Source organism: Rhopalosiphum maidis, chromosome 4, assembly GCF_003676215.2.
Source record: "Rhopalosiphum maidis isolate BTI-1 chromosome 4, ASM367621v3, whole genome shotgun sequence".
In the NCBI taxonomy this organism is placed as follows: Eukaryota; Metazoa; Arthropoda; class Insecta; order Hemiptera; family Aphididae; genus Rhopalosiphum; species Rhopalosiphum maidis.
In genome coordinates, this window is record NC_040880.1 from 52,836,666 (window position 1) to 52,901,660 (window position 64,995).

Consider the following 64,995-nt stretch of genomic DNA (forward strand, 5'->3'; position numbering starts at 1 on the left):
TTAATCCATTTTGTTGTATATTCCTATACCAAGCTAGATAGGTTCATGCAGATGATCATCATTTTTCTCCGTAATATCATTATTTATTCCAAATGTTATAAAAAAGCTGTACATTTGCGGTTAATACATCACCATTTTATTTCACCCGAAGCTAACGTACGAGTTACCTTATAGAATATTTAAAATGTTCTAAAACTAAAAGTGGTTTTCCTCGTTGAGATTCAACTATGCATGCCATCGTCACTGTTGTAAGAACATTACTGAAACGTCGTTTCAAAAGTCCTATACGAAAATGAAATTATTTGTCTCAATATTTAAATATATTTTAACATAAGTTAACAAATTGTTCACAATAAGACATAGATACGATATTTATTATTTTCAGATTAAATTATGTCGTGCTTATTATATTTTATCGGTAAATATTATGGGGCCGAGATTACAATCGACCTTTTTTATTACCTGAAATTTCCGGGTCGAGTTTACAACAAAAAAGGTAATCGCGGGCCCAGTTTACATTTGCCCTTACAGGTATATCTGGTATCGTTTATTTATATTCTATACGCAAAATATGTAATGGATGGACCGAATGTAAAATATTTATGTTGACTGTGCGCATGAGCAGACCTCGTATGTCCTAATGCACTTCAACAATTCGTGTACGGAACGGATCTGTCAACGCCGATAAAGAAATCTACAAATATACAACTAAAATGTAGTCATAAAAATCAGTATGATAAACTAACGATTACTATAAAGTAGGACATGCGGTTAACAATCGTTATCTACATTTGGAATGTAACGACGCAAATGTTTTTTATGCAGTCGTAATAATCGTTATGATTATTATTATAATGGTCCACATGAGTACATTAATACAACGGTTGCGATCTACACTTGATTCCGTTTGGATTATCGCGTCGTTGTCACCGGGGCTATCGCTATCGCAGCGTGACGGGCCATACAGCGGCTATTGGTACGCACGTGGACCACGACTCGGACCCAATAGTGATGACTACGTTAGCGACGACGTATTGATGGTACGGGGTGAGTTTCTTGGAATTAAAATGTCAGCAGCGTCGACTCACTCGACTCGGCTGCTGTTTCCGGACACCTTGCAGCCGGTGCAGCGATCGGATACGAACAGCATTACGACGGTTACACCATATCAGGACCTGTGCGGTGGCTGTCCGCAGACTAATAAGTAATCACTGTACCTCTTTTAAGTCTTCGAATCCCGACGGCAGAGTCCTGCCCACAGTAATTTACACGTGCATTCGCCGTCGTCACAAAGTATATATACGTCCGTTCGCCGTACCCGTACGTTAAGGTGAAAATAACACACGTATAATTAAATGTGCTCGTGGCAATTTTCAGCCAAGAAGAAAAATATATGTAAATATTCGAACAAAATATCTTCGGTGTTCCACAATATACCAATGAGCGGTAATTTTTTATTTTGTAATATTATATTTTTATTACCTATTCATTATTATGTTGATTGTTTAAAAAAATAATAACATCCCCAGAGAGTAAACACAACAATAAAAAAAATTAATAGTAGTAGTATTGTTATGCTATTTTATAGACATTTTTCCTCTGCAGGGTTTGGTTAAAATATATTATGAGTAGTTTGCCAAAACAGTTTGCGCGCAAAAAAACACGAAATAATCGAGATTTTTATTTTATATTACGTTCGGCCGCGGCCTTGTCACTTTTTGCCGTTTTTCACCAAAAACACTAAATATACGTACTTTTAAGAGGTAGGATTGTTCGCGATGCCCCTAAAAGCGTTGTAGCGTGCAAAAGAGACCATCGGACCATCTTTTTATATCAATAAAATCACGAAAATCCAAATATTTGATATTATTACGGCCCCTGTAACTTTTTGCCGTTTTTCATATTTTATGTATGATTTGTGTGAATGAGTATTATTTGCACTTTACAACTTCATATCGACGATGAATTATGCTGCAAATTGCTGCTGAAACAATATACGCACTTAAAAACGTTAAATAAGTAAATTTTTTTTTTCTTTTAGAGCACATGGCCATCTGTTAAAAAAAATAGTAATCGTGTATATAGGTTGATTGTTAGAGTTTGACAAATATGCTAGCATTTCCCACTGATCATCGCTTAATCTTAAACCATAACACATTCATGAATCTAAAAATTTAATACAGTACTTACTTCAAAAATCCGTTTATTTTTATTTTTAAATATCACTTTATTCTATGTATTATCTGTGCGTGGAGACATCGTTCGCGAAGTCGTATTAAGACTGTGGTTTGTAGATATATATTAATGTTATAAAACTTGTGCCGGCATTGTTAACAAACTACATAATGTAGCATTATATGTGGTGATGTGAAATTTGTGGCGCTCAATGTGTAGTAACAAAATATTCAGTGTTTGAGATTGTCTGGCAAATACTGATAGAACGCCTGGAGCATGTAAGCTTATTCAAACTTTGCCCGAGCGCATGCTGATGTCGACGTAAATTAATGTGCCCCGCGCGTTTAGTTAGTGACACGATGACTGCAGTGATGTAATAACGTCGTTACAATATTTTGATATACTATAGATTATAATACATAAATATATATCGCCACCACAGCCTGCGCAATCTGGATATATATGTATATGAATTTCGTACATTACCTACCGTCGTACCACACCGCAACTATAGACGTCGTCAAAACTGCACCACTCAAAGGCATGCTGACCATCATTATTGTTTGTGCGATTTTCCGTAATTCCGTGTATCGGTGTATCACACGATATTTGATTTATTTTTATGTTTTTGCTTTTACAATATCTCGGTGAGACGTCTCCAACACCGGCATTGCATTTTCGTACGATCACAAAATACAATTTGCGATATTTGGATCGGCTTCATTCAGGGGCGTACGCAGGATTTTATTAAGGGGGGTGTCATATCTCCCTGACACCCCCACCAACCCTCTGCGTACGACACTGGCTTCTTTATCGGTCTCCGTATTATTTTTAATGCGTCCCCGATTGCGTTCGGCCGTTCGTTAGCCTACTCGGTGTAAAACGCTTTAGTACGCTTTTAATTATTTTATCATTGATGTCTGCGGCTTTTTTGCCGGATGTTCCATCACGCTAACTTCTCTACCGTTTGTCGTTACCTTTGTACGTGCAACACGGCAGTACATGCAGTCTCGCTCTATAATTATACCGTTATATTATATAATATGAGACGTATCGTGTCCATCGAGCAGTCAAGTCGCATTGTTCCGTAACGACTATATTGTCGACGTCTCGTTAATTAGTAACGAAATTGCCATAAGTGTGCTATTGGTGTCATTAAGACAGCACCGTTGTCCACTACGGTACCGCTATCCACCGTGTCGCCGTCGCCGCCGAGAGCTGTGCGATCGTAAAAGGTGGGTGAACTCGACGAGGTGCCGGAGAACGTGCGTTGGTGATTTATCGCCAAACTCCGTAGTGCCTCCTCTTTTTCGTACCCCCGATTCCCGCGTCCGCTGCAGTCGGCCTATGCGACGGTTTCACCCAACAACCACAATTTTACGAACGTCGTCGGTTCGTCAACTACTGTATGGTCGACAGCGAAATTATTGTATACCTTTGTATAATTCCACGCCGTTTCGTTGTCGCGAAATACCGTCATTTACACTTCGGGTGCCGCCGACCGGTGCTATTGAGAACTCAGTCACCATATATATGTTATATATATCACCGTTTATATGTTGATTTAACACATTACATAACATAGTATTGGCGTTCTATGGAAATCCTAGAAAATGAATAGATTGCCTAGTCATAATATAAAAAAAAAACGTACAAATTTAATACATTGCCAAATAGTTCGAGGAATTCTATATAGAATACCTATATACATATTCAACACTTTTCCGGTAACATATACACTGATACTAACTAATTACTGCATGCGTGTGCGTATACGTCTCCGATCGCCGGTGTAGCGAATTAACCTATATACTGTACAACAGCGGTTCTTAACTATAGGGTCGCGACCCAATTTTGGGACGCCAATAATTTTAAATGGGTAGGCTAAAATTTAAACCACCATTAAACATTATTTATAAAAAGGTCGCATGAAAAATTTGGTAAAAATCTTGGGTGGCCATTGCACAAGGGTTAAAGACCGCTGCACTACAATTCTGCATAGGTATACGCGACAAGTCCGTCGAAAATAACGTCGAGATACCTACTGTCAAACACTTCAAATCGTCTTTGTGCGTCTGTGCGTATAGGTATCCTTATAAATGTATGGGTGTACTCGTACGGCAATCAAATATCTGGCGGCGATGAATACCGCCACGAACGGCTAACACAGCAGAAAATTTGACAACTTTTCGACACCAGAACGAGGAAATAAAAGCGCGTTCGTGCAGCGTGCTACCTTCCTGTAGATACAACGGTGACGAGGCGGGTTCAGTTAGTTTAGTTTTCTAATCTTTAAATATGTATTATTATAACATATGGTAATTATTATGAATAAGATATCTACTGAACTTTTATATATTATGTAGGTACAATTTCGTATAGTGTTCGAACACACACATTATTCAATATTCAAATATTGTTTTATTCAAGTAGATTTTGACATATTTCGTAAAAATTTGAATTTATGTGCTTATAAAAAAATTTTGACCAACGATTGTTGTTTTTTAACTGCAAGAAGTAGAACTTATAAGTAACCTTGTATTACATTTTCACGATTTTTTTGGACTGCATAAACTTTTTTTTCACTAGGTATTTCAAAAAAAAAAAAAAAAATAATTAGAAAAATCAAAAATTTAAATTGTACCTATATGTACCTAAATAGTTTAAAAAAAGTCAAAATAGTTTCAAATCTTAACAGTGTATAGAATATAGATAATGCTAATGTAAACATTTGATGAAAAATTCAAGTATTTATATAGTATTAGTATACCACCATTTGTTTTTGAGTTACAGTATAATAAAAAAAATCGATTTTGTCAAAAACTGGTTTTGCGTAAAAATTCCCGTTTTTTGTTACTTTTTTGAGAGTTTTTCCTGACGCTTTTGAAAACCATTGGAAATCTTAACTCCCCAAAGTACCAACAAGATTCACCTTCTGTGCGTTTTTTTTGGAAATTGTAGTATGGGAATAACGCTAATTAAAATCAAAAGCAAATATAGGAGCTGAGTCTCATGTATTCCCGCCCATAGATTTATAATATAATGTCTATGTTCTCCCGCCCAAGTTCAACATTGATAATAATCGATAGATAGTGATAAGAAATAGTAGTAATTTCTTACTAATACTGTAAATCATTTACAGTATTTGCTTCTTATTAATTATTATATAGTATAGACTATAGACTATTATAGAGAGCCTAGACATAGAAGAGATATTATCTAGGCTCTTTAGTATAGACTATAGAACATTCACTATATGTAAGTATATTGAGTAATGAGTATTCTAAATTCTAATCAATAATATTTTAGGATATGTCCATTCTACTTTTTTAATGAAAACTATGATCTCCATAATATATCTTGAAAATTGATTGAATAATTTCATTACAATTGTTATTAATATTTATTTACCATTTTAGCTTATATTTTAAATTAATACATTGAATATTGAACAATGATCAATATTATTATCCCCTAAATATATTTTTAATGATCAAAGTACTTATATTATAAAAAAATTACTTTACCCACCACTTCTTTAAAAATTGTTTCACAGCCAATCGGCTAGTTGATAGTTAAGCTCATGATTGAATAAATCACTGAATAAGTAAAATTAAAATTAAATTAAGTTTATTCCTTATTTAAACTCTGTGCTATCATTTTTTTTTAATTTAGTTACAAGTATGGAGTTTCTTTAATGATGTTATAATGAACATACTAGAAAAAAATACAATGGTAACAATAAATGTAAAGGCACACAATTCGATTGATAAAATTGGGGGCCCAGGTAAAAATATAGAATGCCTCAAATAATCTGAAAACAGTTCTCATGGTGTACATGAATTTTTATTGCAGGAGGAGAAAATGACAACCGATACTTATACTTGAATTCTGTGGTTAAAATCGAGTGTGGTCAAAATGAGGGCACAGCAGTTTGTGTGCATACGTCTGATGCTAACGATAGACACCTGTTCCTCACATGTGCTCATGTCGTAGACCACGTTTGTAACAACAAATTAATAAAATTGTTGGTTGATTTTTTGATACATTTTTGAAATCCTATTTTTAACAGACAGTGCAATCAGTAATACTACGTTATGGTGGACGTGCAATTAAAGGTAGAGTTATCTATGCTAATCGTAAGGCTGTTCCGTATGATATTGCTGTAATTGTATCTGAACGAATTACAGACATTTTAGCTTGTCAGATATCAGACAAAACCCCGGTCATTGGTAAGACCAATGAATTTAATTTTTAATAATTAATTAATGGTTGTCTTTAATATGTGTCTTACAGGTCAAAAAATGTTTTCGGTTGGATTCCCTTGTCGAGAATATGTACCGTCTACAGTTTTTGGTCACATGTATAGAATGATACATAACATATTAACAACCACTTGTAATGTACGTGAAGGGTTCAGTGGTGGTCCAGTCTTTTCAATTGATAGAAAACTGTTGGGTCTCACTGTTGGAAAGTTGAACGTGGGCACTATTCATTTTGTATTGCCTTCAACAGAATTTGTGGAAACTATTAATAAATACATCATTACTAATAGTAAGTTATAGTTTGTTCAATATTCATGTATATTATTATACGTGTATAAACTAAATTACATTTAATATGGTTTTTATATTGTTTAATTTCTATAGATGTTGAAATACTTAATGATTTAGAATCCAAGTGCCCATTGAAAACAGCGTTATGGAACAATGGAATTCCCACCTTCAAAACATGTCATATTTAATTCAAACAGAAGAATATTCTCATGTACATTACTATAATGATTGAAATGATTAATAGGGTTAGGGTGTTTATGATTTTGCAAATTTTTTTTTTTTTGTTGTCCAATAGCTTTTCCATTCTTATATAAAAATGTGTTTCATGATATCTATATTCAAAATATCAAAATTTTATTTTGCATATAATTACATATTTTACCATTTTCTATTTATATGTGCATAATTTGTGATTTTTCTGTTTTTAAGCACATATTTAACGGTTTTCGATGTAAAATGTTGAAAAATACCGTAATTTTATATTTTATTAACTGAATCTGATAAAAAGTTGATTATCTGATTTTTACAAAATATTTTACAAATTATCACTTATTTATTGTTGAGAATTCAATATGGTTATACACACTAAAGGTACCTACTTAAATATAATTTTCTATAACCCTCATCAATTGTCACAATCAAAACTTTGACTTAGTCGAAGAACATATTTGTATTGAGTATTGACTAAAAAAGTGTTCCATACTAATACACTTAAGGAATGAAGAGTATTCTTCATAATTACTGGTGCTTATTGCATCGATAAAAATCAAAGCTCTAATAAATATTTTATCACAAGAAGTGATTTCACATACTAATTACCATCATAATCTTATTTTCTTGATTCAATTTTACGTCTTTTCAATCTTAAATTATTAGCTTTTATAATATAAAATGCACTTATGTATTGAAAGTATATAATTTTATTTTATAATACTTATGATAATTACAAAGAACTAAACAATTAAATACAGATATTGAACTTGGACATAAGAAGTAATCAATATATATTTCAAAATACACCGAGAAGTGGTATGTTACATGAATGAAAATTTTTGGTTAAAATTATTTTATTTTTTTTAAGCTTCAAAGTTGAATACTATTAATCCATAAGGGTTTGGAAATAAAAATATAAATTTTTATATGTAATTTAAAAATTAAATTCACCTTATTGTGCTTGTTTATTTATTTGTTTAAGTACCAGACAATAGTAAAAAATGAGAGTGAATGATTGTTTTTTGTAATATTTTCTACTGCAACCCTTTCAGTTTGCATTTTAAATATAAGCCCATTTAAGACTATGAAACATATGAGTATTTTAATCTTTCAATTACATACATAATTGTATAGGACAAAAATTAACTTCTGATATTTGATTTTCATTACAATTTTTAAATGATAATATCTAAATAATAATGCACTTATAATATGATAATTCCATTATAAATAGGTATTTATTTATTATGTATTTGATAAATATGTTGCTTATATTAAACAGTTTTTATGTTTGCATAATAATTTAATTTTGTAATAATTATTAGTTATTACTTATTTATTATTATAATTGATGAATTATAAATTATTAATTAACAATATTTGAAATATTTGTGGCAGTAAGAAATTGGACTAATAGAGGCTAAAATAATTTTTTTTGAAAAAATTTCATACAGTACATATAAAGTAGCTAAAATTAATTAAATAAAAAAATGTATGTAAATTATTATTTACATAAATATAGAACTAAATTTCTTTCAGCGACAATTATTAATTCAAATAAATTGTATACAAATACATAGTTTTTCAGTAAACAAAAAATATCTTAAAAAAACAACAACAAAATAAATAAAAATATGTATTATAAATATTTCAAGAGACATTAAAAAACTAGTAACCAAATTACTCCAAACACTCAAACATTTGGATTAAATATAAAACAAAAAAATTAATAACAATTCATTATAGTCAAAACAATTGCAGTATGTACAAATTGTATTTATATTATATTATCAGACCAACTTCAAAATATTACAGAAAAATATGTGAATAGATCAAATAAAGTTTTAGGATTACTAGGTAGAACTTTGCAATAATTATATTTTTTTTTCATACTGTCTAATATAAAAGAACAAAATAAGTTATATTGTTTAACCTTAGTTCATTTCAGAAATTTAGATGATAAGAAAAAAGTTAGGATTACAACTGTTGATCATTCAGTCAATTTAAATAAATAATTGTTGTAACCAATAGTTTTCAATGTGTGATTAATAATATTCATCCATATGACTACAACTCATATTTTATTTAAAACATAAAATTAATTTAATTTAATTAATTAAAAATAAAGGAATGAGTAGGAAATTTCACTCAATATTCATGTTATACAGAACATACCTAACTAAGTAAATGAATAGTGCAAAGCCGACCACCACAACACTGTTGTAAACGACAGAATGAAGAATATTGTTTTCAGGTTGGCTGCTATCCATGCTTGGTGACTGCTCTTCATTAGCTCTAGCCAAATTCCGTTTTTCAATTTCAGTTTGTATTGTCTATAAGCAATCAATAACAATTAGTAATAATAACATACTTAGGTCTGTTTTACAACTACGTGTGTTTCAGTTTACATTGTTTGAGTTCATAATTTCATATGAGACAAGAAATTGCATTTTTGTTGGTGAGGAGCGTATTAACTTAAACAATGTATACTTTAACACTCGAACCTGTAAAACAGACTAAATGGCATTTTGCATGTTACCATGGTAAGTTCAGGAAATAGTTCACAGAAATTTTCGTCACGTACATTTGATTCTAAGCTTTGAGCAGCTAATTGCCGCCTCTCATAATCAGTCATCTCTATACTACCCATTGTTGGGCTATTCTCCAGCTAAATTGAAATATACTAACATGTAATAAGAGTATGGTTTTTTTTTTTCGTAAATAATATAAGGTTTCACACATTCCATCAGGGGTAGTAAAATTTTAATTGTCTTTTGTCAAGGCATACACTATGTCTGGTTACATTTAACAATTTTACCTTCACTGCTGTAGTGTGTGAGGACCTTTATGTAATTACCATAAAGCTAAGCAATCCCGTAAGTATAGTAGATACACTCCATGCTGGATTCCATGTATCTGGGTGGTAATCGCTTATAGATAAACACAAGCGAGTATTAGTTTTGAACCTGCCGTTAGGAGTGATCATGTAAATGCTGGGTGGCTTAAATGGAAAATCTCTTGGGAAAACTAGCCTTCCCAAATAATAACCACCAGCGTATGGTGAATCGTCAGGTCCACTTACTACATAGTACCTGGATAACATACACGTTTCATTTAATAATTTTGTAGATAATTATTAACTCCAGCACACATACCATTCCAATATGTTAGTCGGATTTGGCTCGGCGATTACATATGGCACCGGATCATTTTTTAGTCGTAAGTAGTCTTGTTTCAGACGAAGTGTAGCTGACGATGTTTTGGGTGCCATAATTCTTTCGTTCACTAATATATACTATTATGTTTGTATTTTATACGAATCAACAATAAGTCAACATTAGTATGTGGCAACGAAATAATAATTGATAGAATACGTGGTATGTATAAACGTTGATCAATTAATTTGTATGCGATTCAAAAAAATATATTACGATCATAATTAATTTAAAACAAATATGCTACTCTACAGTACACACATACTTACATTATTGCAAAAAAACTTTCAACTTTCAGAATCTGAACTAATACTAAATTACTGAAGATTAGGAATAATTATGATAAAACTTAAAAACTACAACATACACATTTTGTGTAAGCACAGCAAGGTTTAAAGATAATATTGATAAGAAAAATCATCAATGGAATAGAAAAATACTTCACATTTCATAACATTCTATTATGTCTATTTGTCAATTAGACTTACCTCTATGTCTTACAATGACGGATCATCTTTATCATTTAATGAATAGAGCTACAAGTCTACAAAAACTGTCTAATGTCTAAACTCTAAAGGTTTGAACTATTTAAAGCCAATTTGAGTAAAAAAAAACAAATGTAATCTTACTTGACTTGGCATAATTGCGCATGTGCATAATTAATATCACAATATCACGTTGTTATTATAAACTAGAGCACTAAAATCTACATATAGTGCCTTATTTAAACCACAAATATCTATACTACACATACCCATATAGTATAGACACAGACAAAGCTGTGCCATAGGGGGGGGGGCAGGGGGCATGCGCCCAAGGCGCATGGATTAAAAGGGGCGCCAAAAAAACTGAAATGCATTAATGATAAATAAAATAGGGGGCGAATATTTTTAATTTTGCCCTGGGCGCCAAATCTTAACGGCACGGCTCTGGACACAGATCTTTTAATTGAATGAAAATTTACAATCCATATACAAGTGATCAGTGAGTACAATGAGTGGAATATATTATAATATGAGGTAATGAAAAAGAAAAATTTGAGTTTCACATTAGAAATTCCTGAGCTTCAGTGGACTTTTTAGAAATATAAATAAGTATTAAGTAGTTATAGGTACATACATATTAAATGTAATGTGCGATGAGCAGATTTCTGAGCCATTTTTGTTTCCAACGTTTGGCTGGGACTGACCACAAGTGCACTGGAGTGGAGAAGTGACGTGTTCAGAACTTTTTTTGTGGATAAGCCACAAAAGTTAAGTTCAGAATGGTTTCCCCCCCTTCTCTCCTTGTATTATAATTTGATCTATTTAAGTTTTAGTATTTTTATGAAAAATTATTAATTTTAATATTTTTATGAAAAATGATGGTAGCTTACCTTTTATTAAAACATAAACTTTAGATATAATTTACTTTTTGGTTCTTAGATATTTCATTCTTAGATTAACCATAAACTAAAAATAATTGTAATAGAAAAAGTTATTGAAAAAAAAAACAATATTTAGAAATTAGAATACAATATCCTATATAATATAAAAAAATCCACAATTTATCTTTAAATATTCAAATCTTACATTTTTATTGAAATACCTAATCTAATCAAAACAATTTTTTATCTAACTATAAATCATATTTTCAATTTTCATTGAGCATCGGACTCATACTAGTCTAGTAATTATATAAAAACGTGGGTGGGCACTTGCCTACCGGGCCCCACCTCCTAAACACGCCACTGGAGTGGAGTTGAGTGATGACTGATGAGAGTGTTGGAATGGTGTTCTATACTGGAGTGTATGCGTGTAGATCATAAGTTGTAGTTGTTTGTGTTACGGAAGGCATTTGAAAATTTTTATGCAGAGCAAAATTTGTGATGTAACATTTGGCTTTAGAAATCGTGCGGAGGCAGATGGTTTGGAATTTTTGTATGGTTTTTAAAAAACACAATTGTGTTTGACATATTGGTGGTACCCAAGAGGGCGATTCCGTATGACTAAATAGGTTGTAATAGGGATATGTCATGTGTAGAGTAGTAGGCGATTATATAGTAGGAGAGGCTTGAGGAAGTGTAAGCGGCTATTTAGGACTTAATATAATGAAGTATTTATACTTAAATGACGGATGCAACATTTTACAAGTAAACATGTATATTACATGTTTGAATAAATTATTTACGCTTTTTTTTTAAAGCACTATCAGTATAATATGTATACTAATTAATAACTTCATATTACAGTAAAATAATTTTTCTTTGATTTCTTAGTTTATGTTTAAGATTTTAAAACAAGCGCCTTAATATTTAATTGTACTTTCCATATCATAAAGTTAATTTTTATTCCATGAGATCTGGTTTGTTGTCCATCCCCTCCCAATCACTATCTTTCTTTTTCGTTACACGAGGCAGTGAGGCTCAAGTGTTCTATTGCGGTCTCATTTTCAGAATATAACGTGACATACGGAACGTTCTTCCGTATTCCATTTTATAATATACGCGTGTCGCTTTGGTAAGTATTAATTAGTTTTTGAATATTATTCCACGCTACTCTAAACTATTTTATTGATTTAATTCGATCAACAACCATCTTTGCTCACCAAGCCAACTGACGGCTGATCGTTTAAATGTTCACTTTTCAAGAATTTCTATTGACATTCATGCACATGGTTTATGTATAAACAATTCGTTTTTGTTTCAAATCTATTTCCGTTGAAATTGCTATTCAATTTCATCAATTCTTTAAGGTATCATGAGGTTACTGCTTGATTTTTATTCAATGTAGTTGAAAAAGAAAGTTGAAATTTCTTAAATCGTGTCTTAATCATAACATAACCTAAAATATTTAATGCTTGCATATTACTTTGGGTAATTACGAGTACTTCTGCCGGTTGTAATGTTAATTGAATATCAACTACATTTTATTGTTTTGGTTTTTAGTTCTTAAACGTATTAACATCTCTACACCACAAGATGGGTAGAGAGGACAAAGCAACCTGGAAAGCTAACTACTTTGTGAAGTTGGTGGTATGTAGAACATTGAACTAAATACTGACTTGTTTTCGTTTTAAAATAAAATATTTGTTCTTTTAGAGTTTACTTGATGAGTTCCCAAAATGTTTTATTGTGGGAGCCGACAATGTGGGCTCAAAACAGATGCAGCAAATCCGTATCAGTCTTCGTGGAAACGCTGTTGTACTGATGGGCAAGAACACGATGATGAGGAAGGCGATAAAAGGTCACATCGACAGAAATCAATCTCTTGAAAAGTAATATTTTCAAATTTATTAATATTATTAAATAAAAAATAACTAAATTATTATTGTTTATGATGATAATACTATAACTGAATAAGTAGAGTCTTAACGCATCAAAGCCAGAAATGGCTGAACCCATTGATGCGGACAAAGCTTATTGAAATCTAATGCTTAATGCAGTCTGAAACTAAAATAGTCTATGTTAATAATCTATTTATTTTTATTTTATTATTATATTAATTTGATAGATCGTTTTTGTTATAGTAATTGTGATGAAATCATTATGACTTAAAAAATCAATCGTTAACATGTCAAAGCCAGAAATGGCTGAACCCATTGATGTGGATTGATTTTTATTGATGTCACATGCCTTTAGGCAGTCTGATTTACTATAACATAATTTTGTAAATTATTATTGGTTTTTTTTATTAATTATTTACTTATATATTTATTTTAGGATCATGCCTCACATTAGAGGAAATGTTGGATTTGTTTTTACTCGTAGTGATTTGGTTGAGATCCGTGATAAGCTTTTGGAAAACAAAGTCCGTGCTCCAGCTCGTCCTGGTGCTATTGCGCCTTGCCCTGTTGTTATTCCTGCCCAAAACACTGGTCTTGGACCGGAAAAAACTTCTTTCTTCCAGGCGCTGTCTATTCCAACTAAAATCTCCAAGGGAACAATTGAAATCATTGTAAGTAGAATAATACTTACAATATTTTCAATTCATTATAATTACAGATTTTAATTGTTTAGAACGATGTGCACATTTTAAAAGAAGGTGACAAAGTAGGAGCTTCTGAGGCAACATTATTGAATATGTTGAATATTTCTCCATTTTCATATGGTTTAGCTGTACAGATGGTATATGATTCTGGAACTATCTTTGAACCTGAAATTTTAGATATCAAGCCAGAAGATTTATTGAAAACTTTCTTAATAGTAAGTTTATATTTTTATATTAAGTTCATTAATTTAATATTCCCCAACATTATTTACTAAATTTAATTCTATGATTTGTGGTTGATGTTTTAATATTAATAGTCTTCTAAAACATTTTAATGTATGTGAAATTAAAAGTTTTATAGTTTTGGTCTAATACTTGACCAAGTATAAAGTATAATAAAATACTTAACGGTTTACTAAGTTTCTTTATTAAATGTTTAACATAGAAAATCAATACTTTTAATCATATTAAATCTTAAATTTTTCATATCAAGGTTTACTATAAATGTATAGTTTCCGGTTTTTTTTTCATATATTATCAACAATATATGTATTAAAACAATATTATGTATAATAATTAAAATTTGTGTGTTATAAGCTTAAGCCTTTAATTTAGAGTGAATTAATTGCATGTTATCAGTATGCAAAATATAAAAATGTGAACAACTCTTATAGATTAATCTTTATAAAAAAAAAAAAAAAAAAACATTTCTTCTTTTTAAGTTTGATATAGTCAATTCTTTTGAATATTTTAATTGAGTTGTGGTGCAACTGCCTGATAGTTTAGATTGGAAATTTTATGATGATGATTCTTAATTTAACTATTTTTGTCTTCTTTTCCCGTCAGAAGATGTTATGTTGATAATTAAAATCTGAGTTAATTATTAAAAATGCAAAAATTTTTAATAACTATTAAATATTATTTATTATTTTTTAGTAATATAAGTTTCTTAAAAATGAATTATAGGTTTTGATTTAATGAACACTAGATACCTGTTCTTTTATATCTTTTTCTTTAAAAAAATTATTGGAATATAAATTAATGATGATGATTTACATTATTTTGTCTTCTTTTCCCGACTGAAGATTTGATGTTGATACTATAAATCTGAGTTAATTTGTATTAAATAATAAGTTATTGGTAAAAAAAACTTAAATTATATTATATTCAGAACAAAAATATGAGTGGATAAACTGGTGGATCAGCGATTTTCATTGAAAACAATCATTGTTGCATTCTGTATTTGGAATTTGAGAGAAAATATAGTTACATACAATCTCTTCTCTGTATGTGCTAAAATAGACAATAGACACTCTTTGTTCTGACTTAAATTGATTATATTTAAATGTGGATATATGATTAAGTTAGAAAAATTTTAATTTTATATTGTATTTTTTGTTTGATTTTGTATTGTATTTAGTATCAATCAATTATACATTATATAATTATATTATATTATTAATAGGGAGTTTCTCAAGTAACAGCGGCATGTCTTGCAATCAGCTATCCAACTATTGTGTCTGCTCCTCACATGTTGATCAATGGTTTCAAGAACTTGGTTGCAGTTGCTGCTGAAACTGAAATTGAATTCAAAGAAGCTACAACTTTCAAGGAATACCTTAAGGTAATAATTTGAAATGTATTATATGAAGGCATAAATAACACTTAAATTTTATTTTCAGGATCCATCCAAGTTTGCTGTTGCCGTTGCAGCTCCTGTAGAAAGTGCAGCTCCAGCTAAAGAAGCCAAGAAAGAAGAAAAAGTAGAAAGTGAAGAAGAAGAAGACGATGATATGGGTTTCGGTCTATTTGACTAACTTGTTCATTTTATAACTTTCAACTGAAATAAAAACTATTTTAAAACAATATTTTGTACTTCTTTTATTTTGTATATCTTGAAAACCATAATCATATCGACATATGATTATAAGTTACCTACCGTTTATTGTTGAATAAAAGTTAAATTTTATATTATTTACATAGCTACAGTTGTAAGTAAATTTGTATAATCTGTGTGTTGGCTATTGAATCTTGGATATATAGAATTATAACACTAATTACTGAGGAAATAAATGATAAAAAAAATGTTTTGACATGGAAAATTTAATAATAATACTGATAATAAACAGAACATTCAATTAACACACTTTCCTTTTAATATAATATTGTAAGGAAAACTTCACTATAAAATGTTATTGATTCTATTAAAAATATGTTCCATACTTAAAAAATGCGGATTTCAAAAGTCTTGAAAATGTGATACTAGATTGTCCAAAATTATGGTTGTAGCAGTTTTAAAACTATGTTAGTATTATTTTTTTTTTTTTATGACCTTGTCATAACGTGGAATTTATTTTAATGGTGCAATATATAATACATAGTTCTTTGTAAATTCTTTTTGCAGAAACATCAAAAACACATTGAAATATTATATATGTAATTAGTATGTTGTTCTTAGATTTTGTTCAAGGAATTCACCAAAACTAGTTAAAAAATGAACCCTCAGAGTTTTTAATACCTATAAACATAAATAAAGGAAAAAAATAATTTTGAAAATACACAAATTGCTCCAGTAATCAATTTGATTGAAAGATAAGTTGAGGACTACATTTAACAAAAAAATTAGGAAAGTTGATAAACCCGCTTAAGAGTCTGTGTAGACTGTAGAGTGTGCTTTGTTGTTGAGTAAGTAATATTTATTATGTTAATCCACAGAATAAACGATTCATTTATTCTGTGATTTAACTTTGCTTATGTAAACCGACAAGTGAAGATTGTCGGCCTATATTACTAAGTGTTTAAGTATATTTTTTATTTATTAGTAATACTGTATAAATAGGCTTGAAACTAATTTAAATATTTTTTAAATAACGTCATTGTTTTTAGTAAAATATAACATACATGTTACGTATATGTTTTAAATTCTCACAAATTATAATTTTAAATTGTAGCAAAATAATAGTTATTTTTCGTTTAAATATATATAGGAAAAAATATATTAATATATTTTTCAACATTTTATTTTTCAGTATCAACTATTTATGAGATACTTGGTATTAAAAATTGTCAAGCATTAATTTTAAAAATTAAACGTTTTATAAATTTTAAACCTTTATATCTTTCAATTATTCGTCATCCTTACGAATTATGTCAACATTTGGAGTTTAAAGCGTATAAAAAAAATCGTGTTTATGTACGTTAAATATCAAGCTATTATAATAACTTATACAATTATTGTATTAAACTTTCAAGTTTGTTTTAACCAAGAAAATTTCAAATGTAGACTATTTTACAGAGAATTTGTGAATTTGTGAATTTGAGAAACGTGTACTTATACGGCTATACACAGACAAAAAACACGAATAAATTTAACATCAATACATTGATGGATATATCAAGAATTTAAAATATATAAACTAATTAATTAAAATAAATCAAATCTGGATTACCAATAAAAAAAGTTTATTCAGGAACGTTTACAACTTTTCATGCCGTAAATATGAGAATATTTAAAGAATTAATTTGTTATTGTTTCCAGGCACGTACACAGAGAGGTGTTTTGGGTGTTCAAACACTCCCTGAAATACTTGGGTTTTTGCATAATTATTTACTAATTCAATTTTAATGTTAAGTTTGTTATATCAATGTTTGTATTTAAAAGTAATTTAAGTATACCTAATTTTCATAAATTTTTTTTGTATATTTATTAAAAAAAGTTCTACTTTTCAATAACTGATTTTCAAAAACACCCCCCAAAACTTTTTGCTGTGTACGTCCCTGATTGTTTCGTATTAAAATTCTCATGCATAGCTTACTCTAGTACTTTACTCTCTTCCATAATAGTTTGATGATAATAAATTTCAATTTAAATAATTAAAGTTTTTTTTTGTAACCAATAATCTCAATATAAAAATAAAGCACAGTAGAGTGTCGATTATCCACACTAATTGTGACTAAGGGGTGCGGATAATTGATTATTGCAGATAATTAAATAACCATTAAAAATAAAGTTAAAAACTAATTTACTAAGTGTATAACGTATTAACATAGAACACAATAATGCTCTATTATATTAACGTACCTATAAAATGGTATTATGGTAGTTATGGTACATTAGAGTAAGCCGTAGTAGATAATAAAATAATCTGACATTTCATATTATAAACCTACACGATAAAACGAACAAAACGAATGATAAAACTAAATTAAATTAAACTAAAAATAAATTTGTACAACAATTTTGTAATACGGGTTATCGACGTTCTAGTTTTACTTTACCTACAAAAAGGATTTTTAGGAAATAATAAATTGATCATTTGTGTTTAAATAAAAAGAAATAATAATAACGTACCTATTGATTAATATTTAAATATATAATATTATTTTAAAAAATAGACTTTTTTTGGACACACTTTTTGTAATCCCTCTTTTTTTTTACGAGACTACTCTTATTACCTGTGAAATTGCAATTTGTCGGGATATAACTGCTTATTAGTTCGCCTGTTCATATGCCTTTCCAATCTACTGTTTTTTATCCATATTATTAAGTTTAACTGCAGAACTTAATGCACTAAAATCTTTTAAATGCTAAGCCCGCGTTAGTCGTTATCCGTTTGCTATAGAACGTCAAGTTTTCCTAATATTATCAGCACACCTATTTATAAGATCATAGATAACGAAAAAGAAAATAATAATAATTACAAGTAACATTAATATAATATAATAAATATGCATTCATATAACATATGTATAATATATGTTTATTAGTATTATGCAGTTCGTCATATATTATATATATTTTAATAAATCTATTATAAAACACAAAAGTAATCATTAACAATGGTATAATAGAGTGAGAATAACACTTGGGTGCATTCCATTTGGATTTTTTATACAAACGATAAGTACTTATACTTATATAGGTATGTTCTATAATATTATAATATAAATAAATATTTAATATGAATATAAAAAAAAAAACGACGATTACGCCGTGTTTGTAATACAAATGCAATGTAATTAACTTAAAATAAAGTTTACATTATATAAAAACATAAGGATACCGTAATAGAAAAATACATAATATTATATTGTACAAGAGCTATAATGGACATAATTTAACATATATTATGCTATAGTACCTTCCAAATATTATCATCATCTACGTTGGCACTTGTCATGATTCGGACTAGATAGAGTACTATAGGTACTATATGTACCTATATATATTCATAATATAATATCTACCATACTCAAATGGTTTGTATTACGAAATTTACGTTGAACAATTTTTTATTCACACACGGTAGAGAGTACCAACCCTATAGCGGATTAATATGTAGGCATATATTAATACGTAGTTATATTAATACACTGCATTATAGGTATGAATAAATTAAGTAGGTAAAAATGTTATGCTTAGTATAATAGAATGATTCGAGCAAATTTAATATTTTCTTTGAAAATTAAAAAATCTAAACATAACTCTCTTGTTTTGATGAATACAAAAGGAATGAGTCCAAAAGTCTCGGTTCAATCAGTTCGGCGGCATCGTATTGGTTCATTATTTCTTTGCCACAATTTGCTGCAATTTTTCTCAGCGAGGCCTAAACAAAACAAATCGTAATTAGTATATTATTATAAAAAAGTATATTTTATTCATTCGCGAGTAGGTAGTTAAAATAATGCAATTCAACACAAATGTAAGCAATCGTCATCGAAAACAGATATCATTATTTTGTTTTCTTATGTTACATTGAAATATTATTCTCAGTGACTACCACCTAATAAATTGTATACTATATATAATATACACTATATACAGAGTGTTACTCGAGGATTTACCCATTGCGATATCTCCTGAAATAATGGAGATATCATAATCCTGTTGTTAATAAGACTCGCAGGGATAAGGACTACAAGTATTTCAAATTTTAATTTAATTTAATGTTTTGCTAAAAAAGTTAAGGAAATATTATTTTATTTAATTGTAAAAAAAAAAAAAAATCAAAGCTAGCGATTTTGTAGAGTTTATTTTTCTGAAAATTTTGACGTTTAAACATTTTATTCTTATTAGTATTATGATTTTTGATATTTTTTTAGTTTTGAGAATATTTTTTTTAGTATTTTATACAGACACGAGCCTGTGGGATTTATAACACTAGTTAGTATTCTATATGGTATTCAATAATTATTCATAATTTTTCTCGAAACTAGAAAAAATATTAAAAATCGTGATGCTAATTAAAATAAAATGTTAAAACGTCAAATCGATTTTTTTTAAATAATTAAATAAAAGAATATTTCTTTAACTTTTTTAGCAAAACAATAATTTAAATTAAAATATGAAATACTTTTAATCCTTGTCTCTGTGAGTCTTTAAAAAAAAATAAAATTATGATAATTCTATAATAACTCCATTTTTTAGGAGATAACCTAATGGGTAAAAAATCCTCACAAGACACGTTGTATAATATATATTAGTCATTTCGGAATAAATGCAGTTCAGCGAATTTTCATAATTGTTAAGCTGTGTGTTTTAGCAGAGTGTGTATTGTTTGATGATTATAAGATATATATTATTTAAAGCTAAATTCATATTAAAAATTACGCCCGAATTATAGGTAAGTGTTTTAAATGTAAAACACGTCGAATATTAAATGCTAAAAATTAATATTAATAAAATTTAATTCTTTTCAAACTTTTGATTTTTGAAACTAAAAATAACGACCTGGTCAAAAATTTAGAACGCTGAACAGTAAATCAATTTAACACAAGTGTTGAAATGTAATATATTATTACGTAAATTACATCATATATAGGAAATTAAATAATAAACAAATGCATCACTATAGTAGTATAGTACATTTTAGATGTGGTGGTGCAAAGGTATGTTTTTGCACCACCAGAAGGCAGAAAATCATTGAAATATATAATAATATATCAACAGATACAAAATTGTAAATTTCGTGCATGTAATAGGCATTATCAAAATTATTATTTTATCTATATTCTAAAATAGTAAAATAAAAAAAATGGCAATAATTCAGTACCTGATAAATTAGATCAAAAATAGAATACATAACAAAATCATATTCAAATAGGTTTTCCAGAGACATTAAAAATATTCCTAACAATACCTACTCATATAGTAGATTGCAAAAGATCTTTTTCTTGTCTAAAGAGGTTAAAAACTTAGCTTAGAACGACTATGTATGGGGTAAGAAAGGCTTGGTAGTTTAGCTACTTTGCAGATCGAAAAAAAGAATAATATTAATTTGGACCAAGTGATTGATGAATTCGATTCGGAAACTGCGGAAAGAGGACGTAATCTCAACTTAAAATAAATATAAAAACATTTTTGACTATTTTTTTTATTAATATTATAATAATAAAGGTTTTTCTGCTAAAATAATACAAAATGTATTTATTATTTAAAGAAATATATTATGGGAAAATATATAGTTTGTAGGGAAGGATTTTACTTAGGAAGTTGGATTATTGGTGTGTTGGAAATTATAGGTTGAAAATATGTCTCTGCACCACCAGAAATTAGATCCAATTTACTACATTATAATTAGTAAAATCAATAATCAATTATTAATTTTATTTTTATTTATTATATTAATTTAATCACTTAATCAATAATCGTGATATTGTTGGTAAAAAAATATTATATTGTGATACGCATATGAAATAGTTAAAAAAAAATACGGCCAATGGGGGGGTCAAATCCCATGCCCCCCCGTGAGTACGCCACTAAAAGATAGTATAGATAGAATACCTTGAAACCACCGATGATTCAAGTAGATATTTAGAAGAAATAATTTTTTTTTTACATTTTATCGTGACAGTAGTTTTGAAAATTGATATTGTTGAAGACTTACTGTTTTTTTATAAATTATAAAACGTATATGAATATGATTATATGCTTGTGTGGTATACTTAGACGGTTATACGCATAGGCCAACTAGAAGAGCTTACAGACCCGTGGTGGCAAAGTCCCCGTACCCCCAGCTCATTACTCCCATTAGCCATCACTGCATTACACTTATAAGAAAAATAACTGTTAATGTAAATAAATATACTTTATTTTATTATTGATAATACAATTAAATGATCTAAACTTTTCTCTAAATTTATTTTTTTTGTAAAGTGTAAAATTCGTCAAGTGTAGAAATTCTATTTTAAATTCTATTATTTATTATAAAATTAGTTTATTTTAAGGTATAAATTATAGTTATTTTATTCAATCAATATGGTAGCAAAAGAATACTTAAGCAAAATTTGTTTAAACTTGAAATAAAAAAATATAAAATTATTTACTATTTATAGTACAGATTAGATGATATATATTGCTAGTTGAGAACGTCGTGGCCCACTCTCTCGATCGCCCAAATCAACCAAATCATTAAAGACATTAGTATTTTTATTACATGGTATACTTTTTAAATCAGGTAGATTTGTACAAGTAGAAGCGCTTGAAACTTGAACTTGTTCTTCAGTTTTTTTTTGTTTTTTCAAGTATAATATATATTTTATGATTGTTTCAAATTTTATTTTATAAAATAGAGTTGGTTTTAAACGTATATTATTTTAATTTAAAACCCATAAAAATGCATACACACAATTTAACAATAAACTTAAGTTAAAACGTTTAAAGGAATTATTAAAAATAAGGAGACCGTGTAAATTGTAAATACATAGTAGACGCACTCGTATTCATAAATAAAGAAAAACGTATAATATTATGCGCGCAAAACGTCGTGTGGCTGTTATTTCATCTTCGTTAATAACAACAACGTTGAATGACTGAAAGTCTAACTATAAATAGATCCAAGCCTAATGAAATATTATCAACAAGTCGACATGAGTTTTTTTTTTAAATTAAAATTTTGAAAAGTTAAAGGTTATTTAAAAATTATGAAACGATATAATGAACATTATATTAGGAAAAATGGAACAAACTCATCATCTTGCTCTCCAAAATATTTTCATATTTTAATTTTATAATAGGTATATTTATTCTAGAACCAAAATTGAGCGAGTTCTACTTAGAATGCGTAAACGAGTGCATGTGTAAGACGGAAACAACACACGCGGGTGCGATATGTCCTCTTAACAACCATGAACAGAATCGACAGAATTTGATATAATTTATAACATAAATGTATCATTATGATTGTTGTTCCACGAATAACTACGTTTATACGACCCGTTATAACTTATAAGTTATAAGTCATAATTTATAATATGTATAATATGTATATATGTATAATAATATATAGTATGTATAGCTGAGAACATAATTGGCATTTATTTTTCTCAATATACATTATGGCACAACATTTTTTAGAAAATGAGTTATATTTTTGAGGTGCACAAGTCCCCTGAGCACCCTTTTAGTTGCACTAATGGTTATACGTATCGATAATAGTATCAGTCTTAGAGTATGATGGTCGTCGGTCATTATAACCACACACTTTCAAAAAAAATCATCGATCAAATCCATACACTGTTGTATATTATTTCTGCACAGTTTCCCTAAAATTAAATTGTTCAGTACTACACACACGACACTGATATAATATGTATACATAAATTAATAACGCACACATTTATATCTAAAATCACATTATAATTTAGAATTACACACCAGTTAATTATACTTAATAAAAATCACAGTAATTAGCAATTAAATTAATTTAATAGAATATTTGAAAATACTAAGATGTAATATTCTTATCTAAGTATTATCTACTATACGTAATTTATTTTATCTTATTATATATTAAATGATTTTTAAAAACAATTATTTTTAATTAGGTAATATTAAAATTATAAAATCTCATGTATTTAACCTTCCAAATTTCCTTTTTAATAGACAAATTGTGTGCAGTATTAAATGGTGTAAAATGTACCTAATATTATGGTTATGAACGGTAAGTGCGAGGTTTTGAACATCAGCATTAGAGTATAAGGCAATTACTGATTTATATAGTTGACAATTCTAAATATCAAACTTAAATAGGTACTCACTAAGCACGCCACCAAAACACCGTCACTGTGATTACGTTCTCGCTCGTCTTTGCACAACCTTATCAAACGGTTAACGCCTTCGAGTTCTACGAATTGTTTTGACACTTCTACGTCGCTGCACAGTCTAAAATCACAAAATAATATTATTAATTGATGAATGATGAACGTTGTAGGTATAATATGTAAGTAATAAGTATATAATATAGAGCTTAAATATACATATATTAGTGTCATCGCTAACTCACGATACTCTCCAAGAAGCAATTAATATGTTAAATTGAACAATTGAACCCCATATAATCTGCATAATATGTATGTATAATCATCTAGAATATTATATATTTATAATAATATACATTTCGTTGTTTTCCTACAATTTTCGAAAATTAAATCTGCAAGCCGTAATTAGTAATTACTATGGGTAAGTACTCAATTTTATCGGAATAAATTATTAAAAGAAAAAAAAATGTTCTGAATATTATTTCTCAACAATTTAGAACTTTCCAGGGAGTTTAAAATTAAACTAAGGGTACTACATAGTATATAAATACGCATTACACAATTGTGCCAAAAACTTTATGATTCTGAAGTTTTAAATGTCACATCACACCTTGTTCACGGGTTTTTTTTCGATGGGGGAAGTATCGTTTTGCTCCTCGAAAAGTATTGTCTAGAGGTACCTTATAGGCTACCCTAAAAGCCGCCTTAAGGCATTGGAGTAATAGCATTGTAATCAAAAGACATAACAATGTCTGGTTCTATAGCCGCAATGAATAAAAATATAAAAATATAATACCTGGACAAGGCGATGGCAGTCTTGTGCTGTAGTCGTTCGGCGGCTAATATCTCAGGAACTCGTTGTAATGGCGAGTGCCGAACTTGCAAGAAACACAACAAAGCGATCACCGCGTGGTTGGCCGCCATGTGTGGTCTGGCCTCGGGAACTGCTGCCATGTTAGCTAAAAGCGTGGCTGTTTGCTCTTGCAAAAACACCGACGATTTGGTGCCGTTTTTCCGGACCGCTTCAATCAGTGACCCAGCGGTACCCATGTTCAATATTGTCCATATCGCATTAGGTTCCATGAATGTGATGTTGGCCAGCGCAGCGGATGACAGCAACAACGTTTCAGATGATTGCGTAGTCTCCACAAGATCTGCGGTCGGACGGTTAAGAAGAAAAAAAATCAGTCAAAACACATATTATTTGGGCGACATATCACGAAATAATGATAAGTAGTTCATGACATACACGTCAACGAAGATATAATAGTATTCAGGTATTCGTTGAGCCCGTTGACGACGTGGTTGTCTTCGATCCAAGGAGCGGTGATTTGAGCCAACACGGATACAGCGTCGGTAAGTTCTTTTTCCGAGCGGTTTTTACTGCCCAATATGTCGGATAATATCTCTACACCACCGGCCTAAATATTAAACAGAAGTATATTTAATTATATTAAATTTTAAATTATTTATACATTAGTATAGGTATTATTAAATTTTATAAATTATATTATTATTGGCACAGATATATAACTAAAGTATATATTTAAATGTATAGTGTTATATATATCTGTGATTAAAGGTTACGTGGTGTTATCAATATTTTTGATTTAATTTTATGTTTATTTTTATTATATAATATTTATAACAAAATCATTAAATTAGTTGAGTACCTTTTCGAATTGTCTGATGCTGTCTGAAGAGCAACACACCATGGCTAATGTGCGCAAAGCAGCTGATCTGACTGTACTAGACACGGCTTCTATGCAAACAGTCAACAATGATCGGACACCATTGCATTTCGTTACCAAACTACCAAGATGAACACTTTCCAATCCTAGGCTGTTGATACTGGACATGGTCTTAACGAGCTCAATATCAGTGCTTGGTTCTTCCAATATGTTCACCAATGACTAAAAATATAATAAAATATGTATATAGTATAGATTAATTCAATGAAAATGTTCCAAATTTGAAATGTAAAATTATCATTATTTACTTGTATTTTTTTCATTAATAGAGCGTCGATTAATTCACTAAATATTTGTCCTAGTGCGGACACGTCGTTTAGAATAATCTTTCTGTTGCCTAGACGTCGGTTAGCATGAATTCTTAGTTTCTCGGAAACATCAACCAAGTCCATACATAACTCTTGGCCATGCTCAGGTAGTTCACTCTCGTGATCACAAACAAAGTCCAACAACAAACCAGTTAATGTTTGGACGGATGGTCCAAAATTATCAATTGGACATTTGTTCAAAACACTAAGAAAAAAATATGAATAAATTATCATATAATATAGACAAACTAATAAAAACACCTACTTGTACACTTGTATAAATTCATCAGATATGATTTTTGTACGTTGATAAAGGTCCCGCACAACTTCAGAATCGGTGCAAACAATTGTAGAAAAACGGCACGCATCTTCTGAAGTTGCTATTGATTTCGATTGAAGAGTAGTCATACATTCAGATTCGCATCTAAACCTCAGTTCGTTTAACCACTGACCAACGGGCACTTCATTTTCATGTTCAATTCTGGAAAGAACCATAAAGTATGGTATATTTTATAAATATTCACAGTAATTAAAAAGTTTCCTCAATTTAGATTCAAATAAATATCTATATTAATTATGCAATGATAAAAAAATATACAAAAATTTGGTTATATTATGTATTTCTATTAGATAAATCTAAATTAATTATTCGAAAAATAAAACAAATTAATAGTTATATCTATATGATGAGTGTATAATTTGATAATATTATATATTTTAAGTTATAACGTACATTAATACTATTATACTGCATTAAACATTTACCTGTTAAAGCTATCTTTTAAATGTTTTGGTTTTCTTAGTTGTAGATCTTTTCTATAATGTAATCTAGGCGTACAACATCTATTTTTGGTTGATTTCGGTGTAGACGTATGTTCAGGTGTACCCGGTCTGTCGGATTCACATAGACTCACTGTGTCTGCATCGTTAAGACCGTCGACAAACGGTGTAGGTGGATCGATAATCAACTCATTATTTTTGATGCAGTCTTGTTTAATGTTTTCTACAACGGTAACGTTTTCTGACTGATCAAAATGTCCGTCAAAACTTTTCACCGAACTTGGCGTCGACAGTAGTACTACGCTGGTTTTTGGTAGTTCATCAACGATAAAACATGTTCGGTTGGGTGTGCGTGGTTCTTCCTCATATCTTTTTGTCGTTGGCCTGAATGGAGACGTTTCCTCAGCGGTAACGTAGTCAAATGAACGGAACTTTCTAGATAATTCGCACGCTGGTAGAAAACAATTACAATGATTGGGTGATTGTGGGTGGGGTTCGCAAGGTGAAGGGAGCCTAGGAACTGGGGCTTCGGGTAGCACTCCATCTGGCAATTTTTCAGTAAATGCATTCGTACTGTTCTGTTGTTTATCTTCTTTTGGCAAAGCTTTAGACGATCCTAAGGGACTACTTTCAGAGTCCGAAAAACCAGAGTCCTGCGATTTGTGACTACCATTGCTCGGGCTACCAGATGACACACGTCTGCTCTCCGGCGACGAGGATGGTTGTCGGCGCCATGAGTGATGAATATCTTCATCGTCATCGTCCAAGTTGGGGAACCACACCTTGCTACGAGTTCGCTGAAAGTCAGTCATATTTATTTTGTTCATTGGACCTGAAACAAAATATTTGCCTTATCTTAGAGAACAGAATATATTTCATAACAAGTGATCCGTTGGAATATACTATAATACACAATAATTATTCAAGAGCCAATTGCAGAGTAGCTACAGCAGGTATGCTGTATGTAGCATAGTCTCTTGTGAAAATGTTAAGTAATGTCAATGTCAAGTATATTAATTTCGGCTATAATCAATATTAAAAATTTACATACATTTTAGTTATAAAACAAAACGAGGTTAAACTCGTTAATTAAAAAATATATTATGTAACAGAAAACAGATGTATGGAATACTTATTTATAATTTGATATAAATTAAATTTTTTGCGGGGAATAACTTTTAACTTTGAAGGATATCTACCGACATTTTTTTTAATTTTAATAATTTAACGTATGACGTAAATAATTATTATAAATTTCCTATTATTATTTTCTTTTAAATGTTTTAATTAAAATTACCTAATAAAAATTAAATATTATTTCGTATATTTTAAAAAACAAATAGAAAGATATAATTTAAAAAATAGTTCCAAGTGTGATCTAGTTTAAATTGATTTTGTCTATAATGATTCGCTGATTACTGAAATGTTATTTCTGACGACTAGCGGATATTTTTAAACGTACTTAAAAGGTTTCTATGACCTGCAATGTGTAACATATATATTATAAGTTGATCACTATACTTATTATTGTTAATAGTATTAATAATATCTAATATAAATACATATATTTATTTTATAATATACATTTAATATTTTATTGTTATTTGTTACTATTGAAAAATTAAAAAAATTCTATTAAATGAAGGCAGGTATCAATAAAATTAATATTAAATTTAATTAAGACTATATTACTTTAAAATTATTTCAAATGAAAAACATTAAAAGTATTCATACACTTATATGTCTATGATAAAATATGAGTATTCAACATTTATTTACCTACGAAATATACTTGAATGACTAGCTACCTATTTATAAAATGGTAGATAGCAGGACGATAGACAAGTGACTTCAGAGTGAGTGTATAAGAATGTATAGATACCGGTAGCTATCAAAGTTCGTTTTAGGCTCTCCTGCAGACATAGTAATAATAATTGAACGGGTGTAGAGTAGGTATTAAGTTTGTTTTATTGTTCCTAAGACATTTTGTGCGAGCGTGACTGATAGTGTTATAGAACGTCGAACAATAAACCATATAGATTAGTCCTATATAGCCATGACCGAATAACAATCGTCTCCTTACTTACAACGAGGGTGATATGAAGATCGAGTTCACTTAGATATTAATTTTCGAAACAGGTCACGGTTAAAAATATATACCCAGGTATACAGGTAGTCTTCGAAGCACATGGTTAGGTACGACTCTTTAAGAATGCACTACATACCGGTTGATTATGGACATTTCTAGTTGATCCAATTCTTTTATTGGGATACATTAGTTTTTTTTTTAAACACATTTACAATACAAAAACAAAATAATTATAAAATATATAAAACAAATCCTAACATAAAACTAATTACCGGTTTGTATTCTTATCGAAGGGTGTATGCTGTATACTTTATCTAAATTATGAATACCTAACAGACTAACAGAGCACCTACATGTCCTACACATTATAAGTTATAACCACATACGATACAAAATTAACGAATTATACAAAACTAATTTAAACCAATACATTAGACCCAGTCGAGCTAATAACTAATATAAGAATCAAATATGTAAGGAAATGAACATTACAGACAATACACTAGACGCTTCAAACAAAAGGTCATTATGATTTATGAAACCAATGACCATTGTATAATATATATTTTAAGTCACTGGACGGTGATAACCGTCAACCTTCCGAGTGGTCGCGACCCCCATTGAGAAGTACATTACGTTATCGATATCGAATCTACGGTTATAAACGAATAAATAGCGTACTACGTAGACACACAGTGGTTATAAGTTTTAAGTTTATAACTTATTATAAACAATGAAGTTTTAATTTTATAATCATATGATTATTTTATGAGTCTCATCAAATTCAATTCAGCGAATAATCTATTAGTAAGTAATTACTAATTATTCTAAATCGTAATAGTTTTATTTTAAACAAGCTTTTAGATATAGCACCATAGAGTATCTGATACATAGTCACTTAAGGTTGCCTACTATATGTTTTTAGTAAGTACATGATCTACAGACCACATTACCACTACTAATATTGGAGATTAATTCTTTAAACGTGCAGTTTTATCAATTTAATAAATAAAATAATATTATAATCGGCCAAGAGCTTAATACATTTTTAGAGTTTAAAGAAATATCTAACTGTTCTTTTACAATAATTTTCATTTTTTTGTCACGAACCCTTTTGAGAAGAAGGTTTATGGATACGAATTAGATTGGTAGGTAATGACAAATGGATTGCGAGTCTAAAATTCAAAAATTCAAAAATAATAAATTCGTTTATTATAAGGTTTTGTTAATCTCTTTATTGAATTCTTTACGTCCACATATAGATTTAAACATTGAGACTTATATAATCGTCTAACCTTCTAAAATGAATTATTATTCTTTAAATGTGTCAAACAATTTACATAAAATATTTATTATAATATTTAATAATTTAAGTTGATTGAACGTATTTATACATTATACATATTATTATGTATAAAAATAATAATAAAACAAATTTTTTCTGCTGCTTATAGTTTTTTGTATTTTTGCGTACCTATTATATAACAATATAATACACATAAGTACATAACGCATTATGTAATTTATATTAAAAAAAAATGCAGTTAAAGCAATTTAAATAAAGATAATTTTATTTCCAAGAAATAAAGAAACACTTTTATAATTTTTAATTGTGTTTATTTTTATATAAAATAGGTATAAAATAATATGAAGTCATATGAAATATTGTACATTACAAATTTAACTAATATTGTATTATGTATTATACATAATTTAGTAAATTTCAAATTGAATGTAATTAAAGAATTTATAAAACCTTATTCGTGTGTTTGAATCACATATTCATAATTTCAAATAACAATAGTTTTTTTTTTTTTTTATCAAACTCATAATCAATTATTAAATGATTATTAAATGAGAAACGAAAGATTTGAAATAGTTTTTTATAAAATAATTTAACAAAAATCAAAACTATTTTAATTATTTAGCGATAGATGATAAATGTATATTGCGTACCTACTTGTTTAGGCATAAAAACACGACACATTTTATTATTTCATGCATGAAAAACATATAATTTATACCAAAGCGTTTTTTCGATTTATATTATAAAATTTAGTTATATTTTAATATACAATCGTAATATGTATTATACGTACGTCATGTAATTGTGTAATATCAATACATAATATACAGACCGCGCCTTTATAATGTTGGTATTTATTAAAGATGATATACACGGCCGACAGCCCCCAGATAAATGCTGTGTAGGTACTCGTGTTCTACTAGCCCAGGATATTTTCTAATTATTTTAAAGCTATGATGCACAATTTAAGGTGCAAAACAAAAGAATCCAATTTGTGTGATGTTGTATTACGATCTAAACACATTTTAATATTGTCCAAATTCCTCGAGGCATTATTTTACATGAAGCACTAATTTTCTTTTTCTATTGTACAACTAATATAATACCTACCTACCTATGTCCTATATTGAACGTTATAGGTATTGTATACACGTCTCCACGCAACACGTGACGATTTGGTGATGAAAACTATGTAAAAAGAAAAAATACATAATATTCAAGATCTTCCCTGGGTGTCAGAAAGTATATTCAACGCGTTTCATCAGTTTTTAAATGTATATACGTTATAGAATTTTCATGACACTATCATAGAGTTTAAGAATTTCTAATAAACAACAATTATGAATAATTAAATATACTATATAGTCATGAGGTATGGTAGTATTGTAGTAACTCTTTATAAAAATATTTCCTTAAATTCATTGCAGTCTTAAATTTTCTCCACAGAGTTTATATAATTATTATATGGATCATAAGACATATACACAGTGTAGTTGTTTCATAAGCGAAATTTAAGTAACATAAATTATACCTATAGTTCTTCAGATTTATGTATTATATTGTATGCAATATGTTACGAATATATATTGTTATAAATAACTGATTAGTCATCTACTTATGTGCTACTGGAGTGTTCAAGAGTGTATACATTTGATCTGGAACTTAGAATCTATATACATACCACAGTCCAGATGTCCATAGTCCAGAACAAGAGGAAGTTATTAATGGCATATTGGCATATGCCAAATATTTGAAAATTAAAACATTCTATAAAGTTATAAGTATAAAAAAATATATTATTTATAGTTTGTCTAAAAATCACTCTTAAAATATAAAAAATCCATACGGTTAATTAATTTATTAGTTGCACTACAAAAATCCATTTACAATATTATATTGTATGTTATTACTTATTAACATATGTTACCTACTATTACGATTAATCATAAATATTTGTGATGCATGGTGTTAACTTGATATATTTGTAATAAATTTCAATTATTAATATAGTAGCATACACATCAAATAGTTATTCGTTTCAAAACTATAACATTTAGGTTTGTTTGATACACACTTATATTTAATTTATAAAGGGCGAATAAAATAAATATCTTCGTCATTAATGAGTGAAGAATGCGTGTTTAATACGGTTTATTAATTAGTACATTATCAGTAGAGAATTCTAAAGAAATTTAGCACCTTAATAGTGCATTAGTGTTTATATTATAGTTATATATGGTTAACAGCACAAAAGATGAAAGAGCTAAGTTTTAAAATAGCGTATAAACGAAGGATTGATTGCAAAATAATAAAAAAATATATCACCAAACCGATCGTCGTGTTTATATCGTATTATATTTTAATAGATATTAGATGGATCATTATCATTATATATTTATACATACTTAATTGTTTTTATACATTTTTATGATTGGGAAAGAATGTTCACCATTACTGCGGAGTGCGAATTGTTTTAATCGCGAGCATTCTGCTCCAAACAACAAGCCTCCGCCGCCGGGTCTCTTATGCCAGTGTGTTATCTCACAACATGTTTGGTCACTTTCTCGGTCGTTCAGAAATGTACCCATTGAAATAAGTACGTATTTAGTAGGTAGTATATCTCAATGACGTCCAAAGATTTATGCGTGTTTACACTACCGGTATTTATAATTTCGCATTCATCTCCATTCAGAAGGTCGTTTAACAATAACAGCGATAAAGAACATAGCATTAAAAAAAAAAAAAAAAAAAAAAATGTAAATGTAAATATTAATTATTTTATAATCAATTCGCATATAAATGTGAATTTTCACGTATATACCTATATAATACTAAATATTATTTAAATATTTAAATAATATCTGAATGCACGATATGATATTAATTTTAAAAAATGTATGCAATTTTATTGGATTATCTACCAATAATTAAACAATACATAATTAATTTACTTTTTGTCCAACTACATCCTATATAATATTTTATTTTAAATGTTATATGTTTGATTGGGCATGAGAAAATATTATTAACGAATAAGTATGGGACTATATAGGTAATACTTTCTAAGCTTTAGGGTAAGCATAATATTAACTACATATGTATGTACCTGTATGGTAATATATGATATAATAACCTAATAGGTATATAATATAATATTATGGTGTGTCATATGTAAATCTACTTAAACTATTGTTAATATTGGTTTAATAATGTATTTGATTTAAAGAAATACATATTTTTAATTTACAAACTTATATATTAATAATTTTCATATTTATTTTAATATATTATTATATCCGTTATACAGTATATACGGCTATGTATTTTTCGCGTTATTATATTTTGTTTAATCGTCGTATAATTATTTTTATAGTTATACCTATTAATGTTAAATTTTTGTAATCAATTGAACATATTTTTCACAGTTTAATGCATTTAAAGGCTAAGTACAATAACGTTTATATACTAAATCCATTATCCATTTATGGAATGCTCTTTATAATATTTTTATTTCAAAAAGGTTTTATGAATAAAAAAATTGCTTAAGTAGGTATATACAGTAATGTTATCTAACGTGTTTTTTTACTACGGTCCACAACAAATTTGTTACATTAATGGTTGTGTAGATACAGAATTTCTAAAGAATTTCATTTCACATACTAAAATATAGGTGGGTATATCTACGGTAGGTGTCATGAAAAATCGTGTAGTGCATTTATGAAAAAAAAAATAAGAATGTATAGGCTTTACTGAATACCTTTAGTGTTAAAACCCGTTACATTATGTCCATTGTTATACAATGTTATTTTCCAGTTAACTGATAATGATTTTTATCATATTATACAGGTACTTACTGAAAAATATAATATCTGTGAAAACTAAATAGACATTCGATTTGAAGTTCCAAATATTTCAATATTATATATTTGATTTAATTTGATGAACGCATTTATTGACAGTATCGAGTATTGACTAGAATACTAGATGATATTATTAAGTATACACCTAGAACCTACTGTAAAAAAAAAATATTCTTTATATTCACAAGTCAAAACAAACAGCACATACAAATATTTTAATCTAAATATTTTGTTGTTTGATTTTGTGTTACTCGTTGTGACGAAACTATCATGGAAAAATTGTGCAAATGAGACTATATTATTATGAATTTATGATATATATTATATGAAATGATTATAAATATAACTAATTCAATTTATTTTTATTAATTTGTGTGTATAAAATATATTATAATATAATACATAGCAATCAATAATCAACATATTTTACAACTTTTGATAAAAAAAAATAATAATTATAAAATCATTTAAAATGCATTAGTATATTCATCACTTATCAAGAACAAAAATCAAATGATAAACGAATTTTTATTTAAGTACATAATTGAACGCTTATTTTACCATTTGATTAGATATATAATCGATTGTGCTTACATATTATAATATTATACCTTAACGTAACATATATTTTTAATTATTTAGCAAAAAAATAAAATGTAATTATATAGTTGAAATTCTAATATAATTTTAAATTTGATTGAAAGTATATATCATAAACGTTTCGTATTGTTATTGACTATATTTAACTTATTACAGTATAATGCTTATAATGCTATATACCACTATTTTTTTTAAATGTTATAAAAAATTATTTTACATTGATTTATAATAATTGATGTGTAGTGTGTTGTGTGTACTGAGTGTCCCACGAAGAATAGTAAAATTTTTTTTTCAATTTATATTAATATTATAAATGAACAAATCCTTGTTGGAGGTTAAACGTATTTTTGTAGTTTATTAATATTGATGTGATTAAGATTAAATAGTATATTATCTTTATATTATATACTATTATAATATTATGAAAAATAAGATGCAATTTATAATATATTTTTAAATGCCTAAAATCTGATATAATCTTTTTTTTGATTATATATAAATCTATATAGTATATATAATATATATAAATATATATATATATATATGTGTGTGTGTGTGTGTGTGTGTGTGTGCGTGTGTGTGTGCATATGAATAAAATGTATGATTTATTGAATAAAAACCGTAAGAGATATTTAGAATATTAAGATACCTGGTATTGTATATTTATATAGGTATTATGTATGTATATTATACACTCACTAGATTTTTTTCATCTATCACGAAATTATTCATACAGACTACTTAAGAGTGCTAAATCAACAGTAGATGCTGCATGTCTCGTGTACACGTATTCGCGCGGCCCACCGTGACAAGACATATTATCAGGTATGATGTAAACTGTAAACACACTGTAGTAAGTCCATCGGAGGTCTTTGGCCCTCACGTGTGGAAAGACCGGCTAGTTTTATTATTATTATTTATAGTCAAAGCCATTCTCTTCCTTTTTTTAATACATTATATTATTTTCTTCTTATTTTATTGGTACACAGGAATACAGGACCATCATACAGGTGCTTTTACCATCATAAGACGCGTGTATGTACGGCGATCACTTCCGTCAAATTATAATGAGACTATTTATTACTAGTAGTCGCTACCATATAATATAATGTATACTACACTCGTACATTCTATATGTATAGTATATATATATACTATACCCTGTCTTATATCTTAAACTACAATTTTCCTAGTGTATATAATGTATATGTTCATATATAGGTGTTACTTATCCTTTTTTTTTTATAGTAAAAAAATTAAATTATAATGAAAAATAAATATTTTGTTTCATAATAATTAATAATTACATAGTACTGTAATACACCCATATGACCTTTTATTGGATAATATGTTTATTTAACAACGTAATATATTTTCGAACGTTTGGAAGTATATAATTTAAATTTAAATCAACACAGCTTAGAACAATTAATTATAAAATAACTTTTAACAGTTATTGTAACTTTTAAAATTAAAATATACTAAAATAAATTTAGTTAAACCTGAAAATAGAATTATATCATATTCTACCTGAGATTAGAGATATATGTAGTAACTAAATAAATGACAGTGGATATTAGTCCTATAGAGGTGAGTGGGAATATGGCAACGAAAAACAGCTCACATATAAGTTCTACAATTTAGAATGGTAGATTAGATCTTATGAGATTGCTTCCCGTATTTATATGCAGACCTGCACATGTGGCGTGATTGTGGATTTAGGATATTAATTTATGAATTATATAATATATATATACGTATATATATATATATGTGTGTGTGTATGTATTTCAGAATTTATTTCAATTTTGCATACACATATTATAATTTAACTATATAATTGCATACTACAACAACAATCTATATATATATATTACACAAGTTTAAACATATAGGCTTACTACATTTTTTAAATACTAACATTGTCAAAAATAAAAATATTATACCTACTTATTTACCCATTTAAGTGATTAGTCAAAATATAATTATTGTAAGAGTATACGAAGTTTATTTGAAATAAAATTAAGTTTAAGTAGTTATTTAAAATTAAAAATTAGATAAATAAATCATTAGATGATTTGAATTTTCGAAAAAATTTGTGTCAATTTTAAACTGTTTATAGTAGTATTAAACATTTAACTTGATAAGTACTAAGTATGTATTGGCAGGGAAATAAATAACCATACAGATAGTTGCGGACATCGTTGGTAGAAGACGGGAACATCCATCGTACATGTTACATGTATGCATCGGATAAACATCATGAACACTATTACTACCGTAGTACCGTCCCAAGAACGGGCAAATACATTGCAACTATTATTTTCTCCTTTGCAGGGCGGCTGTTTGGCGATATGTTATTTTTTTGCGTATTTGTATCGAATACTATATGCGATCAAACCGGTTTGAAATGCATACCGCAAAAATAATAATACAAATAAAAACGTACAGAGTGTACCTACTTCATTCTACATGTACCTATACATACATAATATTTTAAATTCTGTTTATGTTCCGATATATTTTTCAGTTACGACTCGATTGCACCTGAATTAAATCATGTTTTATATTAATACATTTTTACTGCCATTGTTTTCGATGATAAAAATCAATAAAAGTATATCAATAATATTTTTTTTAAATGGTCATATTTGTATACCTATATAGTGAATAATTTCAAAATTTAAACTCTTATTATTTTTTCAACGTACTTACTTAATAATTAAATAATACTTATTAGATATTATAATATATTCTAATAACCTCTGCCTAAAAACTAAAGTGCTTATTGTTATAAATAAACTTTTCAATATTAGTGTTAGTTCGATCACATTGAATCAGAAACCAACTATTTTTTATATCATGTAGAATTGTAGAAAAAATAAAATAAAAATTAAAGTTTGTTATGAAAAATTAACACTTTTTCATCATTTAAAATTATACAATAGGTATATTAGACATATTTTTTTATTGCTAAAATGTTATGTAGCTTATGTATTTCTCAATATAAATTCAGATTACTAATTTTCAACGTTTAATTTAAATAAAAGTACATAATTAATATAATATAACAATTCAATTTAAGATAAGTAAAAAACTTTAAATTTTTATGAGATGATCAATAATATTTGTTTGGAACCTTTGTTTTGACACCTTGTTTGCTATAGAATCTTATATAATCTAAGTTATTCCGGTTAGGTATTTGTATAAATCTATAATATACGAGATAATTTAATATAACTTTAAGCTATAAAGTTTGATTAGTACCAAATAATTTAAATTATCATAAAATAGATTAAAGCAAATATAAATAGTATAAAAAATAAACAGCACTGATATGAGATTTATATATAAGTTTATAAACGGAATAATTTATTGCCCAGAATGATTAGAAAAAGTTAAGTAGAAAGTCCTATTCTTTAATGCCAGTCTCTGTCACCTTTTATCAGACACTTAAAATTATTTATTAAATAGTAGGTACATATACTATAAATAGTATGTTCAATAAAAAGTTAAAAACTTTGATTTTATTTCTTATTGATCCTTACGGTCATAACTCATAACATATTGAATATTAATAAAAAATAAAACAATTTTAATATAATTTTATTATATCTTTATGGTATAATCTGTACTTGAAATTATATAATTTAGTTAATTTATATATAATTTGAAATTGTATATTATATCTGTATTTTTAAATCGCTGGGTGTTTATTTAATAAATAATTAAAATTCTACATATTACGGCTTAAAAAATAAATGCATTATTTTATTTATTATTAATAATTTATTTCTAACATTTGAAAATTAAGTAAACCTAAAATTTTAAGTAATGACAATTGTCATCAAGAGACAATAAGTGGCTTTAGCTATTTCTGTCAAACGATTCATGTACATAAATATTATTCTTAATGACAAATTTAGATTTTATTTCACTTCCTTAGTAAATTATCTACACAGGTTAGCGGAATAATTTAATATTTTAATAAAATATGCATTTATTATTTATTAACCCCATAATAATTTATTATTATGGTAAATTTTTAGCAGATTTTAAAACTTTAATAATTTATACTAATGGGTAAAGGCACCTAGCACCATTGGACCCCATATAAATGGCACCATAATGTAGGTATTATGAAAAAGATGTCGCTATATTATGTTTTATTATTTCTAAACGAATCAGCCCTGGAAACATGCAATAGATTGTCAGTTGTATAATACCAGTATATATTTTATCGTAATGCCTGAATGGTATATACGCGTTTATATAAAGAACGTTCCGACGACGATTCCGGCCGTCGTCCGAGATCAAGTCAATTAATTAAACACTCTTGTGTAGCGTATTATGCATATAAAATACAACTTATGAGCTCTCAAGATACAACCGCATATTTATAGTTATAGTTATATATATATTATATACATATATTTTTCGTTCTATTTCTTTAAATCTACACTGAATAGTGGATTGTAATTAAAATATTAAAATTTAAAATTTTGTCATAAATGGCAAAATTGCTAAATGCTGATGAGTTATTACTTATAAGTTTTAAGTTAAGATATAAATATATTGTTGGATGGAATTGAAACAAAAAACATATGTAATATGAAGTATATTATATTTAATATTATGCAATAGGTATTCCAGGTATTCCAAGGGAAACGTTTAACTAATTAAATGTTAGTTAAAGATGACGAAGATAATTTCATCGAACAAAAACGAAAGTCATCAACTTGAAATTGAACAAGAATATATGACGATTTCAGAACTAGTCTCAGAAATTATTATACTAGTTTATTATCAAGATCTATAAAATATAATAAACTAGAATAAAAGTTAAGTTTTGGAGAACAAGTTTCATCAACACTTAAAATACAATTTTAAATTTTAAATATGAAAGTTATTTCATCAAATATAAATTACATTTAGATCCATTTCCTCTATAATTATATAACTGAAAAATATTATAGGATAGTTCTTTTAATTACAAATACTAAATAGTTATTTTCTCAACAAATTTTCATGATTAAAGGAACACATTTTTTTAGATACCTAGGTTGAAGTATATTTATTAATTATTGTTCATTTTTTTATATTAATAAATATAATACCTATTTAAAATTTAAAAAAAAATAATATTTTTCTGAGAATTTCAAGTATAAAATCAAGTAACTAAGTTGAATAAATAGTTTAATTAGTTATATATATTTAAAGTTTATAAGAGACAAATTGAGTGGCAAATCATGAAATGTTGTTCCAATAGGTAATTTGCTTATCATAATTATAAGACTTATAAGCTATAACTTTAACTAGTTTAACTCCTTGGAAACTTCTCTTATGGTTCAGTAAATTTTAAATTTTAATTAATAATAAAAACATTTTCAGACTAAAGGATCAACCCTATACTGTTTGTATTAAATAACCTTTACATTACGAGATTTAAAGTTTGGACGTTTTTATAATATATAATTAGGTGTTAATTTTTTCCATGAATAATACTAAATTTATTATAACTGGTATGTTGAAATTCATTTGGATAGGGTCCAATTATTTTATAGAAATCTGTTAATTTAATGTTTATTGTTATGTCCTTCTATTAATTTAGTTAAATTTTAAATTGTAAATGATTAAATTAAAGGCATATGTAATAATTTTGGAGGATCAAAGAGTCAATTTTATTTTAAAATATATTAATTTACGCACATACATATAATGTGTTATCTATGATTGAAATCGTGTTAACGGTTAAGTATACAGCAGGTGCGCTTCTATATCTGTTATTAGTTAGGTATTATGAAGCAACAATTATTTTTAATTGATTGAGAAATCGGATGTAATAAATATTGTTAAGGATAAAATCATCAAAATGCCATTACTTCGTACGTAAAATAAATTACATGATATAGGTAGCTATATAGGTATATGTAAATTGTATAAATAATAACATTATCAGATGTAGATCTTGAACAAAATTAATTTTCAATATGGTCTTACACAACCATATTGTCATCAAAATAATTTAATTTTATACAAAATAACGCGGATTACGGATATAAAATAATATATATAAGCGGAAACTCATTTTTCGTAAAAATCACAGCAGGTATTTCAAGATCGGTTGTGTTGTGCGTAACTGCGGTACATTTCTCAAAGGGCAACACACCCGCGCGTCGCGCTCTCATTATGAATTCTGCTCTTGCCCGTTTCTAACCAACAATGGTTCATTCCCCGGGACATGTACGATCACGGAGACCTTCCTGTTTACTATGTGTAATAAATATTTTACTATCGTTCGCATCCCAATTGACGTGCTCGGTAAATAATGAAATCACAATTGGTACGTGGAGGAAAAAACCTCAGGTTAATATTATATACGTGTGTATGCATTTAGTTTATATATTAATATAGCCACTACAATGGTTGACCAGTATTGAATGGACAATATGGATAAAATATTGCACCCAGCAGCTAAATCACGATGAAAAATGTTTTATATTAACTATTCAACTAACTAAAAATCTATAATATATTCATTTTCTAATGTATATCATTAACGTGTGTAGTGTATATTTACCAAACTTTATCTTCTTAGATTAATTTTAAATATTAAAAAAAATCTTTTTTAAGGTACCTATTAGCTTTTATACATTTTTGGAGGTTATCTACAGAGCTTGCGCAAAAAAAAACATTAGAGCTGCACACTCTGTTTGTTTTTCAGAAGTGAAAAAATTTGATGCTCGCATATAATACATAACACATACTATATATATCATAAATTCATAAATATTAAATATTGTCAGTTTGAAGTATAAATAACAAAATTCCTTAAATTATATTTTGATTAACAACAATTAATATTAATCTAATTTTTAAAAGTATTTTATAACAATTGACAATAATTTCTAATTGGAGATGGTTATTAATTTGAGCACAATCACAATATTTGGTAGCATAATGCAATGGTTATGACCACGGTTTATCTTAAAGACCATAGTAGATTTAATCTCTTGATATTCATAGATAAATTATCAATGTTTCAATCATAATTCCTAATTAATTTAAAAAACAAAATAATGTCAAATGATATCTATGTTATAACCTCATAGACATATAGAATTAATTATTAAAAATTCAAAACATATTACTTTTTATGAACTGCACAACATTTAAATAATAACTGCACGTTTTATGCACAACTGTACATTAGCGCAAGCTCTGGTTACTTATTGTTAACCAAAAAATTTTGTTTTGATACTTTTGTAATTGTAGAACTTGTTAGCTTATTAGCTATTTATCAGCTTGTATGTGGAGTTGCCAGTTGTTAACAATATTAAAAAATATAACTATATTGATATTTTATGTCCACATATTTATATGACCTAATTTGAATTAAATTCAATCTATACAACAAATGTAACAAACATACCAAAGCCAAAATCGATTACATAAAAAACTGAAAGAAAATAATAAACAACCGAAAATTAGTTTGCTATAATAGTCGACTATATTGTCTATATTATCTCAATCGTTTTTAGTAATACCAATCTATCATTTGACACCATTATATCATTATTCATTATTAAAAATCAACATCAGAATATTATTAATACCATATCATTTTATTAGATTAAATATGTATTTAAATTTTTCATCAGGATATGCAATAAACATTATAACATTTGGTGATTTATATGTTAATCTTATTTAAGTTATATATTCTAATAATATTATTTTAATATATGGTCATTCAATAAATTGCATAGCTAGATAGAAAATCACTTCTACGTAGCTTAAATTATATACACAAATCATATATTATACTGATTTTAGCATAATAATAAGAAAAATATTATTAGGTACTTACTGAGTACATGATAAAGACATCCAATATTAAATCTTCAAATCAATCTGAAAAAAAAATGGCATAGTAGATATATAATAAATTATGGTAATATAAATCATAAATTATAATATATCAAACAAGTTAAGTAAATTAAAATTAACAGTTATAAAATCCAAAAAAACCTAAAAAAAAAACTTGAAAATATGTAGATCAACGGGTTATTTTTATTTAGACGTAGTTTGTAGAACTACATAGTCAGATAGTATTAGACCTGGGTTAACTGGCTCATTTGTAATGAAAATATATTTAATTGAAGTATATTATGAAGTAATTCATCATCAAACATATTTTACCGTAAAACATTGACACCGCTAATTCATATTTATAAAAAACAGTGGTAATACCATTATTATAACCTATAGATATTCTATAAGAGGTACCATGTATTTATTATTCGTGTATAAGAAGTGCAATAACTAATAAATTATTCAAATAATTACAGTGTACTTACGCTTGTTACCTATATGTTATAGAATCCAAAGTTTGTGATTGTATAATAATTTATTTATATTATCAACGATGATAATCATTATTGCTATTAACACATATTTTAAAATATTACAATATCAAATTCTGTTGTATATTATACGTATAGAGACAGTATATATAGGTGAAAAGACATTTAATAATTTAATTAATCTATAGATTTTCATTATTTTTTTATTGCAATTCGGTTATGTCCGTTATCCCGCATTCACATATTATATGCGTGTAGATGGAATAACATTAATGTGTTCATTCTCTTAGGTATTATATTATAAAGGATATGCTGGCGGAAACAAAAGACATAGATACCTATTATAACGATTTACGTAAAATATGTTTATGAAGTACCTATGTAGATAGTATAAGGGTTATTAAGGGGAACACAAATAAAAATTGATTAAATTATGCAAGCAGTTATATTCTTATAGTTATGATGATAGATAAAAATATAAGATATAAATATATTAATATAATTTACAATTTATAAATTATAAACAGTTATTGTTATTAATGTTATTAATTATTATGTATGAATATTTAACAATTTACAATAAAATAATTGTTATATAGCCAATGCCATATAGGTATATACTATAATATATATATTATAATAATAAAGACGCCCGTTGCAGGTTTGTTTTAGTACTAGTAAAATGTAATAGCATATAATCCAATTTTATATAATTATGAGTTAGATACTTTTTAATAGTTATCTAAATGTTTTTGTAAATAAACATGATTGTGGTGTTTAACTAATGATAAAATAATAAGATTTAAAAGTTCAGCTATGTTTTTGAACCAATAAAATAGATATTTTTATTTAATATTATATATTATTTTGAACTATAATATTTTTCATTGATTTTTAAGATAATTATGAATATTAACCATTTTTCTAATAGGTGTATAAAAAAAAATTATTTATAGTATATAGCAAAAAGTATGTTTGGGAATCATTGTGACCTATGGCAAATAATTGAAAGGGGGCCTACAAACTCACGCACCCTCAAATCACGATGGGGCGAAAAACCGTTACAAACTCATACGTACGTTATATATATTATATATATGTATATATACGATGGTAAACCATCTACGCGGCAACAGAATTGTATCCTACTTCCGATTACAAAATAGGGGGGAGGTATATTATATAATAAAGAAATTTAAAACGTAAAATCCAATAACACTAATTTAACAAACTCAGTGATTTTAACGCTGGATATAAATATAAATATAATATATGATTTATAATAAGCAACTATATGGAAATAAAAATAAATACATTTACGAACATCCTGAAAAATAAACTTAATTATGAAATGTATAACATATATGCATCTATTATAGTATTATATTATATAATATTTAAATACAATTTTAAACTAACTATTAAATTAAATATACGCATACAACTAGTTGATTTTTTATCTCATTTATGTATTATATATTATAGATATAGCCAATTTCCATGGCATACCTATAGATAATAGGTAAGTATTTGAATTTAAATCCTACATGTACATTTTAATATAAATAATTTGATTATAGACGTATTAATGATGTGATTACAAATATGATAATTTATGAAATGTTCAACAATTAGAAAATATATAAAACTGCGCAAACTCGTCAATGCTTAAAAATAATACACCTAAAAAAAAAATATAATTTCTTATGAAAAGATGAAATAAAAAATATTCAGTTAACAATAATACATTTGTATCAATTACATTTATTGTGTAAAATTATATAAATAATTTTAATAAAAAATAGATAACATTTAATAAAAACTATAATATTGACAGAATATGATTATCTTCAGTCATATATATTATATTTATATATCAAACGATAAGAAACAGACATTGACATGTAATTGTATATGAAATATTTGTTGTTTTTACGATTGTTAACTCAACAAAATCAAAATTGATTGTGCGTGTTGTTTTTTACGCCCATTGATATTTAAAATTTAAATAAATGTGTGCGTGTTTATAATATTAAATTCGAACGGTCACCCACGCTGTCACGCTGCACTAATACAAAAAATATCTCTTGTGTGGTGTGTTAGCAAATTTTGAAATCTATGTTTATTCGTGTTCTTATTTTACTTATTAACTACATAAAATCGACGTAACTGACGGTTATCCATAATACGTACAATATACTCGTATTTTATTATTTAATACTCAAAAATATCCACATACGAATTAATTTCCACCGTAAACGTACAAAACATTAAGTATATGCGACCGCACATCTGTCGGATCTCTTCAGTTTCAAGAGACCACGAACTCGATCTACCGAAGCGCGTACAACGACTGCATAATAAATTACTTTTATACGTAGTGCGCACTATACGTACGATAACAATAATATAATAGCACATATGCGCGTACGTTTTGATCTCTGTCTAGCGTAACCGTAGGCCTGCAACAGACGCGACGGCAACACGCGTGGCCCCAACGGGCAGCAGCCGGCGAGTCTACGCCGCACGCGCCAAACTGCAGTAAATAATATTATGTTATACCATATATATATATACATTATACATAATAGTAATATGTACGCGTCGCGGTCGTCGTAGTCATCATCATATTAATACACTTTTTTTTCTCCTACGGTCCAGTGACGTTCCCGCGCAAACGGTCCGCGAGTGTTATATCTATATATGTGTATTATATTATAGTGAGTCATTCCATGCGTATACGCGACGAGTGTGTAAACCGTGTAATTTGCTATCCAAGTGTGTGTACACTATAACGTTTATGTATCGTATTATGTGTATGTGGGCGCGTGTATGTTGTGCATGAGTGATGTAAGCCATTTTGACGTTATACTTACCATTTGGGGACTTTGATAGGACCATGGCGTTTCGTCTTCGCAGTCTTAGTTAAAATATACCCATACATCAGGCGGGGTGTAAACCCGAAGAGTTTTTACTTTTCGTCGTTGCGCAACAATTACAACGACTTCGTTCAGCACAATTTATTATAATAATATATATACCTACATATATATATTCAAAATAACTGCCATTTTTCGTTTAAATTCATAAATGCGTTATAAAATTATTCAATAAATATATAATTTTTATTTTTTCTAAATCATATTATAATAAATTATTATAGCTCAATTTACCTACAGTGTGAGTCTACTAAAGTGAAGTATCAAAACTCAATTAAAATTCTACGAATTATAATTTATAAAATATAAAGGTACCTAATAATGAATTATAACAATTTTTATTAAAAAAAAAATTAAATTCTATATGATTAACTATTATACGAGCATTATATCAAAATATAGTTATTTATTTATATTTAAGAAGCTGTTGTACTTATATATTATTATATAGATTAGGAATAGTGAATGAACATGACGTTTTTTCCTTGTACACACTGAATCACATTTTGGAATGTGTGATTATTATATTATTCGTGATATCTCAGACGTTGAGTCATTTATTTTTTTTTTCATTGCTATTCGTTATTATAGCGCATACAAGGTAACGATGCACCTATTATAACATTAGGTGTAAAATTACTATTATATATATATATATATATAAGGTAGATACATCATATTTTTTTTAAACTGATAACATAGATTTAAACACTTCCTACTCGCTATGATTTTTATAAGATTATATTTTTGCAGTAAACATAATTAAGTGAATAATAAATATCATATTTTTAAAGAAATACTATACATGCGAATAATAATATAGTTAGTTGATTTATATTTTAAAAATCTGATAATTTATTAAAATAAATCATTGAAAAACACGATTAAAATGTACAAATTCAAGCTTATTTTGAAGTAAAATGTTAGTAAAACTAATAAAACTTGTTAAAAACATAATAAATGCTAATTTTTAATTTATTATGTAAATGTATTGACCAATATGAAAACTTAACTGCTTAACGATAATTTATTATAATATCAACAAAAACAAATTAAGGTTATTCATTATGTATTAATAGTAATTATAAAATTAATAATTACCACACAACCACTCAGACTACTGTGTTTTAGTTTATCGTCTAAGTATAATTTAGGAATATTAATGAATGTAAAATTGATTGTAAACAATGTTATACTATTAGTTTATCAAACCAGTGAGATTTCACATACATCTATTCAAAGAGTTAAAAGTATAAAGATCATTTATCGAACATTCAACTTTGTTAATAATTCTCTTTTAAGAATATTTTGCTAATGATCATACACATTAACACATTGTTCATATAAACAACTTATGATTGACCAATTTAATGATATGATGCCAAAAAACCAATGGACTACTTCAACAGCTTGAGTAAACTATCCTTTGGTATTATAATACTATTATTATTTAAAAGTAAAATGTGGAGTAATAAGGTTTATTTAAACACGGTATGATAAAAGCATTTTACGATTTATTTACTTTTAATTTACAAATTGTTTATAAACGAATAAATGATCCACTAATTTATTTCTAGGTATACCTATTTAGTATACTAATTTTAAATCATTAAAGATATCTAATACAGTGATACTTTAATATACCTATCTATATAATTTATATAGTTAAATATACATTACGTATTTACTGGATCTTAATTTTATTTTCATGTATTAAAAATACAACTTCAACTTCATAGGCTATTTGTTTTTTAAATAGAAGACTTATTAAGAAATATATAGATGAAAAATTAAGGGCAATACTGCAAAATCTTAAAAATTTCTTGTATTTTAAATTGTTCGAAAAGAGTATATTTTATTCGTATATGCTTTAATCATATTAAACATATTTTATCGAATAAACCTAATTGTAGATATGAATATATAGTATATAAATTAAATAACCATATCCTATAAATTATAATACATAATTAACTAAAATGCGGATATTATACCACTATCATTTTTTTTGAGCTTCGAGCAAGTGCGAAGTGCCTATTTAGAACCATATAATACGTCAATTACATATTATATCTACCTATATATTTGTTTATTTATTATTTACAGAGTATTAGTATTGAAATACATTTATCGTAACTTTTATAGTTTTGTGTCTACTTATTTTATATCACACATACGTTAATGTAATTTACATATATATGATATATTTACGTTTAATTTTTTCAAATTCGTAAATGTTTGTGTGATATCGAATTTATACATATATATATATATTTAAGGTAAATTGTATTAATATTTTAATTTGCAATCAAATGTTATCCAGTGTCTATTATTCATTTTTTTTTTATAGTTTAATATTTTACGATATCAATAATTTAACCATTGATCGGCTCAACTGTTTCATATTTTAATAGAGTGTATACTAATCAATTATTTTGAAAGACCCCACTAGAGATTCGAGGGGTCTAATCGTGTCTACAATGCATGTCCACTATTATAAAGGGTAAAAGTTTCAGTGTATAGAATTGGTGACATTTGGTGTTTTCCCTTGACAAGTGTCCCTAGTCACTTATTCCCCTAAAGCAAGCCATTATCAATAAAGTGAAATAAAGAATTTAACAGGATCAAGTGGATTAATATTATAGATCCCCTGTATGGCTGCATAGCAAAAAGACAATATAGTATTAATGATGTTATGAGAATTGCAAAAAAGCTCAGCAGATGTTACTTTTGTAATTTATTATAATTTATAAGGCATGTATTATTATATATAGATACCTAGGTATTAAGTATAATGAATAGGTACATATTATATAGTATATAGTATTGTTTATAACCTAGAAATGTATTAAAAATAAAATTAAAATTAATATTTCATATGTATTTGATTTATCATCTTTTTTTTAATTAATGACCTAGGTTTATAATAAAACATTGTTATTTTTATTTTATCATAATTTTATAAAATATAATTTATGTAGATTTAGCGGACGTTCGTGATGCAAACAATAGACTTTGGCATTATATTTGTGTGATTATAATTAGTAGCTATTTTACTCGTGATATAATTTTAAAGTTGTGTAGATTTTAATGTAGGCATACCAGTTACTGTAGGTAATCGGGCGTAAATGGATTTCAATTAAATGATTAGGCACGAAGCCACGAACATTCTAACAATGTTTTACTTGAAATAATATCATATTTTTGATACTTATAGTATATAAATTACTAAATATGAAAAAGTTTATTATACATACATAAAATACATATCTACAGTTAATAGATAAAATTAATAAATGTATTTAATTAACTACATATTAGTTATTACTTTATCATGCTTAAAAATTAAAAATGAACCAACAGCAGTAGATATGATTTATGTATAAACTATAAATTTATAAAGTGCATACAATGTGTCATTATGTGCTTCTATTTTCTGTTTGGCCAATTATTTAGTTTATTTCAAATATACATATTATATATTTATATCTCTATTAAATATTTTTTATTGTTGTGGCTTGCGAATGCCTTGCACTGTCCTATAGTTTTGCAATACATTGTTATTTTACCGGCGACAGATTTATCTAGTTTAACAATAACAGTTTATAATCAATGAAGGTACATTATAGTAATATACATCATATACTATACAAATAGCGGAAGTATGCAAAAATAATCAACGTGGTCATTTACAAGGTTGGATAGCACATATGGTGTAAAAAAAAATAGCAAAAATGTTATGAAACTAATTTGCTGTCTCAAATAAATTTAAGTTAGTGCATTGAAAACATCTTCCTGTTTATATGATATGATAAGCCTACAATTTACCTAGATATAATAATAATAATATTGTATAAAAAGTTCATATTACCAAATAACAAATTACGTTTAATTTAATAAGCTAACAATAATTAGTGATTGTATAACCATACATTTATAATATTGGTACAAAGCTACTATAAATACAAATATTATTATAATATTTAAAGGAAATTCAAATTTAAAAGATGTAATAGAATTATTCTTCATACGTAAATTGCTTGTATTTCTAATTTATTAATTTTTAAAAATTTTAAATACCTTTTTTCCAAATTGTATTGCTAAGGGTGATGACTGTCTATTTTTAGCTGCATCGCTTATTAATTATTGTAAATCAAATAATTCAATAATACTATATTGTATTAGACTTTAAATATTGAATATTTTGTCATGATAAATCAGTAAATAAATAATTAAACGTATTATATATTATGAGATTTGGTTATGTATTATTTAATATTATCTTCTATAGATATGATACATATATTATTAAAATATTTGTTTGATAAAAATGTATACAATACCTACACGATTAGCAGATAAAAAGAAAAAAATATCATAATTTGTTATTTATACAAAAAATTTTAGTATTTTTTATTATATTCATGAAGTTGTCTGAAATTAATTAAATATAAGGTATTTAACTAGGGGGTAATATATTTATACGTATATATTATAAGTTATAACAATATAACTAATATAACTTTTATTTTTATGAAACAGTTAATATACCTAAATATTTTTCCTGCAGGTGTGACTGCAGGTATAGTATTAAAGTATATATATAGCCATGTTATTACATTTGCAGATGTGATTCATGTACAAGGAATATCATAATACGCATTGCTATAAGTGTTACTATTTTGCTGACGAACATGAAAGATTACGTGATATGCACACAATGCGACATCATTCAGAATATGGTGATTATAGGAACAATGATTATTGTCAGACAACATGTTTTGTAAGATTGTGAACAATTTCTTATTAGTATTTTTATAAATATAAAACATTTCTGAAGTCATGTAAATAATCATTTAAATACACTTTTATATTAAGGTCAAATATAACAACTATTAATTATGATTCGTATTATTTGAATTTAATTATTTTCGCATTTTTACGTTTTTAGAATATTATTTTACATTTTTTAAGTTATAATTACAATTTATATTATTTTTGAAATATTAGGTACGGCAGTATATTTAGCTTATTTCATATATTCTGAAGCAAAATATTTTTTTGAAAATGAGAATTTAAATACGCAAAAATTTAGATTACAATGGGTGGATAGACTGGATAGTTAATTATTTATAAGTATCTAAAGTTTATTTGTGATGAGTTATAGCTCTTTATGTTATTCGAATAAAATAAGCTAATACTGTTTATAAGATAGGTATCCACTATAAATTACAATTAGATATAATATAGAGACAAGTCGAAAACATACTAACAAGATTCAAACATAATAAAATTAAAAATAAAAATTTTTATACTAAATGTTTACCTTTTTTCTATAAATAGAACTCAATATTTCTTATCAGACTCAACAATACATAGCTTAAATTTATTATCAAAGGCTAAAAAGGGAAAGAGAAAGATCGATCGTCAATATTGAAATTTTAGATTTTTTAGATTAATTATTACTGAAGAAATGTCGCTTGATGGCGAGGTGATGAATTTTTTACGAATTGGTGGCGAGGCTATAACAAACCAAAGTACCAATAAATGCTTCAAAATTATAATAAAAAATATTTATTTTTCATAAGTGTTTTTGTACAATAAGTTAAAATTATTTTTGTAGACGTTACTACTTTTTGAGAAAAATATGAGTTTACTTTTAAAAGAATAACTGTTTGTATATTTCCGAAATAGTAACATAACGAGAACATAAATTATAATCTATTTCTAAGTTTAATAAATAAAATAATATTACAACAAGAGTACCTATACATGGAAAAATATTGAAATATCTTCTATTTGTCTTTTGAATATTTACTAAAAGAAACATTAGAAAAACAAAATATATACAATTTTAAATAAATCAATACCTTTTCCCACTACGATTTTCTGTGCAAAACTTGTTATTTTAATTTTATGAATTTATATTACACATACAAATAATAAAAATATAAAATTAATAAATAATATATAAGTATTATTTGAAACATTATATTATATTGTATCTATATCGGTTTTCAGTTACACTAACTTAATTGACACTCACTTTACAATCATCACATTTTCTCTTACTTTCTATAGTAAATACTATTAAAATGTATGGCCATAAAATACATAAAATAATTAAAGGAATTTCTGGAAAGTGTAAAACTAGTAGTTAAAATCAAAAAGAATTTAATTCCATCGTCTAATTTGATTTCGAGTATACAAGGTGATTCATTTAAGCAGATACTCGGATACTCATTATTATTTCAAAAAATAATTTATCGTTATCAATTTTTAATATTCTTACTTTTTTGAATGACATCGTAGATTTAAAATTTTATACTTCCTAGAAGAATATTTAGCTGACTATCTTAATACATCAGTATATTGAACTAGTAGTTAATAAATTACAACTTATTTATTATTACTTACTAGTATCTATGTATAAATTTTTTTAACGAACGGTGTAGGCATAGTCTTGTAGTGGCTTAGAAATAACACACAAAATTTTGTTTTATTACTCCACTCAACTAATCACTACTATAATGAATAATAATTTATGTATATTGTGTTATAATTAAATTCAAAGATATGCCATTGCATACGAAAAATGATTCTTAGCAAAAACAATGTGTCACCCTGCCTATATTTCTAAGAATATTTTATAATATATTACATGTATTACTATTGGTAAATTATTTTTAAATATTGTAACATTTTACGAAATTATAATAAAATATTCTGTAGTGCAAAATGTTTGAAACTGGCCTTGTAACTACATAATCACATATATTCTATATAACGCATGGACACGACACTCAGTCAAAAAAATTTTAGCATCTATCATCTGGAGATTGAAACAATTTTTGTAGTATAAATATAATATAATTATTCTTGCATCATAATCGACTTTTCTGTTTTTACTTATATCGAATCATAATAATCAATATAAACTAGTATTTTTATTGCTTAAACATAATTTCAATTTTCAACGAACGAATGCTATAAAGATGTTTAAAATGCATAACTGAGGTACCTATCTTGCATACATTCAGGGCCGTATTAGCGAATAGGCACTGCGCCTAGGGCCTACGAACATTTTTAGGGCCTATAAATATAAAATGTGTGGTTACTATTTCTTTTGTTACAATTATCTTGTTCAATACTTAAATACGAGGGATAAAGAAATATTCAAATTGGCGTAAAATAAGTTTTTTTTGTGGTTTTCACAATTTAATTTTCTATTATTTGTAGACTGAGTAAAATTAATTGTTTTTAGATTTATTAAAATTATTATCATATAAAAGTTTAGATTTGATTTTTTTTTTTGTTTTTAAAGGATGAACATCAAAATTCAACACTTCCTCTCCTAAACAGAAGGTTTTATACCCATTTAAATACTGGACACTGCAGTGCTGTATAAGCGCATAGGAATTAAAAGCACTGTGCCTAGAGCCAAGGCTGCAACTAAAAAAAATTTCTGATGGGGGGGGGTCAACATTTTTTTTTTTAATATAAATACTGAAATATTATAGTCAATTAACTTTATTCATCACTATAAAATATTTCTATTTTTAAAAAAATCTTGAGGGGTCCAGATCCCTGGACCCTCCTCCAGCTACGGCTTTGCCAAGGGCCTACGATTGTATTAATCCGGGCCTGCATATATTATTATTATTAATAAACAGGTATGAACTGTGTTAGGGATAACTTAGGAAAACCTAGGGACTAGGCTAACCTTACTTAAATAGGTAAGTACAAAATGTATAATTTAAAAATAAGATCGTAGATAATATAATTTTGTAATCTACTAATGTAAAATTTCCGATAATATCCATTTTATTTTTATATTATAAAAAATGATTTGATTTTATACAGCAAAATTTGCTATATATTATGCTTATATATATATGAATGCTTTGAAAGTAATAATTTTAATGTTAAAAGCAATAATCCATTTAGTAATAAGTGACGTTATGATGGACTCGAATACAAACATTTATGATTTATCGTTATCTTGAAATTAAAGTTGGGTAATTAATTATTAATTACCGTCTAAAAAAATGTAATAGTTAATAATATCCAATAAAGTCTATAACCTTTAATATTATTTCTATAATTATTATTTAGTCTATTAAATTACTAATTTTTTTCTTGATAAATATCATATTATTCATATTATCATATATGTTATATTATAAATATTATTAATTAATATAAAGTAAACATATGAATATCATTAATAGTTAATACCAATATACCTACACCTATTGCTTCTATATCTATATACTACTAGGTACCTATATGAATACTTATTTGGTTTGTCTTAGATTTAAATTTCCACATAATACTATTACAATTTATAGTATAGGCAGATACTATATTACAGACAATCGTGTTTAAATGATTTATTTGGTTTATTAAAAATTATCAAATATAGTTAGAAATTTGTTCAACTAATAAAAAAAAACAAAAAGACACAAATAGGAAAAGTCACCAACGGGTTACTTCTTTTGACAAGCTATAGGTACCTATAATCATTGATTATAAATATTTATAATTTTTATAATCAATGATATATAACGTACAATATTTTATTTAGCTCCTACTCTTATTATACCTACAACCTGCAGTAAAATGACAATATATTCAGGGCGGCTCCAGAGACTTTGTTAGGAGGAGGGGTGGCTTAATTTTAATTTTTCTTATTATTCTTGGTATTTCTGTAATCCATATAGAAATGTGAGCTACGCAATTAATCTTTTAAACATAGTAAAATAATATCATAGTATATATATTTTATATTGATTTATTATTATAGGTTCTTCATAATATACATAATATAGATATCAGGTACATACCGTTGTACCTCTATCCACATACTCGTACGTGTCTATGATAGTTGATAGTAAAATATGTTTTTTTATTTATAATTTTTTTTTTTTTACAATAAACAATTTTTTAGAAATACGGGCCTGGAGGCTGTCCCTAGCCCCTTCCCTCTAGAGCCGCCCCTCATACCGTAGTCTATATACACGAAACTGCCTATACCGAACGATGTGACAAATAAACTGTGAATAGGTACGTAAAATAAATATTTTAAAAATTTCAACGTGTACATAGTAAATAAGTACCTATTAATATACGTAGTGGTGAAAAGTTTCAAATCTTGATGAATTATATTTTATACTGACCAATGTGGCTTTATTATGGTTACAAACTAACAAACTGTGTAACTAAAACATACTCGTGATAAATTGCATTATTTCTTATTACTTTTAATAAATATTGAATATAAATTAACAATTAATAAAAAATTTGATTAAAGTTCCATTGTAATTTCTAGAATTCAGATAATAAAAAAATAACATTTAGTTATAAATTATAACGTAAAATCCGTAATACACTAATAATTAATAAAATAGCAACAGCCAAGGGAAATTATGTATTTAAATGTTTAAACACATTGTCATTATTTTCTTATTATTTTAATCTGGCGTTAAGCAGGTAAGTTACTCTAACTAAATTATAAACATTAATAGGCGATAATTAATAATTATAGCATGCATGGCTGTATCATTCAGCATAATTATATTAGGTATATATGAATATGAATCTATATATCATACCCGGTAATATGCACCATTAATCATTTAAGTTGGCTAAATATGATATAGGTGCAATACCTAGCCGATATAGGTTTTAATAATTTTTGGTGGGTACCTACTACCTACTCTATAAATTAATTTTCTATTAGGTACAGTAATGAGTAATATGTATTACATCTACATTTGCAATTAATTAAATAATTAACAAAAAAAAATATGAATAATACACCTACTAACATATTGATTCTTTTCGATTGTCTCAGTAAATAATAATTTATAAATCCACCATTGCTTTTTTAAACTCATAGTCATAATAAATAAAGTATAAGCTTATATTCCATAACTTACCTATTTGCAGTCGACTGTATACACAACACACCTATGATCCATAGGCTATGAATGAATCCAATATGTATTTCTAAATAACTCCACGAACGCACAGCAATTTAATTCGTCGGGATTTCATCAAATAAATAACACAATTAGTTAAGTATCAATAACTTTGAACAGTTCCATCAGCATTTGCGGAATACGCACAAATCACGCGAACGAGAGAAAACATAGGAAGGAAGGCACCACCAGTGCGCTCGAAACGAACGGGTAAATTTAACTAAACGCGGCAAAAACTAAACGCATTGACGAATAATTGTCCCTAGTGCATCAGCGCCGATGACGGCACCTTGGAGTATTACGGTATCACGACGCAAATATATTACCCCGGTGTAGTGTGTGGTACGACTGTAATCTGATGATTCTATGCCACCGTCTTTCAAAATCTCGTTTACCACACTGCATAAGACTTTCAATCGTCGGCGTGTTTATCTTGTTACGTGATAGTTGATTAACAGCGATAAGTCGATAGTCAATATTCGATAAGACGGACGACACGACTGTGAAGAGCAAATGCAGTATGCACTTAAAAATATTTTATTAATTTCGTCAAGTCCTTTTGATTTACATTCCGCTATGCAGTATGCAATTGAATTCTTATTAAAATACGACTAATTTGTACTGCATTTATTTTTTTTTTTTTAGTGCAATGTAAAATCTACAGACATATGTATTCGGTTTTCAGAAAAAGCGCTAAAATGTATTTTTTAGTGATGGCTTGATTGAAAAGTTGTCTTGTAATATGGTAATGTTTGTGTTAAATATTTTATTTTATTAATTAATTCAAGTACTTTGAACAGTACTATTGATACTATCTGAATATTCTTGTAAATTATTTCAATTTTTTTCTTGAAACAAAATATTTATTTTTAATTATGTATTATAATTATTACTTTGGATTTTGTTTAAATTTAAATGCATCTATTAATTACATATATTTTCAAAAACTTAAATTTTAAATTAACTTCAATTCTGGAAACAAATGGCAATTTATAATATGAAATATTGATAAAATAGATTTTTTTAATCTTATAAGTGTATACAAATTGTATATTTTTTACAAATAATCTTAATTTTATATAACTAGTTTTGTGGTAAAGTTAATTAATATATTAATGAAAATACATTATTTAAATGTATATTAATGTGTCATCATTAAGATGTTATAATCATAGATCAGCCATATTAGGTAAATATTTAGGAAATTTTTGTTTAATTACAGTACTTACAAGCTATATAGCTGATTATACACAATATGTAAATGTGTTTTTGAACAAAAATTATACAATTAAAGTAACTTTAGTATTATAACCAGCCAATTGTATTTTTTTAAATTTTTTAATATTTTGTTGTATTTTAGGGTGGTAATGTGTCACAACTAGAGAGAGATATTGGATCAGATCAATTTCCTCCAAACGAGCATTATTTTGGTTTAGTTAATGTAAGATAATCATTGTTATAATAATTGTTATTTTTTTTCTACGGCTACTTTTTGCATGGTAGCTAGCAATTTACATAATGTTTTGCTAAAGTCTAAAAGTGATTAAGTGGAAAACAAATAAGGAGTTGAATAAATTTGAAATTAAATAAGAAAATATTTTGTTTAATCAGTTTTTTCATGACAGTGATAATATATGGCTTAATAATAAAATAAATAACATAAGGTATTAACAATCCATTTCTTACTTTATACTTAAAAATCATGCCTCATTATATTTCTGAAATCTTAATGTAATTGTTTTATTTTCTAGTTATATAATTGTACTAATTTTATCATATTTTTAGTCAATTTATAAGAATAAAGTTGGTTTACTTTTAATTGATAATGTCTTGGTATTGAATATTGATAACAAGTGTATTGAATCTAGATTGCTTTTATATGGATCTAATTGTTAAATTATTTCTGTGCATAATAAAATACAATATTAGACTATCTGTATTTAAATTATTTATATATTATATTAAATTATTTTAATCAGTCTATGAATAAATTTTGTTGGTCTGTTAAAATTATTGAGCTCATTACAAACATAATTTTAACCACATGATATTTTTTTTATGATATTAATAATTTTATAATTCACCCCAACTTAAATAGTAATTGTAAAAAGTAATAAATTATTTAAACCAGTATTAATATACCTATGTATTTAAAATTATATACAAAAAACCCACATAATTATTTTAATAAACAAATTTATTTATTTTTTCAGTTTGGAAATACATGCTACAGTAATTCAGTTCTTCAAGCTCTTTATTTTTGTAAACCATTTCGAGACAGAGTATTAGAATATAAAGCTCGTAATAAAAGGAATAAAGAAACATTACTCACATGTTTAGCTGATCTATTTCATAGTATTGCAACTCAAAAAAAAAAAGTTGGGTCTATAGCCCCAAAAAAGTTTATTAATAGACTTAGAAAAGAGAAAGGTAATACAGGAACAAATATTAATATTATTTCTACTTAATCTAATTTTAGTTAATATTAAAATATATTATTACCAATAAAAAATTATTTTTAATTGTAAATAATTATTTGATATTTATGTATGCATTTAAAATTTTTTTAAATAATTAGTACATCTGAATTTATTTTTAATTTACAGAAGAATTCAATAACTATATGCAACAAGATGCTCATGAATTTTTAAACTTCCTTATAAATCATATTAATGAGATCATTCTTTGTAAGTAAAATAAATTATTTATGCATTAAAAATGTATTAGAATTATAATAATAAATTATAAATTATGTATAAAGCTGAACGTAGCCAAGCTAATTGTAACGGTAAATCTAAATCAATTACACATAATATTATTGATGGAGAATCAACTACTAATAGCATTACTAGCTCAAGTAGTCATAACCAAGATCCAACTTGGGTGCATGAAATATTTCAAGGAATACTAACGAGTGAAACTAGATGTTTAAACTGTGAAGAAGTAGGTGTATTATAATTTTATTAAATTCAACTAAGCCTTATATATTTATTATAGGTCAGCAGTAAAGATGAAGACTTTTTTGACCTCCAAGTAGATATAGACCAAAATACTAGTATTACACATTGTTTACGTTGTTTTAGTAATACAGAAATGCTTTGTAGTGATAATAAATTTAAATGTGACAATTGCTGTAGCTATCAAGAAGCCCAGGTAATAATTAATTTTTTTTTTTTTTATCTAAGACATGTAATATATTAAGTATATTTTAGAAATGTATGCGGGTCAAAAAATTACCTATGATATTGGCATTGCATTTGAAAAGATTCAAATATATGGAACAATTTAATAGGCATATAAAAGTATCTCATAGAGTTGTATTTCCTTTAGAACTTAGGTTATTTAATACGGTAATTATTTTTTTTTATCTGCATATTATACATTTTAATTATCATATTATTATTGACATCAGATAACAATAACAATAATTTTATAGTCTGATGATGCTGTTAATCCAGACCGAATGTACAATCTTGTAGCTGTAGTTATACATTGTGGCAGTGGGCCAAATAGAGGTCATTACATTAGCATAGTTAAAAGTCATGATTTTTGGCTACTGTTTGATGATGATATGGTTGATGTAAGATTTAATGATTTTATTTTATAACTATACAATTTTAATTGGTATTTTGTTTTTTCAAATAGAAAATTGATCAATCTGCTATTGAAGATTTCTATGGTCTCACATCAGACTTACAGAAATCATCAGAAACTGGTTATATACTTTTCTATCAATCTAGGGATGCTACTGAAATATCAAAATCTGGTATGACTGATTCAAAATCAAGTCATTGTAAATGAATTTCCAAATTCTATTTTGGATATTTATTTATAATTGTACAGCACAAAGTGATTTTTCACTTGTGTTTTAAAAAAAGTGATATTAACTTTATTGCATAATTAATTAGTCTATTAATAATTTTTAATTGTTATTATCAGTGATATATTATGTTAATTTGCGATGCCTTGTTAGTCAACTAAATAATATTTTAGGTGATATATTTAATTTTTATATTTATTACTAGCTGATTCCTTTGAACCTGATTTAATGTATGCTCATGTTTTTTTAACATAGGTACATGTAATCCACTAGAAAAATTTTATCAGAGAAAACCAGATCAGTTATTTATTTTCCCAATGTTTATCTCAAAAATATTCTTTATCTTTTTAAGAATATATTATAATGTCAGATTTAGAACATTTATCTATTCATTCATTAACAATTTCCTTCTACTAAAATTTATTTTACAAGTTAATATATTTTTAATTTATATAACTTCATCTAAACCCGCTTCACAATTAACATAACTGAAATTCTAGTTTTCTTGAAATCATATATGTGATATAGTTTATAACTTGAATAAAATAATGTACAGTTAAATTATTTACAAAAATACATACCTATTATAGTATACTATATATGAACTTAATACATGGATAAAGTAACTTTAATAGTTTTGATTAAACTCTTAAAAACATTTTTAAATGTAAAGTAACCAATAATAACCACTTAATAACCTTTTATGATACTATCTAATTTATTTAAATTTAATTGAGATATTATTTAGGTATTTATTATATTCAATTTGATTGGGGTTTGAAGAGATAAATTATAATAATTAATGATTACAATGAGTAGAACTCAACCATAATTTAAAATTATTATTATATCATTGCAAATTTTATGAAAACAGAAAGTACTTTTGATGTATATACAAATTAAAATAACTTATTATTTGAATTATTTTATAATAGTTTATCTATTAAATTGTTGAAAACTATCATGAATAGCTTATTCAATTATTTAATAAAATATTCTAATACTGGGTTGCATAAAAAACTATTAAAAATTTAATGAATTAATTCACTATAGATCCCTAAAACATTGATTTCCTTTTACCCAGTCTCAAAAGAGAATAATCAATCTGTTGATTAATTGTTGTCCATTTACGCACCAATGATCTATACTATTGGGTGGTCCCCAAATTAAATATAATAATAATAATACTAATTATGAATATTAGTTGTAAATGTCTTCGGAAAACTGTCAGCTAGCAAGATGAGCGAATTTTGGATTCGCTACTACTGGAGTTGTCAGTATGCATGAAAAGTGATTATTCTTTTTTGAGAGGGTATAATTCGTTATGCATGATTTGTACTTTTTATTTGTTCATTAATCATTGGTAATTTTTTCTATTTTAATACTAACCTTGACTGATGTTTATAATATAATTTTGACATGATGACCAAGGTGCATATTAGTGAGCACCCTTAGAAAATTTATCAGGACTTAATAAAATCAAAAAAAAAGTTTATTCTTTGCAAGCTATAAAAAACACAACAAATAAAAAAAAAATTACTGAGGTATTGACATCAATAAAATGTTTATTTAAACAATAATAAAGGTTACAATTTTCAAAATTATGTTTGATGTTTATAGTGAGAGAGGAAATTCCGCATCTTATCCACTAACTCCTCAGTGACTATGTACATAATATTATGCAAATAGAATTTTAAGAGTTTAAACAAATCTATTAATATATATATTATTTAGATTCAAAAACAGTATAACTTTAATTTTAACCAATTTTTCAAATTTATATTAGACATGCCCTAATATATAAAAATGTGAAATGACCATTGAAATTAAATTAATCAGTTTGAATTTTAACTAGTATTATATTTTAATTTATTTAAGTATTAATAATATGAATATTCAAATATTCATATTCCAGATAGTAATTGTAATAATATAATAAATTGTACACCTAAATGAGTAATTTAAGTACTACACATTTTTTAATTTTAATATTTAACACATTATTTGTAATATTTCACTAAAAGTTACCATTTTTAATTGATTTAAAACATCTATTATTATTATTAATATTTTAATTTATTTTAGGTAATTTATTTATGTCTATTATAAATAATAATTATTTAGAAATGTGTGTAAAACAAGCAATAAATTGTTGTTAATGTTGTATTGGAATTTGTTAAGTGTTGTTTTTGTAATTCATGCAGATTATCAAATAATGTGTTTGAATTTTGAGTTGTTACTGGGTACCTATCTATTAAATTTATTATTTTTATTGATTAATATTTGATTTAAATTCAGTCTTTTATCATATAGGTATTTATAATCTAAATAGATAGGTACATTATAGCTCATAGATTACATACATTATACATATTTTGTTGAAGATAATTATCAAACAACTAAATTAAATAGGTACAATATAATAAAATAATTAAAAATTTAATAAATTATGTCTTATAATATTATTTAAAAAATATAAAAATGCATTTATTTAGATATCTACCCCTCGTAAAATACTGACCGATACATGACATTTTCACCATTGTTATTTACGAACATTTTCAGTTTCAAATTCAGTTTTTTTTTTATAAAAATTTAAAGTTCGTATTTTGACATAATTTATAAAATTTAAAAACAATTTTATAGCTAAAAATTTATAAAATGTTCAACTTTAACAGTTACTTATAAGCCACTTATAAATTATTTTAATAATAGGTAATGCAAATTACTTTCAATAACAAGTTCTTGTAGACTTTTTAGTTTTTTTGCGTTTAAACTGCTTCTTTGGTTACGAATACTTCTTTTTATTGAATCTTCGGATGGTAATTCAATTAATACCTCCTTTGGTACACTTTGTACATCTTGGGCAAAAATTTGTCCTGGGTTGTTACAAGTCTCAAGTGAACATTCCTTTATCTTTTATTTAATTTTCATAGCTCCTATTGCACCTTTATTAGCACTAACACAGTGTTCTACTTCAAATTGTATGATTTTTGTAATTTCCAAATCAGTAATTAATATTGCTGAACATTTCATGGACGATTTTTTGGAACATTTCCATCAAATTATACTTTGGCATGTCTTTTTTATAGTATAAGTATACCCGTCTAGTGCAATTTTATCATTTCCCTTGTTTGTTTTAAGAAGTTCCATGGTTAAACACTTAAACTACACTCGCGTACAAATTATTACATATGATAGATATACCTGTATATGGTACTGCCTGTAACTGTCAAACTATAGATTTTGTCAATTAATTGTCATGTACTATCTACAGATAAGATTTGTCAACCCAATTTATTGTATAAATAAAATAACAAATATAATAGAAATATTGTTTTATTTATACTGCAACGGGAAACTTTTTTTCCGGGGACTTTTTATCCGTTTACCGGCTGAGCTTATATGTCGATCAAGTCGACCTGGCAACGTAAATTCTTTTCAGAGGAGAGGATTAGTCGTATAACAAAACCTTTTTTTATAGTGCTTCCTTTTTTTTGACATGTTATACACAAATGTAGATATAACATTGTAGTTTTCTTAGTAATATTTTTATACATCAAGTTTATGTCGTATATCATTCGATTACGCCCTCCGTGTCCAATATTTAAATGATTTTCATTTATAATTTCAAATATTTCTTCAACCTTTGTACCTATGGTAAATTACAATAATATTTAGAAGGAGTCTATAGCAGTGGTCTTCAACCTAGTAGTCCAACTTTGGACTCGCGATCCATATAAACTTTGTAAAAAATCTAAAACTGCTTAAAATTGGTAAAAAGAAGACTTATCGCGACCCAATTTTAAAACTTTAAAACGACCCACCGGTTGAAGACCACTGGTCTATAGCATACAGTTATATACTTGTGTAACAGGTGTTGAGTGTACCTCATCATTGAGCAATGCGTATTAAAAATTCTACATACATTATACAGTACATTTTTACATTGACCAAAATTATGTCGGGCAATCCAAATTGTCCAGATATTGTTATAGAATGACCGGTCATAATAGTAAACAATTATACTAACTGATTACTTTACTCGAAATTAATGGGCACTGTGCACGATGTCCAGTCATTGTTGCACAATTCCTGACTACCCCACTTTGCCCGTAACATATATATATTATGGATAAAATATTTTATTATTCAGTACCTACCTACCTATGTTTATATTTAATATACTTACATTTTTTCCGGATCTATCATATTTTTTACACGGAGCAAATTATAAAATTAGCGCCCTCTTAGAATTCTACCCCCCCCCTGTATTATGCCACTGTAATTTAGTAATTTTTAACGACCCTCGACCAAAACTTCGGGTGAAAGTTCCCCCCCCGGTTCGCCGTATTCTACCCTAAATCAGGTCCTATATACTATATATGATATACTATTATACTATGTACTACGGGGACATATGCAGAAAAATGTTTCGAGGGGTGTTTTTGAAAATCAGTTATTGAAAAGTAGAACTTTTTTTAATAAATAAACAAAAAAAAATTATAAAAGTTAGGTACCTATACTTAAGATACTTTTTTTAAATACAAACATTGATATAACAAAATTAACATTAAAAATGAATAAGTAAATAATCATGCAAAAACCCAAGAATTTCGAGAGGTGTTTGAACACTCAAAACACCCCCTGTGTACGTCACTGATGTACTATTATGTCATTATGATTAATGATATACCTACTATTATTAATAATACCTATATCATAATAAGCAATCATTGTACGATACTACAATATAATAACTATTTTCATTCATGAAAGCCATATTAATCATATTATTACAACCATCAGATTAAAATCATTTACGATTCATCTGTTAAACATGTCACCATACCTAAATATTGTAATTTATTAATAAATGCTTATCTTATAATGAGTAATGACCAACAAGTAACAATATTAAATATTACAGCAAGTAACTACACAAATATGTAAATAACATTAAGAAAAAAATGTAGGTATAGTACCTAACTAATAAGTGTGTAGGTACCGCTCTTTAGGTGTCGTATG

The 64,995-nt window shown here is 26.8% G+C and overlaps 5 protein-coding genes across 9 annotated transcripts; 3 read left to right on the forward strand and 2 right to left on the reverse strand.

Moving 5' to 3' along the window:
• The first annotated feature begins 5,293 nt into the window (after positions 1-5,293).
• On the forward strand, positions 5,294-7,078 carry LOC113557454 (peroxisomal leader peptide-processing protease-like). Its single transcript, XM_026962984.1, has 6 exons — positions 5,294-5,433; positions 5,851-5,962; positions 6,031-6,176; positions 6,248-6,407; positions 6,472-6,729; positions 6,825-7,078. The coding sequence occupies exons 2-6, from the start codon at positions 5,884-5,886 to the stop codon at positions 6,917-6,919; spliced, it is 738 nt and encodes a 245-aa protein (XP_026818785.1). The 5' UTR covers positions 5,294-5,433; positions 5,851-5,883; the 3' UTR covers positions 6,920-7,078.
• A 1,698-nt stretch (positions 7,079-8,776) lies between these two features.
• LOC113557114 (ubiquitin-conjugating enzyme E2 J2) lies at positions 8,777-10,815 on the reverse strand. Of its 3 annotated transcripts, none has more exons than XM_026962426.1 (5): positions 10,789-10,815; positions 10,100-10,239; positions 9,802-10,036; positions 9,484-9,612; positions 8,777-9,277 (listed from the first exon to the last, which is right to left on the reverse strand). In XM_026962426.1, the coding sequence occupies exons 1-5, from the start codon at positions 10,798-10,800 to the stop codon at positions 9,089-9,091; spliced, it is 705 nt and encodes a 234-aa protein (XP_026818227.1). In that variant the 5' UTR covers positions 10,801-10,815; the 3' UTR covers positions 8,777-9,088. The 3 variants fall into 3 exon arrangements, with proteins under 3 accessions (XP_026818227.1, XP_026818228.1, XP_026818229.1); XM_026962427.2 differs by lacking the exon at positions 10,789-10,815 and adding an exon at positions 10,648-10,786; XM_026962428.1 differs by lacking the exon at positions 10,789-10,815 and adding an exon at positions 10,429-10,547.
• A 1,719-nt stretch (positions 10,816-12,534) lies between these two features.
• LOC113559221 (60S acidic ribosomal protein P0) lies at positions 12,535-15,995 on the forward strand. The gene is made up of 7 exons (XM_026964856.1): positions 12,535-12,657; positions 13,086-13,172; positions 13,239-13,414; positions 13,860-14,094; positions 14,157-14,342; positions 15,593-15,751; positions 15,810-15,995. The coding sequence occupies exons 2-7, from the start codon at positions 13,119-13,121 to the stop codon at positions 15,942-15,944; spliced, it is 945 nt and encodes a 314-aa protein (XP_026820657.1). The 5' UTR covers positions 12,535-12,657; positions 13,086-13,118; the 3' UTR covers positions 15,945-15,995.
• Positions 15,996-18,914: 2,919 nt separating this feature from the next.
• LOC113556082 (protein inscuteable homolog) lies at positions 18,915-56,351 on the reverse strand. The gene is made up of 10 exons (XM_026960815.2): positions 56,106-56,351; positions 42,730-42,773; positions 26,990-27,836; positions 26,490-26,705; positions 26,165-26,429; positions 25,839-26,078; positions 25,415-25,586; positions 24,962-25,319; positions 24,166-24,289; positions 18,915-19,733 (listed from the first exon to the last, which is right to left on the reverse strand). The coding sequence occupies exons 3-10, from the start codon at positions 27,829-27,831 to the stop codon at positions 19,602-19,604; spliced, it is 2,349 nt and encodes a 782-aa protein (XP_026816616.1). The 5' UTR covers positions 27,832-27,836; positions 42,730-42,773; positions 56,106-56,351; the 3' UTR covers positions 18,915-19,601.
• A 207-nt stretch (positions 56,352-56,558) lies between these two features.
• Positions 56,559-60,674, forward strand: LOC113556868 (ubiquitin carboxyl-terminal hydrolase 46). 3 transcript variants are annotated; one of them, XM_026962071.1, is made up of 10 exons: positions 56,559-56,665; positions 56,793-56,892; positions 57,508-57,588; positions 58,361-58,577; positions 58,754-58,834; positions 58,909-59,090; positions 59,145-59,300; positions 59,360-59,497; positions 59,584-59,727; positions 59,793-59,948. In XM_026962071.1, exons 2-10 carry the CDS (start codon positions 56,890-56,892, stop codon positions 59,946-59,948), a joined length of 1,158 nt encoding a protein of 385 aa, XP_026817872.1. In that variant the 5' UTR covers positions 56,559-56,665; positions 56,793-56,889. The 3 variants fall into 3 exon arrangements, with proteins under 3 accessions (XP_026817872.1, XP_026817871.1, XP_026817873.1); XM_026962070.1 differs by having other exon boundaries at positions 56,606-56,728; XM_026962072.1 differs by having other exon boundaries at positions 56,620-56,892; positions 59,793-60,674.
• Positions 60,675-64,995: the final 4,321 nt, after the last annotated feature.

Excerpts from the sequence above, each read along its gene's own strand:
- LOC113557454 (XM_026962984.1), top strand. The coding sequence starts at position 5,884 with ATGAACATACTAGAAAAAAATACAATGGTAACAATAAATGTAAAGGCA. Across the intron at positions 5,963-6,030 it reads TGATAAAATTGGGGGCCCAG|GAGGAGAAAATGACAACCGA; the intron begins GTAAAAATATAG and ends TTTTTATTGCAG. Across the intron at positions 6,177-6,247 it reads GTGCTCATGTCGTAGACCAC|ACAGTGCAATCAGTAATACT; the intron begins GTTTGTAACAAC and ends TATTTTTAACAG.
- LOC113557114 (XM_026962426.1), bottom strand. Across the intron at positions 10,037-10,099 it reads CCGACTAACATATTGGAATG|GTACTATGTAGTAAGTGGAC; the intron begins GTATGTGTGCTG and ends TATGTTATCCAG. Across the intron at positions 9,613-9,801 it reads CGGGATTGCTTAGCTTTATG|CTGGAGAATAGCCCAACAAT; the intron begins GTAATTACATAA and ends ATTTCAATTTAG.
- LOC113559221 (XM_026964856.1), top strand. The coding sequence starts at position 13,119 with ATGGGTAGAGAGGACAAAGCAACCTGGAAAGCTAACTACTTTGTGAAG. Across the intron at positions 14,095-14,156 it reads AGGGAACAATTGAAATCATT|AACGATGTGCACATTTTAAA; the intron begins GTAAGTAGAATA and ends TTAATTGTTTAG. Across the intron at positions 15,752-15,809 it reads CTTTCAAGGAATACCTTAAG|GATCCATCCAAGTTTGCTGT; the intron begins GTAATAATTTGA and ends TTTTATTTTCAG.
- LOC113556082 (XM_026960815.2), bottom strand. The coding sequence starts at position 27,831 with ATGAACAAAATAAATATGACTGACTTTCAGCGAACTCGTAGCAAGGTG. Across the intron at positions 26,706-26,989 it reads TTAAAAGATAGCTTTAACAG|AATTGAACATGAAAATGAAG; the intron begins GTAAATGTTTAA and ends GGTTCTTTCCAG. Across the intron at positions 25,587-25,838 it reads GCATCAGACAATTCGAAAAG|GCCGGTGGTGTAGAGATATT; the intron begins GTACTCAACTAA and ends TTTAATATTTAG.
- LOC113556868 (XM_026962071.1), top strand. Across the intron at positions 58,835-58,908 it reads TATTAATGAGATCATTCTTT|CTGAACGTAGCCAAGCTAAT; the intron begins GTAAGTAAAATA and ends TTATGTATAAAG. Across the intron at positions 59,091-59,144 it reads GATGTTTAAACTGTGAAGAA|GTCAGCAGTAAAGATGAAGA; the intron begins GTAGGTGTATTA and ends TATTTATTATAG.